This window comes from Pinus tabuliformis, chromosome 9 (assembly GCF_031772625.1).
Source record: "Pinus tabuliformis cultivar Carrire ecotype Pingquan chromosome 9, CPIR1, whole genome shotgun sequence".
In the NCBI taxonomy this organism is placed as follows: domain Eukaryota; kingdom Viridiplantae; phylum Streptophyta; class Pinopsida; order Pinales; family Pinaceae; genus Pinus; species Pinus tabuliformis.
Genome location: NC_142307.1, coordinates 1,110,580,657 through 1,110,652,745, shown reverse-complemented (window position 1 = coordinate 1,110,652,745; position 72,089 = coordinate 1,110,580,657). Strand labels below are relative to the sequence as shown.

The 72,089-nt window shown below is 37.2% G+C and overlaps 1 pseudogene; it reads right to left on the bottom strand.

Annotated features, from left to right (window-relative positions):
- Positions 1-26,266: 26,266 nt before the first annotated feature.
- On the bottom strand, positions 26,267-33,698 carry LOC149152545 (3-ketoacyl-CoA thiolase 2, peroxisomal-like; annotated as a pseudogene).
- Between the last annotated feature and the right edge of the window lie 38,391 nt (positions 33,699-72,089).

Sequence of the window (72,089 nt, the reverse complement as noted above, 5' to 3'; positions counted from 1 at the left end):
GAACTGTCTCAGAGAATTGTTGAGGGGTGGGTTCTGTTAAGAGAATGCCGCAATCATTTTTGGGGCGAAATGTTTGTGCGTTGGGCCTAAAACTGCCCTTAAAGAGTAGCGTGGAGGGTAGCACCCTATTGGAGGATAGCCACAGTAAGAAGAAGCAATTCTGGGTTAGTTTAATGGTTGTTAGGGACTATGGTTGGGTGCCCTAACCAGTCTAGAATTGCAGCAACCTAATTACCCTCAAATAGTGAGCTAATGCGCATATTCTGAAGTGTATCTTGTATGTGTTGAGACAGCTTGATGGGAAACTTATAGGAGTCCTTAGGACAGCTAGTTTATTGTGATAAAAGAAGGTACTTATCACATGCCTTAAGGACTGTTGGATAAGCCTCAGTTATACAGTAAAAGAAAGCATTGAAGTCTGCTCCTAAATGTTGTTGCATTAATAATGTTTATGTAACTAGTAAAGCATAGACAGCAACAAGTACAGTGCAACAAGGACATTGGGACAGCAGTAAGCATGGTGCAGCAGTGGCACCATGTACATCAGTGATGAATGGAGATAATATATGGAAGAGATATTTGTTCCTATGACAATAATGTTTGGGCAGCAACTTTAGTGATATTTGGACAATGTGTCTTGATGTGCAATGAAATGTTGAAAAGAATATCTCAGTATCCTACAACATGATGAATGAGATCATGTGCATAATGATCAAGGGCAACATGATGTTGAACCAGATCATGCTCATGGACAGCATCATGATGAATGTAATAATAAGCATGGGGAGCTTGATGATAAATGAGATCATGGACATAAAGGGCAGCATGAGATCATGGACATATAGGACAGCATGATGATGATGAATGGGCAGCATTATATGAAGGGCAGCAGCATGATAAGATCATGGACATGGGTAGCATGATGATAATCACAACTATTGCAACATGACATCATATGCAGTAATGCAGCAAGTGGACTTCTGTTGTAGATCTAGACAAGTCAAAGTGTTGACTTCTGTTGTAATTGTACTCTCTCTCTCTCTCTCTCTCTCTCTCTCTCTCTCTCTCTGCTGAACTTTGAAGATAAAAGAAGATTTGATCAAAGGGTTCCCCACACATTGTGGGGTTTGTCCCTAGCTTGCGCCATATCTTGTGTCCTCTTGTCTTGACTTATGCATATTATATTTATGTTCTATCTGCAGTTTATTGTAATGCTGATGTGATTTCTAACTGTGAAAATTTAAATAAATTGCTCTAGCATAGAACATACCAAAAATTAACAGAGATGCTCATGGTAACCTACTTCCTGCACTCTTTGACAAAAACCTAAACAATTGACATCTTCAAAGAATTTCATGAAAAATGGGGACGAGTTGATTTGATTGCAATTATAGGGCTGAAACATTAGTATCTTCCCCCCTTGTTGTACTTCCTCTTCTCTGATGGTGATGAGTCAAGCTCCATACTTCAAACTCTAGGTGAAAGGCAAGAAAAAATAATGAAATTTGTTGCTCTGAGGGAATGAGGTGGTATGATGGACTTAAGAGTTGCCTAAATTTGTAAGGAAATTTAGGAGGGCAGGGGATGATTTCAATGACTTTGGGAAAAAGGAATTTTTAGAAATGAGTGAGGGGAGGAGGTGGAAAAGGCCAAAACACAGGCCTATCCTAGAAAGAGATAGGGTAGATTAGGGTTTAGAGGAAAATGATAGAAAATTAGGGGATAAGGCTTTGTGATAGATTGAAATGGTGTGTTAGCTGTAAAAAAAAGGTGTAGGGACAATGAATCTAGGGTTTAAGGCAGAAACTCATCATTTGAGGATCGAAACCATGAAAATCATGTAAACCCTAGAATAAGAAGTATTTGATCATTTTCTTGACATATGAGGCAAAGGAGGGCATGAAAATGATTAAACTTACTTGTTATAGACCCTGGAGGATGAAATCACTGAAAAGGAGCTTTGAAAAAATAATTTTTGTGGTCAAACAAAAATTTTGGACAACTATGCCCCCTACCCAGTGAAGGCTTCCTATGCGCAACGTGCTATCTTAGTGCACAGTGAAGGTTCTTTGTGCACACCGAGAGTCAAATTTTTCCAGTGAGGGCTATGGAATCAAAAAAAATTGCAATAGAGAGGGGGGACATCGATGCTAGGATGGTATACAAGTGCAAATGAGTGTGAATGAGCTCCTCCATGTGCTTTTATAATTTGCTTTTGGTGTCTAAGTGATTAATGAGGTAGGATGGCCCACCTCACCAATTCACTTTGTTTTTTAGTTTTGTAGCCTTAGGACTTCTTCTTGTAACTTTAGAACATTAGGAACATTATTACATCTAGAAACATAAACTACATTTGAAATCAAGTATTATTGGACAAATTTACCTATTGATACTCCTCATTTGTCGAATTTATACATGAAATGACTGATTTTGTGACCTTAACCCTAATGACCTAATGGTGACACTGAGCTGAATGGATACCATGATGATGTGACTAAAGTGATATTAATGATGTTTTCATGATGGTAGGCTCAACTGAGTGATGAAAGTGACTGGCATATGAAATTCTTAAGAGTGTGGAAATATCCCTAGAGACACTAGCCAGTGACCAAATTTTAATTTCAAGACTCACTGCAATGACAAAAATTTGACTTGACACCCTAACAACACCCTGTAAGAGTAGATTTGATCATTGGTGATAAGATGAACTAACTGATACTAACACCCTCATAAATAAACTTACTTTTTTTATGACTTGGGATCCCAACCAATTCATTAGCAAAACAATATTGTGCCCAACCCAAAGTCTCCCTTTCTATGAAATTATTTTGTCCACGCCTTATCACAACCATAGGCTTACCTCCTGCAAGTCCTATTATGAACTTCTCCTAAAACACTTCATCCTTGGGACACTTGGAATTCACTGACACTCCTTGGTACACACTCATATTTGTTCATTTCCAATCATTTTGACCTAGTTCTCCCTTGTGTTCCCCTAACTCTCCCTAACACTCCTCACCATCCATTGAAACTATATACCATGTGTTAGCACACATTTCCATTCCTTTGCATGGTATGGCACTCCTTAGCTATCATGCCCTCACAACTACCCTTACTTTTTTTTAGACTTGCCTGGAACCCAACCAAGTCCTGCCCCAACCACAACAACTTAACCAAGTTATAGTTACTACAGCTAGATTATGCCTTGTTCACCTACCACTACCTATAACACATCTTAGGCTACTCATGTCCAATCTCAACTCATCCCACTTAACAAGTTACCAACTGAAGGCTCACGTCCAACCATGGCCATAAAACAACTGAGAAACACAGTTTACATCTTAACATGCCATAACACACGGCACGTCTAACAATCCCTTAGCCTTATGTGGCATGTGTTAGCATCCCCTATATTTCTTGGTATGCTTTTCACTCCCTAGCACACCCTAGCACTCTCTGACATTCCCTGGCACTCTAGCATGCCTTGGCACTACCTAGCATATAACCTTGTCACTCCCTCCTTAGAACACTTGGAACTCATTGACACTCCCTATCACACACTCTTATCTCTTCATTTCCATGCATTTTTAAATAGTTCTCCCTTGTGTTTTTATGGCACTCCCTAACATTTGTTGCCATGCATTAACACACCCTGGGACATGGCACATCTTGGTATGTTTCATTGGCACTCTAGCATTCCTTGGCACTGCCTAACATATATTGTCGCTCCCTCGTTACCACACCTAGAACTCACTAACACTCCTTGTCACACACTTCTTGGCATTCCCTGGAACACCTTGGCACTCCCTAGCTGTCATGCCCTCATAGATAGCCTTACTTTTTCTACGACTTGGGAACCCAACCAAGTCATTGACAAAATAATGTTATGCCCAACCCAAATTCTCCCTTTGTGTGAAATTACTTTGTACACACCTTATAACAACCATAGGCTTGCCTCCTTCAAGTAATATTCTAAACCTATCCTAACACACTTCGTCCTTGGGACACATGGAATTCACTGACACTCCTTGGCACACTACACTCTTATTTGTTCATTTCCAAGCATTTTGACCCAGTTCTCCCTTGTGATGCCTTGGCACTGGCTAGTATAACTTTTCACTCCCTCCTTAGCACACCTGGAACTCATTAAAAATTAATTTCCATGCATTTGAAATGATTTATCCCTTGTATTTCCCTAGTAGTTGGCCCTCACACTCCTTAGCATCCATGGATAGAATATTTGCAAAATTTGACCATATCCTACTATCTAGGGTTTGGTTTTTGATTAACTAAAATTGTTATAATTGAATATCTAATCATGGTATATGGTATAAAAATCCTCAAACTTCATTATCCAAATATATTTGAGGTCAACCATGCCAAGTTGGAGGTCCACCAAGTTCAAAAATTTCTAGAACCCTGTCAGCAATTCTGGCCTAGGGAAATTGTGAAAAATGGGTCTCAAAGTGCCACCTGTAACTCTACGACACTAACTATTGTGTAATAAATGAGAGAGTAATTTTTTTTTGGGTATGTTATATGTTATTCCTTACAATCTCCTAGCCTAAAAAGGAAATCGACAAGGGTAACCTCAAACCACTTCATCTCAGTAGCTAGCCCTACTCAGCATGAGAGGGATCTCTCTAAGTCTCTTATCAGTGATATGACTTTAAAGAAAATGAATTTTAGGCTAGATATGTATATTTGTTTGTGAAAATTTGGTTTTTTAAAGGGTTTGCTGAACTTAGGGTTTGGAGCCACAAGTAGGTCTAGGCTGTGGGAATAAAGGAGCAAGCATAAGAAGGAGCTAGATGTCAGAAGCCATGGTGTAATTTGAGTATTTTTTAGTGTATTATAGAGGATATCGTGTGGAAGAAACTAATGAGCATAAATAAACATGATTTAATTATCTTAGGAAGACAAAACACATAACCATGAAAAGTAGATAACGGAGCTTGAAAAACAAGAATTTTGAGTATTTTATCACAAGGCATTCATAGAAAGAAGAGATATAATGTAGATAAAGATGTTTAAACCATGATAAAACAAAAATAATGAAGTACAAGCACCATGAACTCAAGTGGGCTAGAGTTTCTTGAAAATAGTTGTAACATGTATCTGTATTAGCTAAAAGATTATTACAATGCAAGCCTCCTTCACAAAAAGTTCAACCCTCTTCTCCTAAAGTTAAATAGTACTTATAGACTCTCCTAGACAACTTTCCCACCTTTAGGAGTTGAATTCCTTGGTGGAGGAACCGACTCCAAGATTCTCTCAACCAACAGGTGAGAGTCAGAAGGTGCAACTCAAACACCTCATGAAGAGTTTGTTTAGGAGTTTGCTTCTTTTATGAGGCCTAATAAACATCAAAAACAACCTATGATATACATTTACTCATGCCTAAATCACATAGCCTCGTAGCTTGTGCCATTACATAAAGAATCTTGTCTTTGACCAAGTCAGACTAGAAACTAGAAATTTTACATAGTGAAATTTTACAAATAAAAACACAGAAAGTGCAGAAGCACAATGCTAACTTTGAGCTGATTTTTAGGTGCCTTCCAGGGGTCAAAATTAGAATATGAGAGAATGGTCAACTAGCCCTTCAAGTTTAGTTTCTAGAAAAGTTTGAATTGCTGAATTTGGAGCATAGAAAGACCTTCAAAAATCCATTCTCCAAGCTCGCTCCAAAAGCGCAACGCCTATCAAAAAATGGTCCAGAATGCTAGTTTTTGCCACTTTTTTGCATTTTTCTCCAAAATTAAGCCACCTATGCAAAATCTAGGAAAATGGGTTTTTAGAGGATGTCAATACATTTCCAAAAATGTAGACCTTTCCTCAAATGGAGACTTGAGGAAAAAGCGCAGTGCCAAGGCATTCCGCTTCTGGAGCAGCTGAATTTCTGAACTTAGACCAAAATTTTTCAAAAAACACAAAATGCTCAAAAGTTTCTCAAAATTGGAGAGAATATGTAAAAATAAGTTTTTTATAGCTTCATGGATGCTTCAACAAGCATCTCCAAGTTTCCCTCATCCTTTTGGTCTTTTTTGGCCTCCTTGAGCTTGTTTTCAAGTTGTTTTACCTTGACATTGGTGATCATGTTTTGAGCTTGATAGTGATGTGCCATGTGTCTGAGAAATTGATTGTCTCTTTTTTCCTTCTCAAGGAGCTTCTCCAAGTGTTAATTCACCCTATTAAGCCAATATTCTTTATCTTGATGAACCTCTAGGGCGATCTTATCTTCTATGTCAAGATTCTCATTAAGCAGAATTTGTTCTTGTTCCTCTTGCGAAGCTTTCTTGAGGCCTCTTGTTCTTGGTATTTTCCTTTTCCCTCTCACCTTTGATTCTTCAGGCTCGCCTGATTTCAAGGTATCCTTACCTTTGCCGACTTGCTGCATAAACTTAGCTTTTTCCTTCTCTAGGATCAACTCCTTTGCTTTGAGTTAATTATTTTCCTGTTTGAGGAGTGATATAACATACTTTTCCCTTTCCAAATTGATCGCCAACTCTTTGATTTGGTAGTCCTTATCCCTAATAGTCTGTCTCATGTTTGTGGTTTGATCCTCAGTCTCTGGATCAATTAGTTCAAACTCATGTTCAACTGTGTCTTTATCCTTTGCTATTGATCCCTGCTGTGTCGATGAAGAAGGCTTGGCCCCTTTCTCTTTGTGAGAAGAAAACACAAGCCTCTGCCCTTTCTTATACACTTTAGTCACCTCAAGTTTGGATAGCTCAGTCTTCTCCATTTTTTTGCTAGATGACCCCACCTCTATTTGAATGAAAAATAAACTGTGAGGTATGAACGAAAATGAAGTGATGTGAAGGTGGATTTTGAAAAAATGATAGAGGAGGTTTATAAAAGGTGGATATAAACTTTAGAAGCTGATGAAAATGAATGAAGAAACAGTGGAAGAGTGATTTGCTTGCAAGGAGGAAAAACAGGGTTTGTAATGAAAAATGCCCAAAAACCTCTAGGAATGACCTAGGGTTTTATTTTTTGAGAGGTAAAAATTTGTTTTGAGGTGAATTGAATGGTTAAAATGGTTTATTAAACATGTATTCAGGTGTAGGAAACCATTTTACATGTTTTAGAAACCAAAAATAAAGATGGCCATTTTCACCCTATCATTTCCCATGCAAATTTCACTACAAACCCTAACTTGAAGAATCATTGACATGATCTGAATTTGGAAATGAAAAAGAGGGATAATTATGGTGTAATTATTTGTCTCTTGGCCTAGAAGTCAATAAAAGCAACCTTGTAGGTGAAAATATGAGATTTGGGAGAGTTTTGAAGGGTTTCTGGGCACTCTCTCCTGCGTGCAGTGCAGTGCGTAGCGCCAAAGCGCAGCACAGTTCACAGAAGTGCAATGTCATATTCAAAACTAATTTTGGAGGCCTTCAGCTGCTCCAAATTGAGAGCTGGATAGCCCGTTTGAACGCTCTTGAAGTCTGGTATAAGATGGACAATTCAAGCATGTAATTTGGACACTCCATGAGGGAGAAACAATTATTTTCCCAAGGTCACTCCAAAAACTCAGGGTTTCTCTGACAAAAGAGAATATCCAACTTGCAAAGAACTTTTGGATGCCTTTCACTAATCTAGATTATGATATGAAGGTACCATTGGAAATATTAGGATGTCTGCTACTCAATAGAGTCCTTAAGAACTGCCAACACCTGCTCCAAACCCCTGAAAAACTGTCTTGAAGTCAAGCTGCCCAGAAGTGCATTAACTCTCCTGTAGCAAGTGTATTTTGGTAGTTTATTTCAATTCATAACACATGTGCATAAACTAAAGGAGGTTTTTGTTCCTTGGGCTATAATGGAGAAAAACCTCTTTCACGTTTGTAAAATTATTCTCCATTTTGTCAGAAACATATTTTGAAGCAAACAAGTCCCTATGACAAAATGATGAGGTGAGGTAGTGTACTACAACATTATCTTATTTAAAATTAAATATTACCTTTACCTTTATTTTTCTTTCCCTAAGCTGATAACTCCCTTTACCCACTTAATCACATGATGGAGATACTTTTGGCAACATATGGTATCGTGATGACGCATGAAGTGAAACCCTAGACCATGACCTAAAATGAGGAATTTAACCATTTAATGACCCAAGACATTTAAATGAAGATATGATAACTCATAGAAGACAATGAACATGATGAGTGATTAAGACCATGAGTAAGTGAAGGGAGCAGCAGTGACCTAGGCACGATAACCAGATACCAAATTTTTATTTGAAGACTCACTGAAATGACAAAAATTTGACTTGACACCCTGACAACACCTTGTAAGAGCATATTTAATCACTACTGACAAGTTGAACTGTTTGACACTAACATTATAAACAAAAACCTCCTCCCATTTTCAAAAATACTTTCCCATTTGTTCAAAATCGAAGCTTGAAGTTGGTCACACAAAAACACAACAAATCCTGGCAGAAGCGCAACAAATAGTTGACTTGAAATTTTGATGACTTGAATGAGGTTTTGAGAGTTTTTTAATACCTGTGAAGAATCTTGGATATTTCCACTACACCCTAGCCTTTAAACCATGCAAAAACATCATTTTAGCCTCTTCAAACTTGATTTCAAAACTGATCGTCTAGAAGCGCAATGAAACAAGCAACAAGGAAGACAAACTCATATCTATTTAACCATAACACCTGTGAAAAACCTGAAGGAGGTTATTGTGCTTGGTTCCATGATTAACGAAGACATCCTTTTTATTTCCAAATTTATCTCAATTTGGTCATAAATATCTTTTCAAAATGATGATAAAAACAAAGTCAAAAGCGTAGCAACTATCGAGTAGCAATTGTAGTTTGGGAATATTTGCCAAATGGTAAATCCAAATGGGATGACATTTTCAAATAATGTTAATATCATCATAATGAACGCCCACAAAAAATTTCATCCCAATTAGAGCCACAAATAGCGATAAAATCCCAAAATGGTTGGAGATGACAATGGCTCATTTCTCGAAAACTGTGCATCATTGTGAGCTGAAATTTAGTGGATGTTTTCATTTCATCCCTGTGCATCTCCTGTAAAACTTTCATGGAAAATGGGTGTGAGGTTTAAGACATATGATGAGAACATGGTGACTAGGTAAAATTGTAGTGCAAAAGAGAAACAACTTAGGGGAAGGGAGGTAGGAAAAATTATGGGAAAAATATGGGGGATAGGTATGTGTGTTAGGAAAATAATACAAGTGGAATTTCTTGAAAATAGTGAGAAAAATGGGGGGAAAAGGTCAAAACATAGACCTAGGGTAAAAGCACAACAAATTTCTAAGGTTTTTGGTAAAATAAGGAAATGAAAAGATTTTGATGAGGGGAATGATGGAGAATGGTAAGTGAAGTATGATGAAGGAGGTATAAGCTTAAAACAAAGGCCTTTGACTCCTGAATGAAGCCATGAACCATGGAAAAGGGAAAGCACATCAAATACCCTAGTAGAAGAATTTTGACTCAATCTTTGAGGAAAGAAGGTGCAAGTATGATTGGTAGGGTTTGACTGACCATGATTAATTAAAAGACTCATGAAATATGGAGATGACCTACCATGATGAAATGATCTTCATTTTTGGAGTGGGAGTAGAAATGACACCTATACAGTGACTCATACTCTTTTCTTTATAACTTGGCAAATTTTGCTAGTATAGACCAAAATTTGGCTTTTGACCTTGATTGACTTGAAGTATTAACAAATCCTAATTACTATGGAACATAGGACCCTAACAGAGACCATATCGTATGTTGATCAATATCACCAGGTTTTATGCACAACCGTCATGCTTCTATACATCAAGTACCCATATGGAAGAGTCCTTATTTCATATAGTATTTAACCAAGACATACCATGCACATGATTCCAAATATATTTATGCATCTAACTCTTCCTACCATATCTCTGAATACATGAATTCTACTTTCTAAAGAAGAGATCTTATCTAAATATGTGCATACCTCTTTCCTTCATTTTGTCATCTAGTCAAATTCTTTCCCGATCTGCCTCTTTCTTTGAAGAAAATTTCTATGATGAGGCTCCTTTCTCAAGATGATAAAATACTTCAATTATGCCTTCATGCTGCAACTAAACTAGTAAAATTCTTTGATGCTTGCTTCCATAATATGCCAAACTGCATCCACAAACTTCTAGTGGAATATACTCTTTCCAAGATTCTTCCATATATTGAAGAACCTTCTCATTAAGGATCCTTGTGATCCTTTCCTGCTAGACAACTATTTCTATAACATGCAATGCCTGCAAGAGGACATCTCTGAGGTAAAAAATGTTTGCCAATGTATCATCAGTGAGCAATTCGGCTTGTTGCAAATAAGGCAATATACTTGTCATTGCTACAATATTATTTTATGCCCAGTGTTAATGGTATATATTTCTTAGTTGGAATTATGAGTTTTCAACATGGAGGACATAATGATGTTGTAGACATAATAGAGAGTTTTTGTAATTTCACACAAAAGCATGGCAATGATATTCCTTGTGGTAGCAATGGAGATTGGTTGGAGATGGATAAACAAGGTACACCTTTTATTATATTGAATCAAAACCAAGACCACGTGGAAGTATGAATCACATCTTATATTTGGATGAGTTCTAACATATTGTGTGTCGATTATGTATATTGGCCATTGATGTTTTTGAGCTTGATATTAGCTAGAGTTGGTACTTGGGAGGAGTGTTGTAATAATATGCGACATTATAAAATCTTGTACTTATTTCCTACATGATATGGAGCATGTAAATAGTATGTAACCATATATATCTATGTATTATGTAAAGGGCATATCATTGTATGTCTCTGGTAAGAAGGCATACCCATTATCCATGTGTCCCTGATGGCTGGGATAACTTGTTTAGCACAACCTCTGATAGAGTATGGTCCATGTGTCAGTTGAATTCTCTATGAGTGGATTATGTTGGTTGTAAACTCTATGGGGTGCGATAGGTCTAAAACCCTGAAGTTTCCTATACATTTAGGTGGATTTCATTGAGAATATGAATGAACCATGTACTCAAAGGAGATATTAGTGGGTTAGTAGTTGTAATAGTTAGGCACCCATGTATTTTGGTGGATTGTCACTCCCTTATGTGGATGCTAACAATTTGGTAATCTCTACATGATCGAGGAATGAGATGAAAATGTTGAGTTAGATCATATATATACTTTATTGATCAAGAGTGTCTATGATGCATTGAACCAATGGAAGATGATGATGAAGACTTACCTAACAAAGATAAAGACATGTGCAACTCACTAAGGGTGAAAGTTGGGATTATTAACTCCTACCTATTATATAGAATATTATGTGATGCTTATGATCGTACATGAAAGGGTTGTGGTTTGTTAATGTATTGATCATTGTGATGTAGAGTTGGTCTCAACATGTGTATTCTTCTTATGTGTTTTTAGGAGGTTGTTGGATCATGGCTTGATGAAAGTTTTTGGTCAACGATTTTTTTTTAGTTAGTGCATAATTGAAATTTCCTCAACAAATTTTTGATCTATGAATATAACATGTCTATCTCAAAATAAACTCTTATTTATTTATATATGTACTTTTACATTGTTAAATAAAATGAACACAGACAATTTTGATGTATAAAATATGTTCACTCTTTTATTATTTAGATTAAAATTTCAAATTTTTATTTTTAAATATATATAAAGTAAAAAGAGACAAATTAATCTTACATGAATTTCATTCTATCACATGTATCCATAGGTTATTCATCCATAATACCTATAAAAACCCATGAAAAGAGAACTTTATGTTTAGGTATATCATGATCTAGACTACTTTCCTCGTTAATGCTCAAACAAGCCATGTTGGGAGAAATAAGTGGGAAACAATTAGGATAGGCCCAAAATCCATATGGATCCATATGTTTATCAAGCGGGTTCACTTTAACATGTTGATGTCACTTTTAGAGATGGTGTACCAACTACCCTCTACAAAATAGAGATTAAAAATTTAACCACCCATAGGTTTTTTATTGTTTTATCTAGATGGGAAAAGAGACCTACTTTTTTGTTGGCTTGAGAACCCAACCAAGCCATTGGCAAAACAATATTATGCCCAACCCAAAGTCTTCCTTTGTTTGAAGCTACTTTCTCTAGCCCCTTATCACAACCATAGGCTCACCTCCTGCAAGTCCTATTATGAACTTCTCCTAAAACACTTCATTCTTGGGACACCTAGAATTCGTTGACACTCCTCCACACACACTCTTATTCATTCATTTCCATGAATTTTGATATAGTTCTCCCTTGTGATGCCCTGGTAATCTCTGACACTCCTCAATATGCATTGACAATGTTCGACATCTGTTAGGATGCCTTTTCATTTCGTGGAACAGCTTGACACTCCTTATCTATCATGCCCTCATAACTACCCTTACTTTTTTTGGGACATGGGAACCCAACCATGTCCTTCGACTACAAAAACTTTACCAAGATACTGTTACTACAACTAGACTATTCCTTGTTCACCTAAGTGTTGGGAATCACGATTTCCGTTAGACCAAAACCTACAGGCGTTACTCAACGATCGCATCACCAGAGATAAGGATCCACAAGAGGCGGTTAGTCCATGTCGCAAAACACACATGGATCATTGGTTTATCCAATGTCCAACAATATCCCCCCCAATACAATTCGTGTGTGTATCGAACTCGTGACCTATGCTCTAATACCACTTGTTGGAAATCACAATTGTCATTAGACCAAAACCCGTAGGCGTTAGTCAACGATCGCATCGCCAAATATACGTATCCACAAGAGGTGGTTAGTCCATGTCATGAAACAAATGGGGAACATTGTTTTATCCAATGTCCAACATTAAGAACTTCCTCTAACTCATCTTAGGTCACTCTTGTCCAATCTTAAGCCATCCCACTTAACAAGTTATCAAGTTAAGGCTCACGTCTAACCATGGCCATAGAACAACCAAGTAACATAGTTTACATCTTGACATGCCATAACACCTATCATGTCTAATAATACCTTGTTTGTGGCATGTGTTAGCATCTGTTCCATTTATTTGCATGCTTTGACACTCCCTAGCACACCCTAGCAATCCTTGACACACCTTGGCACTCTACCATGTCTTAGCACTGCCTAGCATATAACCTTGTTAATTCCTCCTTAGCACACGTGGAACTCGTTGACACTCCCTATCACACACTTTTATTCATTCATTTCCATGCATTTTTAACTAGTTTTCCCTTATGTTTCTATGGCACCCCTAACACTCCCTAGCATGCATTGGCACATCTTGGCATGTCACCCTGGCACTTTAGGATTCCTTGGTACTACCTAGCATACGTTGTTTCTCCCTCTTTACCACACTTGGAACTCAATGACACTCTCTATCATGCAATCTTATTCGTTCATTTCCATTCATTTTGACCTAGTGCTTCCTTGTGTTTCTCTGAAACTCCCTAACACTCTTTGGAACACATTGGCGCACCCTGGCACATCTTGGCATGCCTTAGTAGTTGGCATGTCTTAGCATGCCTAACATGCCTTTTAACTATCTAGCATGTGTTAGCACTTCCTGGGATTCCCTAGCACACCTTCGCACTCCCTAGCTATCATTCCCTTATAGATAGACTTACCTTTTTCCATGACTTGTAAATCCAACCAAATCATTGACAAAACAATTTTGTGCCCAACCCAAAGCCTCCCTTTTCTCGAAACTACTTTGTCTAGCTCCTTGTTGCAACCACAGACTAGCTTCTTGTCATTCCTATTTTAAACTTCTCTTAGGACACTCAATCCTTGACACACTTAGAACTCATTGACACTCCCTATAACACACTCTTATTCATTCATTTCTATGAATTTTGACATAGTGCTCCCTTGTGTTGTGCTAACACTCCCTAACATGCACTGATAGTCTCTGGCACACCTTCTCACTCCCTGACATGCCCTATCCACTCCATAGCATGCCCTATAACTCACTGACACATATTGGCTCTTCGCATTTGGTGGAACCTAACAATTCTTAGCATGCATTGGGATTCCCTAGAATGCCTTAGCATGGTTTAAGATAAAATTTATTTGAGATCAATTATTCACAATTAAGACAAAAGTAATAGAGGATGTTTGGCACTTAATACACACTAACACTTGGCCCTTGGCATGTATTAAAACTAGTGTTGGTATGCCTAGCATGCCCCTCTTGAAAAGCTAAGGGCCCCACTTATTAACCCTCTTATGTGTTCATTTCTTTGAATTTTAACTTGATGTTCCCTTTTATTTCCTTGACACTCCTTGACACACATTCACATACCCCAACACCTAGCACATCTTGTCATGACTTAGCACATGGCATGTCTTTGCATGCCCGGCATGCCTTGGAACTATCTGACACATGTTAGCAGGCCCTGACACTTCTTGACATGCCCTAGCATGCCTTGGCACTGCCTAACATGCCTTGTCACTCCCTCCTTGGCACGCCTAGCACTCGCTGACACTCCTCGACACACCCTCTTATTCATTCAATTCCATTCATTTTGACTTGATGATTTATGTTTCATGGGGTGCATCTCTAGAAAGAGTTACTTTGATAGAATACAAAAATGATCACACCATTACTGACATAAATAATTGTGAGATTTTACTTAAATGAAATTAGGAAACTACACAAGCGATTTTAAGAATGACATTTTTAGGGTTTGTTTTATGGTGTGGGAATCGTAAGAAGTGAGTGGTTAATATTGTGATTTTCTTTCTCATTAAAGTGCTTATCCTTATGAGAGACTCGTCTTGAGAAAATGAAACCCTCGTCAAGGTTACCCTCCAATTCCTAATCTTCTCAAAATAAAGGCCAACTTACACAGTGAGGGAAGGCATGTTAGTCTGTGGTGTGCTGAGTGACTATGCGAGAGTGTTAATGTACTATGAGAGGGAAGGAACCATTTACTTTGTGTCCTCTAAGGATGATATGTCTTAGGAGTGTGCAATGGGACCATAGGGCCACTAGAAATATTGTGTAAGATATAGCCCAACATAATCAATGCCTTGAGATAACTCTTTGTAGAGGGAACAAAATAAATTATATTGGTGAGTCCACCAAAAAATATTTACAAGAGTGACGCCATGGTGATCAATGCCACACATGGAGTCTTTTGAGCTAGGCATTTCTTTTTCTAAAAATGTTTTTGGAGTGTCACTGAATTGGTGGAATTTTCAAATTCATGACATTGTAAATTATTTAGGAACTTTGTTGCTTTTGTTATAGAGGCTAAGGTTTGCAAGGAGAATAAGGGGTTTGTAGGGTCTTATTGGAAAAGAAGCATCAATTTAGAGCTCTTTGATATACCAGAGAGTTTCTAATAATAATATTTGGTCAAATATTCCATGGCACTAACTAAGAAGGACAAATAGTACCCTTAGTTGCACTACTCAATTTCTTGGTATGCAATATTGATCTCCTCAAATGTTTTTCTTGATGTATTATAATAAGATGGTTGATAGGATTATGTTATGCAAATTTCAAGTGTTCTTCAGGGTCTTCCACTATCCTTAAGGACATGCGGAAGATAATTCTATATATAAGTGTTGTTTGATGGAATACTACTTCAAGGCACACCAACAAAGGTTAAAAAGGTGTCCAACCAAGTGATGCCAACAAGATGGATGATATGATTATTTTATGTTGGTTTTATGTTGGATAAGATTAAATATTACTAGTGTAGCACTCCAAATTATGGATATATTTGAAATCAAAATGGAATAAAAGAGAAAATAAACAAACCATCCACAAAATTGAATAGAATATATTACTTGGGAAACCTAATACGAGGGAAAGCCTAGTTAGAAAGTGAGGAATATGCTCTAGTCTCTCTTTTACAATTATGAAATATAAGTACAAAGAAAGGGGCACTCACTGTGGAGTGGGCATGGACATTGGGACATGAAAAGGTTACTACAAAAATCTTCTACCTCCTATGTTATGCTTGATATCCCATTATTTGATGACATGCTCAACTATGGAATAATAATAATGCCAAAAGAATGGAGTCCCTTCCTTTCCTAGTAACCTACTGTGACACAACTTGTAGTCATTCAAATCAATATTAGTGTTTTTTTTATGCTTCAACCCTCAAATAGTGTCTATATTTTGGAACTGGGGTTGACATGGCATCCACTCAGTGCCATGGTGGTCAATAAGGTAGGCCAACTTGCGAGAGGTGTAACTTTCACATACGAATTTTGTTTGGGGTGATTTTCACACAGTTGGAAAGATTCTAGTGTCTCGAGTAACATCAAAGGGATGGAGATATGTAAGAAAAAAGAGCTCCCAATTGAATCTACAAGACCCCAAATCACTAATGTGGAACCTGACTCTAAAGTGGGCCCTATAAGCCAATTTCTCCATTTTTTTCCACCTACAAAGTATCAAGATATATAACAAAATATATCATGATCCATTCTGGATTATGAATTCCATGGTACATAGGAAGAGTTTGAAATATTTGACACTATAGACAATGGAGTTAGAAGGATTTTAAGCAACAACCCTCTTATTCTCCTTCTCCATAAATTACATTAATAATATCTATATCAACCAATTTTTTAATGTTTAACAACTCTACCTTATATCTTATTTGTCCAATAATAAGTGCTATAAATGTTAATGATGTTGTTCCTCATATAATTGGGGTTCCCAATCATTACTTGGATTATTCCTAAAACAATTTAATCCACTAGTTGTTAGATGTATGTCTTACACTAACATGCCAACTCAATTTCGTGCCTTACCCCTTCGATTAGACTCCAATAGTAAGCAAAGGATCATGTCTTGAGAGTCTTCAATGCCTAAAAAAATGCCTGACACAATACTCAATAATTTGTTAGGAAGGTAGTTGTGTTTGTGTCCCCTCCTTTAACAAATATGTCCACTGACCATGTGACATGACCTATTATCACCACATTAAGAAAAGTTTGTCTAGGTGGTGAAAGAGCCAAGGGGCTCTTTACTCGTGTTGCAAGGGGAAACACCCTATAATTATAGAAGTCTCCATAAATACTCCCCTTTTATCTAAATCCTTTGCACTTGCATTATAATCTACAAAATTAGGTTCATACAGATCAATGTGCTATCATACCACGAGAAAGTTTATGAATGCTCTTTATTATAAAATAAGATTTCATTTCATTTCATTCACAAAACACAAAACACTTTAGCATGAACAACAATACAAGAAGAATGAAACTCTGTGGCCTAAGTAATATGTTTTCCTAACAATATTTCATTCCATCTAATATCGGCAAGGGTAACTGGCAACACAAAGACTTTTCCCAAGCCCATGTAGATTTGGCCAAGGGACAAAACTAGAACACATGTTTTAGGGTTTTAACTCATCTACAATGGAAACACCATGAGTTCCAAACTCTCAAGTATATTAATATTCTATTTACAAGTATATCCCCATCATTAACGATCATACAAAAAGGACTCTCTATGGCCTTACCATCGACTTTCATAGGGTTCACCAAAGGGAGACCTAGGTTTTTTCTTTGGACATAATAGTTTTTTCAAATAACCCTCAAGGATAAGGTTAAAATTAAGCCACATGAAATACATATTAGGTTCATGTTTCATGAACATTATAAAACTACCCCATTTTCAATCTCACCACCAATATTTAGGTGATTGAATTATTAACATAAAAATGAGATCAATTGAATCAATTTATGAACTTGTTCAAGATAATATGCCAAACACTTAGATGCTAATTTAGGTACACACTAACATTTATTTGAAAATAACAATAGCCAATGATTGGTTTGTAAAAGATTTTAGTGGAAATCAAATGATATTGGTTTATTCAAGATAAAGGGAAAGTCTTGGTGTCAATTGATTCCTTCAAAATTCTAGTGGAAGTCTTAACATTGGATATTGTTTAGCTATTATCAAAATTCCAATAAGATTTTCACCAAAATTTCAACCGGGTTTTGAGTCTCTTAATTAAATAAAAAATTAACCTTAAACCATACTAAGTAACTGAAAAATATGTCATATACTAGGTAAATGAAAAGTATGTCATACTTCGAAGAGGGTGAACTTTTTGAATTTGTATGAAATAATATTTATTTCGGATAAAAAGTTAATAAAATGCATAATCTTCTTCCATATTTTTTAATTAAAACTTAATTAAATTTAGTTATACATTATTGAATGAATTTTGTCTTTTTAGGTTTTAATAGGGGATTCATTATTTAGGCAACATGGTTTCAGCTAACCCAACCTAAAAGGCCACATGAAAACCCAAGTGATCGAGGGCAAAGATAATTTCCTTAGCTAAAAACTTAAATCCTCATACTTAATTCAGTCGTTCTAAAGTTCATTTCTGAACAAAATCATGTCCTGCAAAAATGTCAACAAAGGTTCCTCCTAAAGCTTGGCATGATCAAGCGAAGACTTAGCATCATCATCTTCAATAATCCCTTGATTTTCATCTTAAGCTTCCTTACAGTGCTCTCAAAGTACCCTGCATGCCCTTGAACATGCCCTCCTTTTCCCTGCCCTCAGTCATGACTGCCTTCTCCTCATCTTGGCCACCTATTTCTTCTGGCTTCATCTATGATATTATCATCGAGCTACCAGGCATCAGGAGCACACAGAATCCTATCACAGTGAACGTAAAACTAGTGGTATTTCTCTCCGAAAGAGTGAACAGGAAATATATTATTGTTGGGGTTTATGTTCCTTCTCGGTGATATGGGGATAATTTTGCTAGACTTGGCCCTGGACAAACATAGAGCAAGAACGTTAAGGTCTCTTTCGCAGTGGCAGGGGTTTCTTCTGTTGCGATCATCATCATTTATATCATTAGTATGATATTCGTTCACATCAAAATTCTATTTCATTTGAGTTAATCTAGATTTTCAATAGCATATCTAGATGTTTTAGGTCCACTGTTATTTTAGTAAAACATTTGTACTATTATTTTGATTTTATGTTCAAGACTATGAGGCCTCTTCATCCCTCACCATGTTCTTATTCATTGGTCGACCTTCCTCTATTATGTAGGTTTTATTATGAGACTGGGGAATTATAACAATCGAGAAGTGTTGGGGAATGATAAGCTTAAATAATTGATTAATTTATCATTTCATTCAAATTTCCTGTAGAGATCTACCAACACCACCTTGACCTCGAGTGTCTGATTCTCCATTTTGTCATCTGTTGCTTGTCCCTTCCATATGTCGTCACATTGTATGTTTTCACCCCCTATATGTTGTTGTTGTTGTTCTTTGCAATATGTAGCACCGATCGTGCACTTATGTTCCTCCTCTGAATTTTTCATAACCTCTTCTTTCTTGGGTTGCATTGTTGATGATTCAGGAGTACCACTCTTTGGGTTAGCGTGGAAGTGAGAATCCCTTTCAGGGATATGCTCATGATTTTTCTACAATTATGGCATTGACTGTCTCTTTCAGCTAAAACACTAGATGATATACAACCTTCCTTGACTCCCGCAAAAATGACTTCACACCCTACATAGAAAGAAGAGAATATATTATTTAGTTAAACATAATGGTAAATCTCATGTAATAATTAAGGTTTCATGCCCCATTATTAAAGGCAAAGGCAGTCAAAATAAATAACTGAATTGCATCGAGTCTGAGCAGCAGAGACATGATCTAGGAATTATAATGATTGAGATATTCTCTTAGTTTCTCTAACTCTGTTCAGAGTTTCCTTTTTTGGGCAAAGTCCCACCTACAAGATATATAAATGCAAATTTGAGTTTTATTAAGTTCAACTGAACTTTTATCCTTTACATGAGCATGGTTTTAAAATATTTATGAGATCTTGTCATACCTAAAATCCCATAGATATCTCGCCAAGATGGTAGATACAATTTGGAAGGTCCTTTTTGAAGTATCATGATATGGCCCTCGCCTACATGCTCTAAAGACGGCATTGGAAATATGGATATTTATGGAATCCTGAAGGTCCTTTTTAAAGTATCATGATATGGCCCTCGCCTACATGCTCTAAATATGGCATTGGAAATATGGATATTTCTTGTAGCCCATGTCACTTGATCAGATAGTGTCCAATATCCAGAAAACATACTACCCAAATAAAGCAAAAGTAAGCTGAAAAAGGTTGCCTTCATCCATCCTCCAGAAACTGATAATTTATATGACAAAAAAGAGTAACAGAGGACTGAGAACTCTGCCAAATGCTGACAAGCATGTTGCATCAATATGATAACTAGATTGCATATAAATGATGAAGTGATACCAAGGGTGTCAATGGGTGAGCGGACAACCATCCTAACAAGTTTCTACAAAAATCGACTTATTGATTGCAGAAAAATATAACTCAAAATCCTTGACCATGTATTAAGTTTATGATTGCATGTGTTGAACATAAACTGAAATTTCATAGATTTCCTCCAATGCATGAAAGTCTGCTAAGGAGATTTGAGTTCACATGAGAATGGGAGGCTATCAAAAACATGTACATTGTAGCCCCATGACAGATACAATGACCCCTACCACAATCTATCATAGCAGATAGTTTGTTGAAGAGTCCTACTAGAATCAGCCTTCACTGCCTCAAAGTGATGTCCAAAAGCCTTTGTTTGATTCATATGAGGGAATATGGGTGCCATTGCATCTAAATGATGAAGTGATACCAACAGTGTTAGTGGATGAGAAGACAACCAGCCTAACAAGTTTCCATGAAAATTAACCTAATGATTGTAAAAAAAGACAAATATAAGTCAAAATGCTTGACCATGTATTAAGTTTCTGATTGCATAAACTGTCACATGGTTAATTTTTCTCACTTATAACTTCTCACTTATGTGCTCAGATGTGTTGGATGGGCTTTCCTCCTTCGGAAGGTTTCTTCGTCTATGTCAACTCCAAACTCAAAGATATATACGGTTATTTTGATCTTATGTATTTTTTTCAACCTAAAGAAACCGAATATATTTTATTGATATGAAAAGTTAGTTACATTCCGTAGATAAGTGTAACTTAGGTGTTTAAGAGCTTGTTCAAGAAATGAATGATGCTTCTCCAACTGGCAGAGTTCGAATAAGGAGATGTTAGCCCTTGTTCTCTTCATGTCCTTAGCCATATTATAATTGATACCCAGTGGGAGCTCAAGACTAGAAGCTTTATTCTGCGTGATCATCTTTGGTGCAGGAGTGGGGCTTGACGGGTTTGGCCAAAAGTGAATGTTATTTTTATTGCTTTAAAGGACCCATTTGCATAAGCTTGTACTACTCCCTAGTTAGAACAACATCAAAATTCTCAAGGGATGGCATCTTATAAGAAGTTTTGAGTGCAGTCTTGGTAGCGTGGAAGGTAGAAATGAAAACAAAGTAATCAGGTTCAAGTTCGGCAAGAATGGATAGAACCAATTGGTTTTCCTCCTTGTCAATCCCACATAGCTTAAATTATAGCCTTAGATACTTTAACATGGTGAGAAAGTCCTATATAGTGTTAAATATACTCGGGGTCAAGTTGATGAGATCATTCTTTGGATGGTGACCTTAGCTAATTATCGTATAAGTGCGTCTGAGCCCTGACCTATTCTTCATCGACCCAAGTGGGTGTGAACTTTTTTATTTGCCTTGATCGACCAACCAAAGTAAGTATGAGATTTCCTGCCCATAATGAAAGGTATTGTTTTATGTTTTCCTTGCTTCCATGCATGGGTCCTGTCTTCCTGCTTGTTATGACAGGTCTCATTTGAATGATGGAAGATTCATTGTCCCCAGCCTTCAGGGCCAACCTCCCAGCTTCTATGAAACAAGCAACTACATCCTTTACATAATTATTTGCTTGTTTCACTGTCAAATGTTTCCCAAACTCAAAATAGTTTCTGAGTATGTCATCCCTAATCAACTATGCAACAAGTATAACAAGATCCTCCTAAAACTATGAACTCTCCTTGTCTTCATTTGTTACAGTAGGCCTCAATTACTATTGGATCCAGATGCGGAAGTGTTTCTGCACAAAGTGGTTGTTATTGTTAGCACTTACATGGTATATATTAGGGTAATCCAACAAATTTCTCCAAGAACCAAAGAAAGGAATCAATCCTGCCACCAACATTCTCAAATGAGGAAATGCTAAGGACACAGAGACATTTTCTGATGCACAAAAAATACTTTCACAAGGGGAGAATACGTGGCCAATTCCTGATGGCCCCTAAAAGCCCTAGTTGCCAAATCACAGGCATCAAACATTTTCTGATACAGAAAATTTATTGTAACATGGGGAGAATAAGTGAAATCCAAAACATGATGGCCCCTAGGAGCCCTATTTTGCAAGTCATAGCCATCAGGTTCTACATGCACAAATTCATTCACCCTGAACAATTAGCAAGTGAATGTATTTTGAACCTGGTAAAAATTCCTATTATTTGCATGGTAAGAAGTTCCAAACTTTGAACACAATGCTTTCTTTGCCACTAATACAAATTTTGCATTATTCATGATGATCTTTGATGCGCAAATCAAATCATCACTGTACATGTGCATATTATGCATGTTTCTGAGTGAATAAGTATGCAAAAAGAGATTTCACAAATAAGTTTGTATTAAAGTTTGAGAAGCATGCAGAACTAAATGTACAACTTGCAGGAAATTACATCTACAATATGTAAACCATAAGATTAGTTGCAAAGAATTGAAAACGTATGTTATTGTGCATAGGCAAATTTGATAGGAATAAAAACAAATCTTAAATCCCAACTATTTCAAGTAGGATCAACGGAAAAGCATCCATTCATGAAGAGTCTTTGGAAATACCCTTAACATATAGCTTGAGCATATGTCCAGATAGTCCTTGTTAATAATGCGTTGTTAGAAAGTAATTGTAATCAAATAAGAACTATGAAAATTGTATTTTCACTGACACTTTCTTTGGAAAGACTTCTAACATATAGCTTGACTATATGCCCAACCAAATCTCATCCAAAGTTGATTAACTAGGAAAGCATTGACAAATTTAAAATATTACATGAGCCAATAAATGGAAGCATGTCATATAATAATTTCCATAAAAGAAAGGTTGTCAAAATCAATTTGACAACATGAAATGGAAGGAACATTTATTCAGGCATAAGAAATGTAATCGATGCATCCTTGGCTTAGCAGTATTAACAGTACTAGTCAAGAAGCTATGAAGATTTACGTATGATTCCTTCCCATAATGAGAGGTCCTTTTTGTGTTTTCCTTGCTTCCATGCATGGGTTAGGTACCAGTCAATTGTTGAAGTAGGTGGGACAACAAATGAATGACAAACAATGGTTTGTTTAGCTTATTCTTATAACATTCATTGTACATTATAATGTGTCTATTGTGAAGTATTGTTCTTTTGGATCCAGATGTCTTATTCACTATAGATCAATTTTGCTAAACAAAAAAAACAAAAAAAAAACTCCCAACAGCTTCTAAAATTTTATTCCCTTATCTTATTGCCAACATGAAAACAGAGTGTCGATGGACAATCACTATGACTAAGCTACTTTGACCAAAAATAGATAAAAATGTTATTGTCTGACTTTATTAATTCTATCCTTCAGAATAATGTGTATTTTGTTCATCCAAAAGAGCCATGACGATAGCAACGAAAAATCCCTCAAATTTTGTAGCAGTTTGTGTAGCTCAGTTCAGAGCCTTAGCCCTATCCCAAAAGGTAACAACACTAACCTGAGATAGCTCTCTGTCTATTTTAACTGATTGATTAAACATTCTATCTCCAACAATGTTTAGATTCCTTGGAATGTCTTTGTACATCTTTCATGAAAAAAAATGAAATCCTTGCCTTATTCTTTTAAACTCGGAAGATTCCAATAATTTGTTTTCTATTCGAAAAATCTTGTTCTCTATTTTGTTATTAATGTCTAGGCCATTTTAGAGCACAAGTAAAGATTACCATACCGCTGTCATCTTCAGTCACTTCTACTCCACTAGTCACTGGATTTCCTTTTGAGATCCATAATTCTTTATTCAATCCACATGTTCAAGAAAAACCTGGTATGTATTTTGTGAAGTTACGATTGTGATGTTAGATTTTGTAAGTTTAGGTAAATGGTTGGAGACCCATAATTTCGAAACTAGATACAAAGTCACTGTAATTTTGAATTTTAAACTTCATATAATCATATCTACGGGTTGCAATTTTTGAGGTCGCTCAAGTGTATCACTTCATCAATTGATGACATTTCCCAACTAAATAAGGTTTATATGTAATTTGTTTTCTAAATTATGTTCTAATTTAAAGCATGCACCAATAACATATTGATTGTGCATATCTTATTCAAATTCAATGATGATGGCATTAGGAGTTTTTACTCATAGTGATGTCATCTAGATCAAATGGATATTTTGTTTGAGGCCTAAAGTTTCCACCTTTTAACCCTTTCTTCCAAATCCATGTAATTACTATTCTGTGAAATTTCATTTATTACTTTAATTTGTTTTTGGCAAGTTTTAAGTCTAAAAACTATTTTTTTGGGTATATCTTACCCAACATTTTGGTAATCCTAAAAAGTTAGTCATATAATCAATAATTTCTCACTTGATTTCAACATACAACATTCACAACTAATATACGGAGTGCATATCAAGCCTATTGTTGTCAACTATTCATCCTCGAATCACCATCATATTCCGTGGTGATTTCCATCTCTCTACAACAATCATTTTTTATTTTTTTGTTTGAAATAAAGAATGTCGTTCTCCTTTAGGATTGAGGTTTATTGGTTGGAGAGTGTTTTTCTAACTAACTTATATAGGAAACTTTAGTGATTTTCACGATGTATTATGACTTTTGTCTAATATAATAATCAATTCGTCTTGTGAATTGAGTCTATCTCAAGTGGTTAAGAAGAAATTGTTATTCACTTCAACCATTTTGAATCTTTGTGATGTGTTCACTCTTTGTGAGCTAGTGGTTGATTGAGACTCTTTATGATCTATGAGGATTATCCCTTTCTTGTTCATTGGATAGAGGATGGGTGGCTTGAAGTTGGGGTTGTAAGTTACATGTGAAAAAAAATAAACATCTCATTTGGCATAGCTTACTATTAGAACATGTCTTGTGCTAGTCTTCGACGAGATGCAGTTTCAAAGTAATATGATATTCTCTCCTTTTTTCATATAGGTATAATTTCTTTCTCCTGGGAAAAAAAATCCAATAATTTTATATTGATAATAAGATTACATCCATATATGCCAGTAGGCATTCCTAAAGGCCAAGTAGCCTCAAAAACTATTTGTTAAGAATTTTTCAGATCTACAAAACCTTAAAAGAATTTGTCACCATGTGATTCATCAAGTAAACACCCTCTCAAAAGGATACATTTGTACTCCTGTTATCTATACATAACTTTTGTCCATAATCCAAAATTTAATCATTTACCTTCCCCTATTTATATAATTTACATCCCTGTTATAGTAAAAATGACCATATAGAACTACTGAAAGCACTGATAATATCATTTTTCATATTTGAGAAAAAAAACATAGAGAGAGTAACAATATTATTTAGTGCCAAGATTCATGAAGAAATTATGTTTGCTGGCCTTCCTTTGAGTTTGTGACTTTCAATGAGGTTGGGTCTATTTCCAAGCTGACTTTGGACAATCTACCTACTTCTTGATTCTTGTTCCTTGTCAAAGGAAACATAAAAATAGAAGGTAAGTTGTATGTTTTGAAAAAGAGGCTGCAAGTGGTACCTCAAAAGTTTAGAGGCTCTTTTCAACCAATTTGTGACTGGCTTTGAGTGCCCATATGCATGAAGGTAGGAAATCTTGTATTCTCGAGCTAAGATGAAACAAAAGTTTTAGAGACATAACTCTGCATAGTTGTTTGAGGCAAGATTGATACAAGCTGAAAAGGATATGGGTCCCTAATACCTTTTTTGTCTTAGTTTGTAAACTTTTTTGTATAAATTCTATTTTGTTTTATGAATAGGTTTGCATGTGTAAAATTCTACAAGTAAAGCACAACCTTTTAAGTGGTGCACTTATGCATTTGGATTGATCCCAATAATGTTATAGTTGGAGATGAACTTTTGCATCAGCTGGATTTTAGTTCAGAACATTTTTCAGAAGGTGGAGGAAAGAGAGGTGGGAAATATATGGTTCAACAAGATGAGGATTTGTGCTCATCCATTAAGAATATTTTTGGTTATAATGAAACTTCATGCATTGATCAACTTGTTTTATATTGTTCATTGTGCACCCTTTTGCATGGCCACTGCCTTCTTCATCAACAGTACAACACCAACTCCATCACTTACTTGGCTTGATTTTCCTTTGTGAGATTGAAACAGAACATAGACATAACTGACACAGACTGAATACTCAACATCCAGTGCTTTACAATGGCAGAAAATCTAGCATGCTGTAACTTTTTTGATAAAATCAACAACATAGAAAACATGCTTAGCATGCAATTGGGAAAGAAACTCTATACCAGCAGTGGTGCTTCCCCTCTTCTTAAATGCACGTCTGAGTTTCCCTAAATCATAAAGAGAAGCATTAGGATGAAATCCATTGTCCACATATATCGTCATGGGCTTCTCATCTCCAGTTTTAGGATCAACAATCTTCAACACAAAAACAAGAAACACATTAAGTACCATTGCGAAAACTCTCCAACAACTCTAACTTTGGAAATTACAGAACATGGGTGTTTTGCACCCTTTATTCAACTGGGATGATCTTATATTTGAACTTCACTGTAACTATTGCTATTATTGTGCGCCAATGAGATTCAACCTAAAAAACAATTCTAGCAGTTAATATTTAACCCCCATTCCTTACCTTCGCTGATTAATTCATATGAACTGAACCAACATTAACTTCACTCAAATCAAAATCTTAAAATATCATCCATATACCACTACTTGATCTTGGTCTTGACGTGAAACTCCATAGTGGTCAGCTACATTTTCTGAGATGATACCCATGGGCAAAAGACAATCTTGTGCTTTTCTGAAAAATTCAACCTATTGCAAGTGGCAGCAAAAGCCATCAATGCCTTTCACACAAATATTTAATGAAGTACTTATATATCTATCCTTGTGTAGGTATATATGTATGTATATATATATATATATATATATATATATATATATATATATATATATATATATATATATATATATATCTATATATATATATATATATATATATATATCTATATATATATATATATATATATATATATATATATATATATATATATATATCTATATATATATATATATATATATATATATATATATATATATATATATATATATATATATATCTGAAGGCTATATTAAAGACATAGAAGAGTATGGACAAAAACATCATTAACTTTTATTGAAGCCTACCTTTGAATTGACAGAACCTTCCCACATAATAGGATTGATAGTCATTAACTCCACTCCTACACTAAGGCTTGAAGAAAACAAATTGAAATCATAAACTTATCTAAACTCAAACTTGCTATGATAATCCAGTGGTAGCAAACATATATTGACATACCAATGTCATAAAACCCAGCTTTAATTGCAGCTGCAACATCTACAATTGCTTGTAGGTCTGAATATCATTGTCTATTGAGAGTGTTGACATGTACAGTCTCCTAAGAAATGACGCAGTAAGCAACATGCAGTTGTCACAAAAGATCGAGCATCCAACAAGAAAAGAATTCATTTGACACATGAAATGGTAAGATATACACTTGGGAATCCGTCATAAAAAGCATCCATCCCGAACTCATTGACATGTTGAGAGCAAGGTGCAAGAACAATACCCACTACAATATCACCAACTTCAATTGGATTAAGTCCAGTCTTTTCAATCAATGTCTGCAGGAATCCAGAGAACATTCAGAGACAAATTTGTGCACTCATGCTTCATGGACCATAATGGTTAGGTGGGGAATTTTCAAACTGCATAAAAAAAATCATGACTCAATTTATCGGTGTAACCACTAAAACATACCTTAAAAACAGGAGAAATCAAGTCATCGGTAAGAGTATCCTTAAATCCTCCACATTTAACCTTGCAAATATGGGTACAATAAGCCTTGCAAAAGTGATAATCAGATAAAGAAAAACTAGGTGTTGATAAACTAATTAACAAGAATTAGGAAAACTCTGAACTCAATCAACCACATATGATAAAATGCAAAGTGTTGGAAGAGACTTCCTAAAAAACCATAAATTGAGCTGGAAAAAATGGAAACTTAGGCAACAATGACAACATCATCACCAAAGTCAACAACTATTTCATAGGAAACATTGTCTCTAGCAGCCTAAGCTAAAGCCTAGTAAAAAACAAATAATGATCGATACTTATATTCTCGCTAGAAGATCCATGTGTTGAATACACTCAACAAAGTCTTGACTCTCTTCTAATGTAAAGAAGATAAAATACATTTTTAATAATATACTTATGGAAAAACCAAATTAACGATGACCTAAAACAAGGGTACAACAAATCTAGTTAAGGGGATTCAATTGTTAGGATTCACCTTGACTCAGGAATGATAGTCTATAGCTAGTGGTTTTGGGCCCATGGTATTATGCCAGTTATATTTGGATGGAAATAATCTTGTAAATAGGCTTATTAGTCTCCATTGTAATGTGCCAAAGGTTCAGCAAGTGTGGGCTCCCTGCCCATTGTAAGGGGCCAAGGGTTTACAAGGTTGGCCAGGCTTTCATGGAATTCTGTTAGTTGGGTTATCCCCATAGTTTTGGTTTTCCTAGGATATTTATGGGGTTGTTAGTGTGTGTGATTGCTTCTATATTATTTTTATGATTATGTTTATTTACCTTTCCTTTTATACATGACACCAATTAAGTTGAATTTAACACAAGCATCCATTAACCCCCGTACAATAGTACCTCAAAAATTCTGAATCCATCAACACATTTGAACATATAACATCAAATTTATTATTTCAACACAGTATCAACTACCATACCCATTGCACAAAATGTTATGAACAACAGTTTTCACCCAAAACGTCCACAAAACACAACACACACAGCCCCTGTCCCAACCCCCACCCGAACTAAATTCAGAAAGGAAAACAAAAATAGGAAGGTTGATATCTAAGCATAGTGTAGATTTCACCATATTTTTTTATTTCAAAGAATTCTTAGTGAGTATCTATTTGTATGGATTACTTTAACTTTATTTATGGTGTTACAATTCCCTTTAGGCTTTTACACAAGACCATCATGTGTGGGTTGGGGTTGCCCATTCCTTAGGGCACATAGAGAGTCGAGTTTTTTCCTTTCACTCCCCTCCATTCTAGTAATTTTGTGGAATTCTTTTGGGTGGTGCCAAACATGGTCCATTAGACCATAATCATAGATAATCCTAAAAGTTAACTGTAACACTTAATAATTCCCAAAAAACTATAGCCTTAAATTGCACCCAATAACCAAAATAAAAAGGAAACGGAGCAAAAGGATCTAGGTCCATTTTGAAAAAAAAACATCTTGTATGAAGTTAAGTTCTACTGTAATTTTTAAAACCTATGTGGGAAAACCTATTAAAGTTTAAAGAACAATAATCTTGTAATTAAATTTAAAAATAAAGAAACCTCTTCATATTTTTTTTGCAAATAAAATGACCTGCAACCTTGGCTCGCATCCATCATCACTAAAGAGTCTAGCTCTGATGTGTGCTACATCCCCCCAACTCTCTTAGATAGTTGAACTGCCAATACCTTGGTCCACATTTAAATGGTTTTGTCTATTATTATTATTCAGGTTGTCATCTATGATTCCATCCTCGAGGTCTATGATTTTCCATCTGGGAATTTTGCATCATTATCCTATAGGAGCTTCAGTAGAATTTTACATTTATACTCAATGTTCTTAAAAAACTTAACTTTATGATGCCAATCCTCTTTGTTCAACTCCATTCATTGTCAATCCCCTACATTCTCTGACTATTTTCTCCACGATACATGATACAGTCTCTTCCTGGTGGTTGTATCATGGAAGTGATACCACCATGGCTTGGTGAGCTAACAAGTTTGAAGGAATTGTACATTTTGCATTACTGTAGGTGCCATTATTTCCATACATCCACATGTGTTGCACGTTCTCTTAATTTCTTCCAACAAGGAGGGGTCTGAATTCTCACTTAAATTTTCTTTAGTCCCAAATGATCTCCTTAGTTACCTATCTGGTTCCTCATTTTTTGAACCATCTTGTTACATAGGAAAACCTTATTACACAAATCTTCACAACAAGACACCTAATTTCCTACAAGATATCCTGAATACTCCTATATTTGATACCTGATTTATTTGGAATATGATTAATGGAGAGTAGAGCCTCTTTCAATATTGAGCATATCATTGCCTTATTTAGTACATAAGTTAGTCCCTGAATTGGAGCCTCAAATTCAGCCTTTGTTTTATATGCCAATGGAGAAAGAAAAAATGATACTATCTTTGTGATTCATTATTACCCCATCATTCCCAAATCTGCCTGCTTGGACCCTAGTTTCCCCATCAAGATTTAATATGAACTGACTCTCAAGTGGTACTTCTCTAGGCAAGGGGTTTAGTTTGGTGGAAAATTGTATCAAGTTGTGGATGTATGTCTATATGTGCTCTTGTTTTGACTATTTTAAATTTTCTTTTCTTTGTTGATAGACCTTGTTGTTTTTCTTTGTGTACCTTGTTTTTACTTTATTTATACTATGTCTAATTTTCACACAATTGGGAAGATTTGTGACACTACAAAAGATGATTGAATGGTAAGATAATATTCTTCACATTCTATGGATTATTACTTTTCTTTTGGTATGCCTATTATAGCATTTGGTGATAATTTTTTGGTTGTCCCTTTGAAGAGGCAAAGTTTTTATTTGCATATGCTAAGTCTCTAAAATTATGGAATTTGTAATCCGTGTACTTGAAGAGGAAAATAAAATTGTAGCCATTATGTGTGTACTTATATCATTGTTTCATAGTTCCATGCATTACACAAAATCTACAAATATCTAGTTTCTCTTCAGACAAGAAATCTCGTGATTTTTCCTTCTTGAGTAGTCCATCATGAACAACTTTGTAAAATAATACTACATTGTGTCACATGTTTATTTTTCAATTTAAATCTTAGTTTCATTGTGAGTAGACATTCTTGGGCCCCTCGACAAGTTTTCCATTCACTGTCTTTGACAATATATTCTCAAAATATATAAAAGTGGTTTAGAAACTACATCAGAATCTAGATCATATTAGACTGGTTGCTTGTATAATATTCATAATTATGCTTGTATTTGTATCAAACAAAGTGCTCTGTTCTTCATTCATTTTATCTACTCAACATATAGCTGAAGCAAAGTAAAATTTTGAACATTGAATGGTTAACAAATTTCATTTGGATATATTTGTGTGCATCAACAATTTGATTGAAAATTTACTAATAAAATGGTGATTATTGAAGCACTAAAGTTTTGAGATATGCAGATCCCTTGTAATTATATCACTCGTTTCAAGGAATAGTTGCTGCATGATTTTGATAACTGTTCAACTATATTAACTCGGACTGGATTGTGTCCTGCATGAGTTACACTGCTCTTCTTCCATATGCTATCACATTCCTTTGCAATATTTGGTGCATTTTCTAGTTATAGGTCATTTATAAGTTATAAATGTCTTTAGAGTTTCACTTCTAATTGAGTATTCAAATGAGGATATTGATTCTCTTATACATAACTATTTTTCCCTCCACCCACTTTTCATAACTTCCATAACCATTAGGTAGGGACCTACAGCTTCGATGTTGCTTTGTTTATTTAGTAAAATATTACCAAGACTTTAATTTATTGAAACTTGTAGAATTTACAATTTATGAAGTTTCAAGGTCTAATTTTTAAAAGTCTAATTCTTTAAAGGGTGCTAGCTCAATGGAGGAGTGCCTGCTTTACAAGCAGGAGGTTGGTGGTTTGATTCCATCGTGCCCTGAAATCCATATGGAATGATGACGATCAATTTTTGGTTACAGAGGCTCTTTGACCACCACCAATGAGCTTTCGTGACATTTTTTTACCCTCAAAAAAATATGAAATGGTGCCGGTCAACGAATGAAACCATATATATGCATTAATAGTGATGACCCTCAAAGGTCCATAACCATAAATCGTTGTTGTTGATATGAAATGGTGACGGTCACTATCCGTCATTATAGTCATTATTTGTGACAAATCTTGAATGTCACTAGAACACCTATACTTCTAAAAATGCGGCTTTTGGTGACGGTCAATGAATGTCACCATATATATGCACCAACAGTGATGGCCATGAAAGATCCATCACAATAAATCATTGTTGTTCATAGGAAATGGTGGAGGTCACTATCTAGCACTATAATCAATATTCGTGACAGAGCTTGAATGTGACCATAACACCTATATTTCTGGCAACGACACCTTTGGTGACGTTTAGCTTTTAGTGACCAAGACTATGGTCCATCACCATTGCTCATATAAAATGGTGATAGTCATTATCTGTCATTATAAATCATTATTGGTGATGGACTTTGAATGTCACTACAACACCTATACTTTTGGCGATGCCACCTTTGGTGACGTTCAGTTTTTGGTGACAGAGCTATGGTCTATCACCATTGCTCATATGAAATGGTGACAGTCACTATCCATAATTATAAATCATTATTGGTGACAGATTTTGAATGTCACCACAACACCTATACTTTTGGCAAAGCCACCTTTGGTGACGTTCATTTTTTGGTGACGAAGGCTCTTTTGACCGTCACCAATGAGCTTATGGTGACATTTTTCGCCCCTCACCAATGTCCTTTTTTCTTGTACTGTGTATCTGCAGATCATGACTGCTGGTACCATTGTTTGAATTGAGTCCATAACTCTATTGTTGTGTTGCAAACCCTATCTCCAATATCATCTAAGCCCCTAAGTGAGGACTAGCAGTTCCACTTGGGAGAATCTTATGGACTTCTCCTTATTTTGTGACCCTGATGTTGTCTATTTCGGTCTTTTCTTGAGCACAAATGGGGTTCCCTGCTCTGCACCCCTGCCTCCTTCGACATATGACTGCTCCTGATCCTTAGTATGATGGGAAGTAGACTCCTTGACCTCTATAGTGGTTTCCTTGTGCGCCCGTTCTTTGTCAGGAGCTTCCTTGGCATCATCTTCCTTCTATTGTGCACCTTTCTCCTAAGTTATGACCTGCTCTTCCTCCTTCTGTTTTGTTGTTGAGGTCTGCGTAAAGGTACTTTCCCCTACCTTTCTTGTGCTCGCGCCTAGATCTAATCGGTGCAGCCACTCCGCTAGACATTTCCAAACAATGTCTTGTACATTTGCCTCTCCAACAAGGTAAGGTAACTTATACCATGTCTTCTTTGGATCCCTGCGAACGTGGATCAAAACATTGTGGAAATATTCTTTGAACTCTATGTAAACCTCCAGCTGTCCGTACAAGGTAGGTGACAGCCTCAGCCTTTGGCTGATCACAGTGTGCAGGTCCATCTCCATGAGCACCCAAAACATTTTGGTCTCTGTGTCCTGTGTTGCATCTTCTGTTTCCCAAAGCGAAGTGAACTTCGCTACCTCTGAAAGGTCTGGGTCTTTAGGAGGAAACTGAATATCCTGTGGCATCCTCCATGCTACTAGTACTATCATAAGTAATAACTAGGCATAATGAAATGCCTTTCCCTCATCCTGGGCCTCCCGACATTTCCCCAAAAACTCCTTGCACAGATATTGAGCCCAGTTTTACTGGAATCTTTGCGAACATTGTGCAGCAAGGGAAATCATTGTCGCCAGAAACTCATACGTGCAGCACTTCCGCATGATCTTTCTTGCCAAGATCTATGTGGCAAACTACACCACTTTGTCTGAAATGGAGCGGATTGAATATCCATGCAACTTCTTCAACAGCCCGAACTCACTCTTCATCTAATCTGCGAGTTTATTTTCTTCTTTTTTTTCTCCAAACACCTCTGTTGGATCCACACCTTGGTAGGGTAGAAAAGTGATCCTATGGATCTACATGTCAGTAATAGGAATGGGTTCTCCTAGTCAGACACACCCATCATACACCACGATGACCAATTGTCTAACACACATGGTGTTAATGTTTATTCTATTGAGGTGTGACACCTAGAGCATGTTCAGTAGGCCCACTTTCTCAACTCCCTCGACCCACTTCATCGACTCTAGTCGCACAACTCTAGTTTCCTCATAGTATATTTTTAACAAATATTTACTCGACGGAAGCTGAGGGAACTTCTCATAATCTGTAAAGTCCCAATCCTCCAGCTTGAGTGATGGAATGCGACCCAATAGCGCACCCTCAAACACCACCTTCTTTGGCAACAATGGTATAAAGATCATAAATTTGGGAGTGTCTGAGTCTTTAGGCACGTTGGATTTTCCCTTATGTGGTCGGATGGACTTCGACAGCTGAGTCGTAGGCTCACTTTCCTCAGCATCCATTTCCTCAATGCCTCCACGAATTTCTTCTTCATATAACTCTTGGGGCTCATGTGGATGCGGTGTTTTGTCCATTTTCCATTTCTGTTGGATCTACGTGGGAATTGTCGTAGTGATTGCCTCATCGGAACTTTCTACAGTGTTTTCTGTTCTTTATCTGCAGCAGAGGGCTTAGGTTTAGGAGACCTAGGCGTCGTAGTTGAAACTCTCGTTGGGACAAGGGGCGATATTTTAGCATAGGGTGAAGCTTCAGATGTTGCAGCTTCAGTTGCGCATAGGGTGGGGGATTATAGTCATTCTGGCTAGAAAATGCTCATGAAGAAGCTCAAGTACGTCAGCCAACCCTAGCGTGAAAAGAGCTCTTCCCAATCTAGGTCAAAGATACAATTTAGCTCTTCGTGCAACATAATGCAAGAAAACTTAAAAGCAAGTCTCAGGATGTAAAGTGTTCTAATGCTAACCATCCTGCCAAATTTATATTCAAATTCAAATTTGAATCCAATTGTTCCCTCCAATTTTCTATCATTAATGCATCTTTGGTGGCAAATTTCCAAAGATTTTCCCCATAAATGCACCCCCCCCCCCCCCGCTCCTCCTAATGGAAATTTTGTCATCTAGTCATCTACACTACACCCAACGGCTACTTTGTAACCCAGCTACGCCGCACCAACCTCCATGGCCTAGCCATCTTGGTGTAGCTCCACTTGGCACCCTACTCTCTTCCATTGTGCAGCCCCCTTACTTCTTCTCTTCGATTTTCAGGCACTGTATCTTATAGTCCCATACTTCCTTGCACCTTCTTGGAGTACTAAGAATATCCCGCCATCATATAGTTATTGCGTAGGGGTGAGATCTCCCTTGTACAACTTCAATCAACTGTCATTAACTCTTCCAAGAAACAATTCTCCATTCAACTTCACAAGTTGAACTGTACTACCATCTGTAATTTCCTTTACCGCATATGGTCCAAGCCAATGCATTTGAAACTTTCCCAGAAATTTCATAAACTTGTTTTCATGTAATAAGACCAAATCATTAACCTGGAAGGTCCGCTTATTGATATGTCGATCATTCCATGCCTTTTCACGTTCCTTTTGCACCTATTGGTGAAATCCTGCTAAGAACCAATCCTCTTCCAACTCCATCAGCCGCATGAGATTCTCCTCCATGGTGTAGCGATCAGCCATATTGGTTAGTGCTACAATCCACAAACTCAGCATGATATATTCCATAGGAATTACACCCTCCTGTCTATAAATCAATATGAAAGGGGTTTGACCTATCAACTTTTTAAAAGTAATTCTATATGCCCACAAAACTACTAGTATGTGTACATCCCAGTCATTTCACTTCATGTTGCAAAACGTTTTTAGACTGCTCTCCAAAATTTTGTTGAAGGCTTGAACCATACCATTAGCTTGGGGGTGATATGGCATACTTTTCTTATGACAGACTTGAAATTCTTTAAGCATCACAACAATCGTTTCGTTTAAGAAACGTATACCCCTATCACTCTCTTAGGACAGCCAAATCGGGATGGGATAAACTCAAAATTAAACTTTGCATCATTGGTTGTATATAGTCCTCTACTAACTAAACTTCCACCCATCGCATCAAGTATTCATTTTTTGTAATAATATAATGTGCTCCAGCCGTTTCCCCTCATGATTGGATCAAACCCACAAAGTCAGTCACCCATTTATCAAATGCTTTCAAAGCGATCTATGGGTTTAAGTCAAAATTGTCCCTCTGCGATGGTATCACCATCTTTTGGCAAGCATTGCATGCTCTACAATATGCTTTTGCATCCTTATGAACTGTTGGCCACCATAGTCCTGTGCGTAGGATCTTCTGCACGGTTGCTCTTCTTGCATAGTGGTTTCCTACCATCCCTTCATGTGCTTCTGCGAGGATGCTTGGTCGTTCAAACTCTGGGACATATCATCACAATATCCCATTGCAGACCATTTTATACAGGTTTCTGTGATCACAGAAAATTAGTCGCGCGAACCACAAACTCTTTCTGTTGTGTAGAATATCCTTCTGGGGTTGTGATAGTTAATAGTAGAGTTTAGGCTTCTGTGATCCATATCAAGTTTACAAAGGATTTTTCAGCGAAGATCACATGAGACATCATTTGTTGACACGTTTCGAACCAACCAGTGTGGTTCATCGTCAGGACAAGTTGAAGAAACAGATCCAGCTTAGCAGGTTAAATAGACAGGGTAAAGCCTCCAACGGCTAAAAAGACAACAACTACTTTTGACTAGGTCCAGGGATCAAAAACCCTATTATTAACCTGGGGGGGGCTAGTCCATTAAATAAAATAATAATATGATAAAAAATATTAAACCACCTATCACACCCCTACACCTGCGGTAGTCTTCCAACCGCTTGTAGCAAGGTGCGGCACCACCGAACGCGTTCTTTTCACCAATAATAACATTCGTGGACTACGCCTACTTTCACATTAACATACTTAGCTTGTGTTTCACAACTAAGTAAAAGAAATTATCCTTTATACTTAATGAAGCCCATACTCATTCATTATCATCATGCAATTAACCAAGAACATCAACAATTGCAACAAGTATAAAGGGGAGGGGCAACTCCCCGTAATGTGAGTCTGCCCGACAATTTTATTAAGAATATCAGATTACAATACAAGTGTGTCTTGGCTGAACCAAGTCTCACACTTAACCAAATATTACAACAGAGAGGCAACCCTGCCTTTACAACATCTTGTGCATCTCTTGCACGAAGGACGGTGCTCACCCGAGCCACCAAGAATCCTTGCCAAGTCTTACACCAAGAACAGCACCTTAGAGTCCACCCCGGACACCTCTGTCCAACCTTCGACTCAATTCCGAGCTCACCTTCCAAGTGTGCAACCCCTTAAGAGATGAGCGCATGAGATATGCGCATCTCTCTTCCCTTTCTGCGCACTTCTTTGAACTCTACGAAGATGTGAAGAGTGAATGAATGATAAATGAGCTCTCAAGCTCTCTTATATATATGCTCCTTAACTTGTTTTCACATGTGGGTTTACAAGGGGTGTGCAGCCCCTTGGCCGACCCCCAAAACCACATTCATGCACCCATAAGCCTATGTACAAGTGGGCTTGTACATTTCTCCCCATCGCATATATGTGTAATGCGCTCCAACACTTAGTCGCATAAGTGTTTGCTTATCGTCGCATTGTTTCGTCACATTTTCTCTGCACGTTTTGTCACATTTCTTCCGCAGCTCGTCGCACGCCCGTGTCGCCGCGCCCGCCCATCGTGCATCCCTCGCCCGCCCGTCGTGCAGCCCGCGCCCACTTCGTGCACCCGCGCCCGCCCGTGTGCCCGCGCGCCCGCCTGTGCGCCCGTCGACCGCCCGTGCACCCGCGTGCCCGTCGACTCGCCCGGCGCCCAACCGCGCCCGCACTCGGGTAGAACTCGAGGACCTTACATCCTCCTCCACCTGAAATCGTTGTCGTCCTCGACAACATACCATCCCGGTAGCCATCCACCAAGATCATCATCAACCATGATGTTGACTTCTCTACACAAAGCAACCATCCTTGCAACATATATAGAGCCTCATCTCCATCATGCTTCGACTTAGTGACCAACTGCCACCAAGCTCACCATACCAAGGTATGCTCTCCATCAGATGTCATCTCGATCCATGATTACTGACCTCTTGTCTTCATCATGTGTCCTCATGTGAACTGCTGCCATGATACTCCAACATAATGCCAACACATCTCTGCCCACTGCATGCCCTCATGTCTCGAACTAGTCGGATGGCCAGTCCAACTGCCACGCTCAAACCATGAGAGTGAACATCCTCATGCCACCATCAGTCGTTTCTCAAAACATTCTGCCACATCCTTGACTCATCAAGAATCTATCTCCATAATCCATGCTCAAGTCCATGGAAACTCCATCCATCTCATCTGCAACATGTTGTCCATGATGTTTGGTTTCAATGTGCTATATGAAATCAGCCACATCTATCCCAACATCATCATGTGTGAAAAGTAGTTGAGTCTCGGCTCAACCCATGCCCAAGTGCAGCCACCAAGGCATCATTATCATCATCATCGTTGTAACTCCATCACTCCAAAGTGTCTCATATCGATCCTCCACATCAAGTCACTCTTCCAAGCCATGCCCATACATGTACTTTGAAAGTATGCATCCCATACTACATCAAAGTAGTTGTTAAAAAATGGATAATGTCAGCAAAGTCATCGTCTGCAACATGGAAAAAAAAGATTTGTGCATCATGAAACCCTTCTTCCAAACTGTAGGCTCATCCCCAATCTTAATTCGAGAAAGATGATCAGGACTAGCATTCAATCATTCGGGCTTCACAATTACCTCAAAATCATATTCCTGAAAGAGAAATTGCGATCTGTAGATCTTCCCCCCCAACACAGGCTTATTGACTAGGTATTTATAGAAGAATGGTTTGTGTACATCTTGAAGTGTGCACCTAAAATATAGCGTCAGAATTTCTATAGCACGTACACCATACCCATTCTTCACGCTCTGTAGTCAAGTAGTTCTTCTCAGCCTTATACAACTTCCTAGTCACAAAGGCTATAGGATGATCAATAACACCTTCACCTGGTTGGGTCAGTACTACACCTAGCGCAATACAAGAAGTGTCCATATGCACATAAAGCTCCTTTTTCCAATCCAAGAATACTAGAATGGGAGCGGTGACCATTTTTTTCTTCAAAATATCTAAACTATTCTGACACTCTTCATCGCAACAGAATGTCGTGTCTTTCTTCAACAGTTTCTCCATTGGTGCAGTGATTTGCGCATATGCCTTGATAACTTTTTTATAATATCTCGTATGGTCCAATGTCGTATGTATTTGTTTCACATTCTTCGAGGCATCCAAATTGACAATAACAGCTACCTTGGCAGGATCTACCATCAATCCCTTCTTGCAAACCATGTGACCTAGAAATATCCCATAAGGAATAGAGAAGATGCATTTTTTCAAATTCAAGGTGATCTGATGTTTGCAACGAGTGTCTAACATAAGGTGAAGACTTGCAACATGGAGATTTAACAACCCAAAGGCACTCCAATCATCAAAGTAAACTTCTAAGAATTTGTGGATGAATTCCTTAAAACTTGCAATTACTAGGCATGAGAAGATCACAGGTGCATTCTTCAATCCAAATGGAATTACCGTATATTGAAACAACCCCATCCTGAAATGAAGGTGGTCTTGTTGTGATCCTTCGACTTGATCTTGATCTAATGGTACCCCGAGAATCCATCAGTGAATGAATAGGCTTCCTACCCTCCAACATTCTCCAGGACATCATCTATAAATGGCATTGGAAATGGGTCATTAACGCACGCATCATTGAGCTTCCTCAGATCTACCCATATCCAGATTTCGTCTTGTTGCTTGTTTTCCTAGACTACCATAGGACTTACCTAGTCTGATTCTTCTACTAGCTCAATGATCTTAGCTTCTAGAATTTTTTACAATTCCTTGTGCACTTTTTCCTTATACTTTGGATTCAAATGGTAGGGTTGCTATTTTACAGGCTTTGCATCAGGCTTGAAGGTAATCTTCATCAATCCTAGGTCCCCTACTATCCCCTTCAGATCTGAGAACTTCATGGGAAACAAGTCCTGGTATTCATGTAATCAACTATATCATCATCCTAGTAGTCTCCTATTTTAGCAAACATTGGTTGTGCATCTGATCCAATGTTTACCTGTCTAGTCTTCAAAGGTTCTACGATCTCACATATTGCTACTTTGGGTCCTTCAACTTCGCGTTGTCTGTCCGACTCTAGAATATTAATATTTCAAGGGTCATCTTCTTCTTCATGGACAATCACATTATAGCATTCCAGTGCATGGCACAGCTATGTAGTCTAATCTGGTTGAACCCATTCTACCGGGTCCTCAGGCATTCTAAAGATCACAACCTTAATTTCTTGGAGCACTTCATCAATATATTCAAAACCATCCTCAAAATTGAAGGTTAACAGGAAACTTTCCTTGAGGATATCCCACACAGATGTTCCATGGCATAGCTCCATTTCCAGGTACCAATTCTTCATAATGGTATCCAGGGTGTGATGAAATATGTGTACCGACTCAGGATCAGGACTTTATCCCCATGCTTTAGTCCACCACATCAGTTTCTCGCGTGGATCATATTTTCCAGTGTACCTCTTTGTCATACAAGTACTGGCATACTTGAAAGTTAGCTTCATCATTCACCTATATTCTTCCTAATCTACGAAGTTGTCCTTATGTGTACCCCACCAATGGGTAGGTGTAGTTGACAATGCCAGATCTAATGCCTAGAACCAATGTTCTTCTGGCACCTCCCTTTCAAACTTATCTAGAAACAAATTAACATCATCTAAACCATCATAATGAGGTAGATTTCTTACCTTCGTGGATACATAGTGAATCAATTTGGTCAACATGTTGCAGCACAATGAGGAGACTTCATGTAATCTATTCTGCCAATGCTCAAGATCTTCATCGCAATATAAGGTGCAGGAGCTATCTCTATCCCATGTAATTCATCCATCTGATGTAGGATTGATATAGTCCTCATCACATGCAATGATCATGTATATCCAATCCAAATCGTCATCCTCTTCATAATCGCAGACTGGTTCCATGTATCTCGCACCTTCGGATCTAAGAGAACAATTACACGGAGCTCTTTTCTTTCAAATATCATTCTTCATTTATTAATATTAATGACCATATCCATGTCAAAGGCCTAATAAATGCCTAATAGCGCAAGGTAAGGATTACTATCATCCACTATTTCGATCACTTCAAAGTTGGCCAAGGCACTTGCTCCTTCAATATCCACGTAACCCCATACAGGCACCCCATAGGAATGATTTTCTTTTGATTGGCAATGGGAAGTGGGATTAGAGACCACTGCACCGCAGGTCTTCCCATTCTTTCCCATGTCTGTTTTGGTAGCACATTCGCATTAGATCCTAGATCAAGAATTACCTATTCCATTTCGTACTCTTTGATCTGCGTAGTTAGCCTTATTTTGCGACCAGCTCATTTCTTTCTTTTTCCAACTTTCCGTATAGCAAATTGTTCTAGAGGAGTCTTGACCTTACCCGTATAGTTATCAATTAGCTCTCGGAGCCCTTCTTATGCCTTTCTATCCCGTAACAGCTTAATACAAGTCTTCAAAAAAGTAGTTAATAGCAAAGAATCTATGTCCTATGCTTCATGGTTTCCAACAGACTGCTCCCGACTTCATTAGGAAGATGCCTCAGAGAAGTGCTTTTTTGCTTCCATAAAGGTCTCCTTAGCCCGGTTTTGATCGAATCCAACTTCCTTCTCAGCATTCTTGTATACCCATCCTTCTGTTTTCGGCTACTTTCCCTTATCTTATCCTCTAGCAATACCACTCTGCACAACTATATTAATGTTAGGATCTTCTTCGCGAGGATCCGCCCTAATCATATGAATGTTCTGCATAGGTGTCAGTGGCTTCTTCTCCTGCATATTATCTATTAGGACTAGGAAATATTCTATAACATGATCAAACTGTCAGCAATATTGGCAGGAGGGATGCGTTGGGTTCTGACATTCACATTCAAAATGGTCAACTTCTCCACAATCAAAACAAATTATTTTTCTGCGACCCCTTCCAGCCCCTCCCCCATGTCCTCTTCCTTGACCCTGGAATCCTCTGCGCTCTACACCCATGCACTGATCCAGAGCCAATTTTTCATCTACATTCTATACGTAGGAGATAACAATTATCTGTCGTGTGATTCCTGGCTATCTCATAGATAGCGTACCATAAGGGTACTCCTACGCTCAGTCCAATGATGTTTTCTGGTTTTAGAGGAACAATACCTCCCCCGATGAGGTAGTTCTGATACACAGGACAGTGGTCCTCATCGTGATCCTGTCCTTTACACTTTAGGAACCCAACTTCAACATGCACCTTGGGTTAGGCTTCCTTTCCCTTATTTAGGCTCTACAACTCCATATGCAGTCTTTTCAGCTACAATTGAATTTTTTGTTCCCCTATATTCGTATCCTACACTGGCGAAGCTTCTAATATGATGGAAATCTCCACTGCTTCTACTTGTGTTCATATTTTCTGTAGTGATAATCATAATCTCAGATGCGGTAGGAGTGAAGCAACATACTAATCTCTATGTCAAGTACCTGTAATAGTCATATTATCCTGCTAAATTAGACATTTTAATCTTTTATCAAAGTCCCATGCGGGCTCAGTTACCCTCTACTGAATCTCCTTGATCTCTGTTACAACTGGGCCTGAGATTTGGGCTTCTTTAACTCACTATTTATAACCTATTGGGTCTCTAGCATAGTCACTTTGGGCTTATCTGTGCAGAACTTGATGTACCAGCTCAGCACTCTATCCTGCAGCATTGTGACTAGTTGTGCTTTCTTCGTATTTTCATCAATGATCTGTTGTGTCATCTATACAGCATTTGCAACAAACCAGAATTGTCTGGGGTCTTCAGTTCCCACACCCTTAAACACAGGCATCTCCATTGTATCTTCCCTATTAATTGATGGAGGTGGAGATGGGGGTGGAGGTGTAGGTGTAGGTGTGTGAGGTAGAGGTGGAGGCAGAGGTGGGGTGGATGGATGAGGTATCCCTACGATACCCTGACTCACAAGTTGTAATGTGTTCCAAGGTGTTTTGATAACATTACACTCTTAATCGCTATCAAAAGATCCTAATAGAGAACTGTATTCAGAACCTGATTCTTAGTTCCTTCTAAATTTTCTCCCACTTCACGTAGTGCCAAACATTAATTTAGAGGCATAACCTTCTTTTTGCACAAAAGAATCTCAATCCATGTCTTCATCGATTTTAGGTACTTACCTCTTGGTCCCTTGAAGAGCCTACGCTCCGCTTCACTGTAGACAATGGAAAAATCGATTGCAAACTCTGTGATGAATCCTCCCATAATACGATCAATCTAGTGGTCAATGACCTGCACGATGTTATTTTCTAAAGCCTCCGAGCGCTTCACCAGTTTTGGGGTCCACACAATAAGGCCATCAATCTTCCATGTACCCTGAATATCTGCCAATTTGGACAACCACTCATGCAATTCAAAGGGGAAAGAGAAGAAGAATATTTCAAGTTCGTTTGTGAATAGGTATCTATCCATCCACTCTTCCTTTGATAAACACAGGTTTTTGTTCTCCTGAGCTGCAAAGGTGCGCAACTTTTGATCAATCCAGTTTTTTATTTCTTTCTTAGTAGGGAGCCATTTATTCAACATAAAGCATTCCTCAGCAAGATCCCAGTCCCAGCAACGGAACCATTTTTTGGCTTGATGGGGCTTGACCCATGTTCAATTTTATCTTCTCCAACCAAAAAAACCCTAAATTGTTGAACCTTTCGGAACAACCCACGTAGCGCAGGCTCTAGTCTCACCCGAAGCAGTATTGGGGGATGACAGAACCAAGTTTCTGCATCCAGAGGTCTGTGTGATATGTTCCTGAGGTTTTAGGGCTTATTTCTATCTTGGTGAACCCTAACCCTTCTGAAACAGATAATTACAATAATTTACTTAAACATCTTCCAGATCTTCGCAAAGGCCTTTAATCATTCATAAAATGTATAAATAGTACTGATCTACTAATTTCACGCACAAGATAAGCATTAATTCATATAATTTGCAATACAAAGTGAAAATATATAAAATTTCATAAGTAAGAAATAATACAGAGATGCAAAAGAATTGGCTCGAAATTTGCTTTATTAGATATAATCATTCAACTACAGACTCCTTCTCCCTACGCACTCAGCTACAGGGGCCCGTGCACTCAGCCTCCAGAGTTACCAAGTTCTCCACGCACTGAGATGCAGGAGCCTTCTCCTTCGCCTAAGTACAGGAAACAGACCTTTCCTGTCTTAGCTTACTTACCCTTACAAAGATTTCTATCAATTACTTACTTCTTGGACTCACTATGACTCTTCTATTTATAGCCTTTTCGCTTACAATACCATGGTTTGTGGACCATGGTTGGGTCTCAAAACATCCTATCACCTACCCATCTAAGGGACTAAAGCCACTTTTTACTCTTACTATCTTCGCACTCCCCTTCCACAAATCGCGGAGACTTTACATTTTTACAAAAAGAACTTACAAAATTTACCCCAGGGTCCTCATTCCAACAACCACTATTTCTGAAGTGACTCTAATGTTGGGCCCTTATGATGTGCTTAGGTTCCTTCCTCATTGCAAGTGGGATTACTCTCTCATATTATTGATAATGGTGGGTCTGCGTGTGGAGATAAGTTCATAGAAACATGTTAACATTTATTGTCTCTTCCTAAGGTGCGATCACTTTCCCAGAACAATTGTACCAAGGTCATTTGTGTCTGCATGAATCCTAGTCGAATTTATGCATATGGATATACTTATTTCTCGCTTGGGAAGTAGAGTGTTTGAATTGCAATTGGCTTTGAACACACTGCGGCAGAATGTGTGGATTTCTCTAAAGATGGTGGCTACAATTGTAGATGTCACGATCCTTTCTCTAATGCATGAACATTTAACAACTTGGGCATCATTGTTTTTTTCCATCAAGGTATTTCCTATTTCGTTTGTGTTAGTTCATTTCTCTTTTGATTCTAGGTATCTTTATTGCAAGTTAGGTGGTTTTATTTTTTTCTGGTTGCCTGCATTGCAACCTTCTTTATGGTGGTCTCGGGATAGTGGGTGACCATGCATAAAAAATTTTACCTACCTCTCTGATTCTCTAGTTCTTTATATTGTGCCTTATTAGGCTGCCCAGTACCCCTAGCAACTCTTGGATCTACTCTCATTTTGGTTTTCTCAATATCTCTCCTTTCATTCCACGAGTGTTGGGACTTAGTTGTTTTGTTTGGTTTTATTTTTATTGGTGTATTATGCCCCAAAAATGCATGCATAGTCATCAAGGAGGTGGTTTCTGAGAGCCGCATGGAAGGCCATGTATTAAAGTCCAAGCTTAGAAAGCTCATACTATTTTTCATTTTTCTTCCCCTACTTAAATTGATGAAGATATTTATCAAATCGAAGCTCTCACCTCCAATTCCATCAAGCTTTCTCTAATTCTTAAATATTGGAGGAGGTATCCTACTAGGTTCCTAACATTAGTCATACCAAGGGAAAGTCAAGCCACTACCTAAATTCCATCACCCTCCAATGGAAAATGAAAGCCCTTCTAGGAAGGGTTTCAAAGGAAATTAGGTGAATTCAAGGATATCTACATTTTTTCTTGGCAATTTCAGATGCCCAGATAGCCCACCTGGAGAGTGACATCGAGTGTGAACTTAAGCATCTACCTCCCACAGGGGCCAATACTAATGATCTAGCTCCAATGACCTCCTCGGACTCTTGATCTTACGTTATGACTTTCACCAGGTGATTTCTTTTATATGTAGTACAATGTATGGTAGTTTTTATTGTAATCAATGTTTTTTGTTTATTTTTTATAGACTTGTTGTCCAGTAAATAGTCAACATATACACTTTCCCTCCAGGCAAATTGAGACTGAATACTGTAAACATTGGAAGAACTATGAAGATCTTGATGATCTATTTTGAAATTTTGAGGCAATATAAATTTTATCCACAAATAAATAAATAAATAAATTTTATCTTTTATTTTATTATTATTGTTTAGGTTTGTGATCCAGGAATCTGAGGATTTCAAATTTGTCAATATCATTTTTATATAGATTAGTTCACAGCTGGATACAGTTTATCCTAGATTATTTTACACCTGGATATATTTTCACCCAAGAAGGGGATTCAAATTTCTCAATATTATTTTTACCTATATTAATTCACACCTAGATACATTTTATCCTAGATTAGTTAACACCTCGATATATTTTCACCCGGATTTACATTGATGCATTATTCTATATATTTTTTTATTTTATGTGTGTTAATTTAATTATAATTTATTTATTATTTCATTATATTATTTGAATTTATTTAGATCTAGATAAATGGGAAATCAAGCATTCAAAGTTTTCTCCATATTCTTGGATATCTAGATTGACCTAGAGTTTTAGGAAGATAAATATGTGCATGTGTGCATGGAAAATACTAACATGAGCTCCACATTCTATACCTTCCATAACTTCTTATAAAATTTAATATGGGAGGAAATAAAAATATAAGCGCCATGCAATGCATTTTCATAATGCAAGTGGGGTAATTAATTAAATTTGTAAATCAAGGGTCAAAATTAACCCACAAAATAAATAAAAAACTATTGAGAATTCTCTTCTAATGGTCCATATCTTGAGTTTTAAAAGCCCAAATTGAGCACAAAATATATTGTTGGAAAGCTAATAGTTCAAGGAATATGTTGGAAGAATTGCTTTTCTTAAATTGACAATGGAAATTCTTGAAAATTATGAATTAAATCAGTGGAAATTAAGAATTATTATTCATATTTTATTATTTGTTTTTTGTTTTTAATTTTCCTTTTTGGCTTTATTAATTTACATGTAGTAATTTGGAAATACAAAAGAAGTGGACAAAGTAAGAAGGCAAAGGAAATGATACATAAGTAATTTTCAAGCGAAAAGAAAGGAATCAAATCCCAACAATTTGAGAGGAGAATAAAAAATAAAAAGAAACAAGGAGAAGATTGGATGTTGAGCTTTATTTGCAAGAAAATATTCTCAAAAGCTAACACATTTTTAATATTTAGAAATGAGTTCGATGAAAATTGGAAGAATATATATATATATATATATATATATATATATATATATATATATATATATATATATATATATTATCTTTCTCTGTATTATTTATAGAATACTTTTCAATGAGTAAGGGGATGGAAATCATTGTACTAGAATCAAAATTGATATTTTGATCAGACATTGTAGTTAAATTTGTGAAGACCTAGGGGTCAAGTTTGCAAATTTATCTATAGATGGAGCATCATATGTGTTATTATTCTATTATATGCATCTTTTTTTTCCATTTTTACATACTTCATTCACTGAATTACTTTTTAAATATAAATATTAGAATGTCTTTTCCTTTTCTTTTGAAACAAAATACACAAAGGATTTGTTCAGTTATTTAAAGTAGTTTTTATTAATTATAAGTCTTTGAATATATCACTTTAATTATATGATATTCACCTGTTAGTTTTGAGACTTTCTCTCACTCTCAAGATAATTTTATTTTTTCTAAAGTTTATTAATTGCATTTAAATAAACATCTAAACACACGAAAAATATAGTTTATTAAATCTCTCATCAAAACAAACACTTCGCAGGTCGCTGACTTAGCCCGCATATAAGTCAGAAAGCACCAAAAAACTACAAAAATTCTAAAGTCCTATATTTGGATAATCATTCCCTTCCCCCTGCTAACTGGATAACATAAGCTCATACAAAACACTAGCAATTTGTATAGATCAGGTAATGCTTACCTGTAAATATTTTTAGCTCATATATTTTCCTTAGTTTAAATTAGTTTTTATCATTTTTAGATTAGTTTAGTAAAATAAACCCAACATATATCTTGGTGAGTATCACACAACCAAAAAAATAGGGGTCTATTTTGGGCCCTAATTGGGTGATATCTCCCATGTTTCAAAGTGTATTTTTCTACCTGAAAACACTACTAAATAAATAAAATGACATAGAGTGGGACCTCTTCTCCCCTTTGTAACTTAGTATTTAACATTGCATGATATCCATCTAGAGGTAGGTTTTGTCTTTTCTAACCCTTAATTAATTTTATGGTTTTGGATAATCTAGAATCTTCATCAGATTCTACATGTGGCAAGCCCAAAATACATGTGTAATAGGAGCTAACATGGAATCCTCACATACCTGTTAGGGTGGTTCACATAAATTTTATTTGATCAAGTTACTTTCAGTTTTTGAGCTCCAAATTTATGAGAACCCATGGTTTTTCCCATATTATTCATCTATTATGTGTTAAAATTGAAAAATAGGATAAAATTTCACTTTGGAAAACTCATTTTATGGAGATAATTATTGCATTTAATTCCTCTTTTCAAGAGCACAAAAATCGACTTAAATATCATCAAATTTGGACAGGGAAAGTGTATTTTTGAATTGTAAGCCCACATGTGCATATTTGATCAGGTCAGCTCTAAAGAAAATTGGACACCCTTAGAAGGCCATAAATACAAGTGACCTGAACTTAATTTGGACAACATAATGATACATTCTTCTATTCTCTTCTTGGTTTTGTCTCACACAAGTCTGAGGCACGTCCACACAGAATTGGTTCACACAAAGGAGAAATTCGAGGATCTCAAGCTCGTATTTATGTTTTTGGGTTTTTGGGCTCAATCGCAGGCATGAAAAAGAGATACTTCAACTACCAACTCTCGCTGACCATATCATCCATGTGACTGGATATTTTTAGTCTCTCGCACAACACATACTCCATGCGACTGGAATCTAGGGTTTCTAAGTCACAATCATAGTCTTTCCAAATGATAATTTTAACTGTAGTCATTGGCTCACAGGCTCAATGGAGCGACTAGAATGTCCTTGTCACATTCATGAATCCTCCTCCATGAGACTAGGATCTAAAAGTTGAAATTTTAGTTGTACGAATTTTTTTCTCATTGACCACAGTGTTCGAGAGTTAACCGCAGATAGTAACAGTTCATTGCAAGCTTTTGAATCAAGGTTTTGAGTATGAGCATTTTTTGTTTGATTTCATGTATTCTCCTTAGATTATTTTGCTAGATAGTTGTATGGATAAATACATGGATCATTGTACTCCATTTTTTTGAATCATTCAATGAAAATCTAATAAGAATAAAAATTTGAAAGGTTTTTCCCCGTAGTGTGTTTTTCCCTAGTCTCTCACCCATCCTAGTTTATTTATGTGGGAATGCCTTTCTTATATTGTTCCTTTATGTTCTACTGCATTGATGATTAGGATATTATACTTTATACATAGTTACATATGTTGTTGAATAATGATGTAAATCTGAATAATGTTATGATTTCATGGGGTGAATTTAATGTGTTAATGAAGAAATGCAATTATTAAAGCAAAGAACAATATAGCCCTAAACAAAATTAACATGGTTTCAGAGCTAGGTTGAAGAAAATTCATCGAAGATCACCCCTATGGAGGCACCTTTGATGGAAGAAAGAGAAGATGGAGATGTAAACAAATACTAGGGTTCGAAGGAAACCTTGGGAAACTCATGTATTAGGGTTTGATGGATATTATGAGGTTAGGGTTTGAGAAAAATCCTTGTTTGTGGAAAATATTTGAGATATGAAAGATAGAAACCCTATCATGGTCAATGTGAAGATGTTCAGGCACTTGTGACAAATTTGTTTAAGCCCTAGATGGGATAGTCTCTATTATGCATGGTTGCTAATGAAATTGGTTGAAATATTGAAGAAAATAATGTCATATAAACAATAGACAGTGATGACTCTTGAATGATGGTTCAAGAGGGAAATGACCATCTCCCGTTGAATATAAGTAATTTTTTATTTATGATGCCATGTTATGTCTTTACTTTTTTATAGACTTATTGATCTGATTATTGTTTTGCTTATTACTTATACTTATTGCATGTATATTTGAGTATTTATATGCTTCTAACCTCTTTATGAGTTGTGATAAGTGAATCCTTCATGAGGATCATGGATAGTGTAGTAAGAGAATAACTAGTGTTGTATAAGGGAAGGAGGCACTTGATGAAAAGATGTCAAAGTGCAACAATCTACCTATGTAAAATAATAAGGTGCATAGGTATTTGAATACTACAAGGTATGATGGGAATGTCTCCTTCATAAATGGCTCATGTATGCATATGAAAGGAAGTTTGATTCATGATACCCATGATGAAATTATGTACTTGGTAGTGAACAAGTATATTACCCTTTAGACATGATGTACTTCTTGATTTTATGAAGCTACTTAATATTGATCTTTGATATATTGGTATACTTGATGTTTTTCTAACATCTATCATTCTAGATATCTTGATCCCATAAAGAAAGCTAGAACTTTGATTCTAATATATGGTAACTTGATACTATTGATAATGATTGTGAAAAGCATGGTAGCCATGATGATAGAAGTATAATAATGAGATTGATATTTACGATCTTTTGTTGACCATTGTTATGTTTTGATGTGCTTAGCACAGGGTCTTCACACAATGAACTTCTAACATACCACATACATTCATGGCATATTAAAAAATACTGTTAATTTTACTATATATTGGAGAATACCTATAACAATCACATTATTTAACCCCCTACCAATATCAACCCAATACACCTTCCCAATTTAAGAAACCCCTGCTTTCTCTAGATATTGTAGGTATCCATTTTTTCATTAACATTTTTTATAACCCTTTATATTTTTTCATCAACTTTGACCTCCATTTTTTATACCCCTTTATATTTTTTCATTAAATTTGAACTCCAATTTTTATACCTTGCAATATAAAAAACCTTTACCCCCTATTATATGCTCAATATATTATGAAATTTTTTCCTCAATATATATCCCCAAACATTAATTCATGTTGTATGGTATTTCTCCCCTACTAAAGCCCCTATGGTGCTTAGTAATTATGGCATATGGCAAAATTGAATTCCCTGACTTGATGGATTAAGTTATATGACAAAGAAGTAATTTTGTGATCATGATTCTTGAAGTATACTCCTATTATCTATCTGAAACTAACCCTTGATAAAATATTGATGTCATGATGTAATAGTGAAGTATTTGATGCTAACATGATATGACCATGATAAATATATAATATAGTTTGACTTTATGTTCTAACAAGATTTGTTGATGCATGACAATATTATAGACAGGTTGATGACTTGAATGAAGATTACTAAAGTGGCTTCCCATTCAAAGGAAGAATTTCTCCATAATATCCCTACTCCTATTATGATTTACATTATATGTATAGAATATTATTTATTGTTGAAGTGATATTTATGGACATGAATAGACAAATATATGATATTTTTGGTGTGTAGTAAATTTATGGTCTAAGAAGAATTTTTTTCCTTATTCTAAGCCTCTCAATTGCACGGAATAAGGCCTATGGGTGTGGTTATTCCTGTAGGATAAAAAGGTGAATCTTTGTGCACAAAATTAGAAGTTCTCCTTAAGGATGATGTTCCTACAAACATGGAGCAGAAAATAGAAAGTTTTATGAACATGGAAGTCTCAATATTTGAGTTACTATAGAGAATGTGAATGTGTTGACTAAACTTGTGTTTGCGGGTGAATTAAATATGCATATTAGCATGTTATTTTGATTTGATCATTGACACTAGTATATTATATTATTTGATAATAGTAGCAAGGGTTTGACAAGATTTGGCTAAGAAATGTTTGGAGTTTTGACATTATGCTTGATAATGATTTAGAACTTTGACTTTATGTTGAGATATGTTTTTGGTTATAGATCTCACTATAATAGAAAATTTGTGTTTTTACCTTATGACTAATGATTTCATTTGATGACTGATGATTTTCCATGATAACAGTGTTATGTGGGCATAGTGACTTTCGGTGACTTATATTGGTATTCAATAATGGTTTTGTATTGGCCTTGTTGACCTTGGCACAATGGTTGAAGTATAAACAATTGTGATTCAGTATGAAGTAATCTCACAATAAATGGATGGAACCTGCATGACTAATCCTTGGTGCATGCATTTAAATCTAGTGATAGAAATTATTTATATTATTATCATGATGATGAATTGATGAAGTTTTGTTTGATATTGTTTGATAAATGACAATTTGTTGGCATAACAATAGATGAAGTTGTAACTTCATATTTTGACAAGAGATCTACCTGTCACTTGGTCTAAATAATTTGGAACAATGATATTAATGATTTTGATATTCAATGTGGTCTAGCATCTAAACTTTGATAAGCTGACTTAGTTGATTTGATTGCACAATATTGATTTATGTAAGGTTGATCATATTGGTTTGTGTTATCGGTAAATCTAGTGTCTATTCAGAGCTGCTAGTCCCACTAAGGCTGGTAGCTACCTTAGAAACAAACAAACTAAAACTACTTTCGTTTTCCTTTATGAGAAATAGATAAGAGGGGAATAATGGAGACCAATCTTTGTCTTGCGCTTGGTTCCTTGCCTGATTCCTCTCCCTTCTGGTAGATCTTTGCCACTAGCTTCCTCGTCTACCCAACTTCAAAGAGCACCTGTAGAATCAAAGCAGCATAACACTATCCAAGAACATACATCTATTATCATAAGAAATATAGGAGCAGATGTATGTTGACCACACAAATGCATATATCATCAATCATATAAGTATGTGGAGGAAACTTGAATAGCTTTATTAATCATCAAGAATAGCAAAGAGGATTACAACCAATTTTTTTGACCTAGCATCATCCTCTCAGCAAGAAAGCCCTTCTTCACCTCATGAAAATCTTAGATCACCCAACACTATGATATTACACCAGGAAACCAGCAGCACTTCCTTACAAGATACAAAATTCTGACCTCTGGATCTCTGGGATGAGGGATCCATATATAGATGTTTTGCAAGGGGGGTGAGTTAGCTTTTGAGATTTGATTAGTGTCCTCTCTCTGATAGTTCTTGATTCCGGTTGGAGATTGATGATCTCTTACTCATACCTGGGCAAATGCAGAGAGGCAAGTGTCACAGGAGAAGTTTCTGGAAGATTCCATGATCCTCCACCTTGCAGACTGACCCTGCCATTTTTCCACTCTCGTCCATCGCACCCCATAGAAGGGATTTTCAAGATGCATCGCACCTCCCATGTGTATTTAGGTGGGATGCAGTGTACTTTGACCATGGAGCAGGTGAGATGGTCCAGTTTTTACTAGTTCTAAGCAGTTTTTCATGGAGAACTTCTGGGACAAGATGTAATCAGTTGACCTTGTTCTTTTAGAGGTTGGAACAACACTTTTAGGGACTTAAGAGCCCTTGGTTTATGGAAATTTATGATTGGGGTGGCAGTGCCCAAAAATGTCTATAACAGTTGCCCCCTAAAGCATGAGGTCGTTAATCTGTTGGTGTCGGGTGAAATGCTTTATCATGAGGATCTGAAGTTTTTTCAAACTGGAAGGCGACCTGTAATAAGATACAATAAAATACATTATCTTCATAATATTTTCATGATCTAGCTGAGGCGGGCATTCCCATGCTCAACTTTATAAATTAATTTTCATGCACATAAGACAGACAATTGTTTGAGTGTAGACTGATGATTCTAGTAGAGCCATCATCCCTTAGGTTGGATGATTATCTGTGCAGTAATGATGTACATTTGATGTCTTTATTTTCCTGAATATATATCGCAGCCCGGATGGATGAAACTAGATCCAGGGTCTTCAATCTCATTCGATCTCCACTCAAAGTACAAGTCGATCCATGTGAGAGATGTTCTGGAGTCGAACATGGAAAGACATCACCTGATTACCAGTCAATGATGTAAGTTGTTAACAGGCACGAGAGGAATCACCGATAATGATGATGACCCTCAAGGTACTACAGTACAATTCACGTGGTGTGAATAAGGGTCTTGGTGTCGAACACCACGCAAAATCTTTCAGTCAAAGGCCATTGATGTAAACTTGTCGCTGGAAGTGAGAAACTTGCCATTGAGGCATGCAAGCTTCAAAGTACTGAAATGGTTGTTCCTAGATCGACGTCTTGGATAATGAGCTGATGTTGACAAGAAGTGATCCGACATAGGAGGGCCTTAGTGAATCCCACATCAATGACACGGAACGGAGCAAATGATTTTAATGGAGGTGAAAATGATCTGGTGATATAAGGTTCAGGGTGGCAGTAATGAACGAATGGAGTGTAAATGTATTGCAGTGGGTGCGACACAGGTGAATTCTCTAAGCGACTTCTCTTGAACATATCGGCGACACTGACATGATGGATTGGTAGCGTTAACCCAAAATATGGATGGTGTGATGGACCAATGGTGATATGTCCAGTGAACGGAACAACCCAACCCGACTTGGATGCGGAGTGAAAGTGTCATGTTCAAGAGCGACTTGCTACCAATAAAGCATTTTCAAGTTTTCTTCCCAATTTTTCCCCAGTCATTGTTGACCAGTACCTCTTTATTTTTTTCAAGCTTGAGGAGGATAACATATGCTTGTTCTATAATTTTCACTTCGGGCAAACCCATTGCTATGTTTTAACGAGCCTAGCGATAGTGAAACTCGTTCTTGTCTGTATGGACAAGTTTGTCGCTATTCGGTTTTAACGAGTTTAACGACAAGGATAACTCGGTCCTTTTCAATTTTAGAGAGTTTGAAAAAAGGGACGTAAAGAAAACTCCAATAATCCTTTTCCTTCATATAATCCCTTGAGTCCGAAAAAGTATAAAACAGTACAAAAGGGATGAATTTTCAGTGCTTTTAATGAGCCAAACAAAACAAGCGCTCCATCTTTTTGTGTAATAATCGCTCAAGTCCAAAATGATTAAAATCTAAAGGAGGGATAGCACTTCTGGTCCCTTTAACGAGCTGGAGAGGCCAATTGCTCGGCAATCTTTTCATATTTTACGAGTCAGTTGAAAAGAGCTTAAAGGAGACTCGTTTTTTTAGGAACGAGTGATAAATGCGGGTAGTAGCTGATTCCAGGTAAGGTTTAGAATTTTCCAATCATGGCAGTGTCACAAGGATGGCTAACAGGATCACTCTTCGCAGCTGTTCCTCAAAAAGGGTAAATAATCAAATGGAGGTGAATGATCGGCCAATACAGAGTGGAGGTGATGATGAGAACATGACCAAGGCTTCAAAGGCTGATGATAATACACTCACGATGGTTATTTACCGAAAATTGGTTCATTTTTTAATGAGCTTAAACTCTGGGGGAACATTTGCTCATTGCTTATGTTTATTTTTTAACGAGCTTGAATTTCGCGTTAAAACTGATCGATATAATGGTCATTGATTATTTTGGTCTTACCATTGACAACTTTGTTCCATCAAAGGTTGTACTGCCTGCTCAATTGCTTCATCAAACTAGTTAGAAACGAACAATACATGTTTGAAAAATGATTTAAAACACTAATATTTTACTTGAATTACGTGAAAAGTAATTTAAAAGTGCTTTTTACCTCTCATTTTACCATTTCATTTGAACTTTGGTTTGTTGGAGCTTTGGAGGTGCTTTCCCCCTTGATTTTCACTAGCTGATTCTGGGAGATTCTGTGGACGATTCTCAAAGTCGTCTAGACCAGGTAGGAGCTAAACCTAAGATCTTTAGTTTCATCCTTTCCTTTTTGAATTATGAGCATGTTTTGTAGTTTTTTTGAGCCTCTTGGGTTTGAAAAACTCGCCCTGGCTCCATCGCACCACTTCTACATAGAAAGGTGTGATGCATGCTAGCTTGGCCATTGGCCAGTCAGCATGCATCCCACCTAGAACACTGTTGGGGGTGCGATGGGCGCAAAGAGGGCAATTTATGCACAGTTTTTCATGGAAATTTTTGCCTGTTTTTCACCAAATCAGGATCTTGACTCTTCTCTTGTTTGTTTCGGAGATTCATTGGAGAAAAATGCATGTTACATGGCGAGAATGTGAGCATGAAGAAGAGGACATGCTTGTTTTACATGATCCAGTCACGGTAAATGCACTGCGGAACTATGGCCTGTTCAAGTTTTTCCGCATCTCTTGCATGAGGCAAAAAATCAACCTATTGCAATATTTTCTCGATGCATGGGATCCTACCACCCAGGTCTTCCAGATTAGGGGCAAGTCCATCCCCTTGACTGTCGTGGACATCTATTTTCTGACCGGCTTATCGAGGCAGGGTGCCCCTATCTCATTATCAGATTCGGCCCGTGCGGGTGAATCTCTGAGCAATTACATTCGCAGGTATTGCAGAGATGGATCTCAGCCGAGTAAGGATGGCAAGATCATTATCCAAGATGTCACTGACAGGTCCCTGAGGACCATTCTGTTTACTTTTGCTAGACTGGCTGGTAGTGCGGCTCTTCACATGGCCAACAGGTCTTATATGCAGTATGCCTTGGAATGCCTTGAACCAAAGGTGTTCAACTGGAGTGATGCAGTACTCTCTGTGATAAAATAACAACTGACCAAGGTGAAAAATGGAATATTGAAGAACTTTGGATATGGTTCTATCTTGACAGCTTCCGCCTTGGAAAAGATGCCATTGATGCAGCCGCAGTATGTTTCACTTGGTTTACCTCCACCGACTGAGCCACGGATGCAGAGATGGGTCGACCTTATGGCCATACATGTTGGTATGTCCCAGGTTTCCTTTTCTGATACCTTTTTCGAGTGGTTCAACCGTCAAGAGATGGTCTTTTCTGAGTATCCATATGCTGGTATGGATTTCCGGGGTGATCCGGATTTGGTACTGCCTGCTGGCGAGCAGTGGGGTGTCATTGGTAAATTCCCTGACCATATCACTATTTATCGTTTCTCTTTATAATGTTGTTGTGCTTTCTTCTATCAGGACTAATCAAAACTCATGTGCTCATGCATATTTTGGACCAGTTCGGCCAGTAGTACGCCTGAGAGTGCCAGCTACTGCTCCAACAGGAGAGGGTGTGGGAAGGGCTATCCTTCGCGACCTTGATGTGGTCGAGACACTTTCAGCATTGCAAGATCAGGTCAAAGGCCTTACTCTTTGTATTCCAGACGTGAGGACCGACGAGTTGCCCCTGAGGTTGCAGCGACATACTACTGGCGTGACGAGTCGGTGGACTAAGCTTTTACGCATGATTGCACAGGCAGTGACTTGTTATCACCAGCATCATTAGACTAGGGTGCTCCCTAGTATTTTGAGTCTTGGGTCATTTGACCAATTTGTCTTGGTTACAGAACATTATGTGTAAACAATAAACAGTTATATCTATATATATATATATATATATATATATATATATATATATATATATATATATATATAGATATATATATAGATATATATATATATATATATTTGATTTTCGGAGTTTTATTTTGGTTAAGTTACATGATCCTAATAAAAATACTGATGAAATGCTTCTTTTTATAAATGTTGCAAATGTTTATCTAACACATAATTTGCCAATGAGTCTGTTAATGTGTTTAAGTTTCTGGAAATATGCTGATATTGAATAAAATCAAATTGCCTTTCCAAAATCTTTACCCTTAGTAACATGCGATAGGTAGCTGGATTTCGGGCGGAGTAGATACCAATGAGTTGTATTATGACGAGCTATGAGTCTAGCCTGACGACAAGTCGGCTTATGCCATGTGTGATGGCATCAGAGAGAAGTTCTATCAATGTGCTATATTTAGCGATGTTATTTGTTGACCGGCCTATACATACCCCTCTGAAACTTACTAACTCGCCGCTTGGATCAAAAATGGCCCAGGCCGCGAAAGATAGGTTCCGTGAACTACGACTCGCTCCGTCGGCATATCCAAAAAAAGATTCCAATAGGTTTGACATCTGCGACAAATGTAAAAAGTGGATTACTTGACCAAAATAATTACTCTTAGCGAAAACAAAAATGTAACAAAAACATATGGGTTACCACACTAAATCACCCGTAGTAACGATTAAGGTACAACCCATTACGGGGTTGCGCCAGTGGAATCCCGTCATAATCCATTAACTCGTAGGCTCCTTTTGCTAACACTCACTTAACAATATAGGGGCCCATCCATAAAGACTTGAACTTACCTGCTCCCAATTTATCGGATTCCTGGTCATAAAGTAAGACCAAGTCACCTTTTGAGAAGACACGGGGTTTGACATTTTTGTCAAACTGCACCTTGACTCATTTCTTATGGGCTTCGTTAGCCAAAGCGGCATCACGACGGGTTTCATCCAATTGGATTAGTTCCAAGAAACGAGCCTACTCTTCTGAAGTTCTGGGGAGAAGGTCGACTGGGAGTTTGAGGGACGAGATTTCACACTGAACTGGTAAGATTGCTTCTAGGCCATACACCAGTGGAAAAGGTGTGAACTTGGTTGCATTCCTTATCGATGTTCGGTATGCCCACAAGGCTAAGTACAGGATCAGGTGCCAACTCCTTTTGTGGACTCCAATCATCCTTTGCGGCATCCGCTTCAGGACTTTGTTGATTGCTTCAACTTGTCCATTGGCCTACGAGTAATACAGAGTAGATCTATTGTGAGACAATCCTAATTTGGAAGCCAATTCAACCATCATGTGATTGCGAAAATTTGATCCATGATCTATGACTATATCCTGTGGAACGCCGAATCTGACAACTACATGATTGAAAAAGAAAAGGGCAGTTGTTTCACCAGTGTTATCTAATGTAGGCATCGCCTTGGACCATTTGGTAAAATAGTCAACTCTGGCTATGATATACCCATGCCCCCCGGTCGAGGTGGGGTTACATGTCATGAAATCAATGCCCCATTTGGTGAATGGCCTGACGACAACTATCGGTTGCAGAGGTGCGGTGGTTTTCTAGTTTTTCTATCGAAAGGTTAACATGCATGGCAACTCTTGATTGTGGTTATGCAATCTTTGAACATTGTTGGCCAGAAGTATCCTGCTCGTAAAAAAAATTGCGCCATAGTGTAACCAGATTGATGTCCCCCACACGCGCCTGAATGGCAATCATTCAGGGCTTTTTCGGCCTCCTCATGGGTGAGGCACCTCCTCAGAACTGTATCGACACCACGACAATAAAGTGTATCATCGATGATCATGTAGTCTTTTGATTGGTATCGAATACATTTTTGTTCCGAGCGAGAGGTATTAGACCTGTATTTTTGGGTTTGGAGATAGATGTTTATATCTCCATACCACGGATTGCTTGAATATATCAGAAACAAAGATTCATCCACGATGGTTTCTTCAGATCTTTCATCGTTGGACGACGATGGGAGATTGCATAGTAATTCTGCGAAAACCAGGGATTTCTTTGATTTGGATTTTACGAATTCTAGATCAAAATCTTGAAGAATTGCTATCCATTTTGAATATTTTCCCCCCAAAAACTATCGCGACAATATATAAGTCATGTGGTTGCAATCTGAAGAAATGGTAGTTTTTCGAAAGAGGACATAGTGTCGAATTCTTTGTATTGCTTGAACAGCTGCGAGAGCCAGCTTTTCAACATACGAATACTTTCTTTCTGTATCATTTAAGTTCCTACTCAAATAATATATAGGATGTTCAATTCCATTGTCTTCTTGAACTAAAACCATTGCGATGGTTGTATCCGCTGTAGCTAGATACATGTTAAAGTCTTTTTGATAATCAGGAGCGTACATTAATGATGCTTTCATTAGGGATTCTTTTAAAGCATCAAAGGAAGCTTGCACAACTTGATCCCAGACGAAGGGTACTTCTTTTTCCAATAGACGTGTATAACCTTTAGCAAGTTCGGCGTAATTTGGAATGAACCTCCTCAGAAAGTTTGCTTTCCCTTGGAGTTTCTGAATCTGAAGCAAATTTGAAGCTGGAGGCAAATTTATGATTTCCTGAACCTTACATGGGTCAAGACTAATCCCGTCCTTAGAGACTACAAAGCCAACCAAATGACCAGAACTGACACAGAACACACATTTGTGTGGATTGAGTCGTATCTCCTAGTGTCAGCAACGTAGAAATATCACTCTCAAATGCTGCAGATGATCGGTCCGCTTTCGCGAATGAGCCGGAAGGTCATGGAGATATGGTTGAACGATGTTTTTGATATCATGGATGGCATAATTCATTGCCCTCTGAAATATTGCCCCTGCATTCTTTAAACCAAGGGGTAATTTTCGATATGAAAATGTGCCCCACGGAAAAATAAATGCAGTCTTTGACTGATCCTGTGGGCAGATATTTATTTGATTATACCTGGAGAATCCCTCCATAAATGAAAAGATTTCACATACGGTGCATTCATCAATTATGTGGTTGATAAAGGGTGTAGGATAGTTGTCCTTTGGACAAGCTTTATTTACATCCCTATAATCGATGCACACTCTAATCGTTCCTTGCTTTTTCATCACAGGAACAATGTTTGATACCCAATCGGTTAGAGGAAGCGGGTAAATAAAACCAACATGGAGAAGATTCTCTACTTCTGCCTTGATGGTAGCGGCTTTCTTGGGGTGCACCTACCGTAGCCGTTATCGTACTGGTTTGACATCTAGATACATCTTTATTTCATGTTCAACTATACTCGAGTCAATGCCTGGCATTTCATCATATGACCAAGCAAAGATATCTCTGAATTTGCGAAAAAGAGCATTATATATTTCAAGTTCTGAAGGAGAACAACATTTTCCAACATAAATATTCTCTACAACATCTGTTTTGGTCGAGATATTTATGGTGATAGTCTCTTCAATATTGGATAAGTTTCACTCGGAATCCACCGTGTTTACAGTATTTGATAGGAAATAAAAAACTGAGGGATGGTGAAGGTCATCAGGAGTATCTTCTTGACAATCCGGAAGATGGGAACGATGGTGGTAATCTTCCCATGGCGCCCCTTCAATTATCATTGACTGAACAATTCCTTCGTCGGTGTGATGCACTTGCGACCAAGGATCTAAAGGCTTGTCATATTCCTTAGACCTATCTATCCAAACGCTTGATGAGCGTTGATTTAGGTTTGCCTCCCATGCCAAAAACATTGATTGCTACAATATTTCTATTTGACTTGGAGGCAATACCTGCAGATGATCCATGCTAATATAATTTTCTGAGATCTTTTGAATAGAAGATATCATATTGCAGGCTCCTACCATTGCCACTTCCACCAGATTGTTTGGAGGTGGTAGGACAAAAGTCCCCATTAATATAGGGTCTTTTAGTAGGCCTACTCCAATATTTTGAAGTGAATGGGAGCTTCCATGGATCATCGGAATGCTTCCCGTAACTTGGGAACTATTGGGGAGAAATGTTTTTTGGTCGACAATTGTAATTCCTCCTTGAAAAGGAAATGCAATCTTCCTAAAGTAGGTTGACACAACTGCAACCATAGCATATATCCATGGTCTTCCCAGTAGGATGTTGTAATGGAGGTTTTCGTCGATTAATTCGACATCTATTTCCACTGCTTTCCCCCCTTGTTCAACTTGCAAGTTACTTAGAATAACATATGGGGTACATGTTCGTCCATAAAATTCTTTAAATTTCGTCGAAGATCGTGACAAGGTTGGAGATCCTAAAGTTTTCCAGCAACTCATCAACATAATACATGTAGATGCCCCCTCATCAATAATTGTTCTATGAACAGTTTTGTTGAGGGCTTTCACCTGAATGAGGAAAGCTAGTTGAGCTGGTAACTGAGGATCATATCCTTTGTGATTAAGGACACAAGATTAGAATCCTTTGGGTCTATCCCACCTATAGCTGATAATAAAGCCTGCTTTTGGGATGGGCAATTCTATAGTACTTCAAGTGTCGACATAGAAGATGGCGATTGGGCCAAATCTTCCTCTATATTATAATGCTATGCTGCTCTGGCACGAGGATTAAATGTCGACTTGTGTACTACTCCCTTTGGCAGTTTTATTGTTAGCTCTAGAATGATGGTGGCGCAACTTCTGTCAAAGTTGTTGTCGAACTACTAGGTTGATCTTCATCCTTGTCGTTCGAGAGCTATGGATTCCCGTAATCTTTATTCCTTGTTGATATCAAACCATCATTTTTCAGTTTCGAAACCGACAACATCAGCACTTGGGACGGGGAAGCATTTTCACTAGAAACCAGATTTGTTCCTAGATTTGGAAATGGATCAGTCAATACCACCAAGGTTTTTGAATTCTTGAAGAATTTTCTAAGCTCAGCTTTATATGGACAATCTCTTGTCTAATGATCCTCATCACATATTAAGCATGGACTTTTTGGTTTCCTACTCCAGAAGGGTTTGCAAATGAATTTTCAGGTGATGACTCCTCCTGTTTCTTCTTCTTACCTTTGTTTTTCTTCTTGCCTCCTAGTTGTTTGGTTTCTTTGCCTTTATCAGTCAAGACGGCATTTACTTCCGAGGCAAGAAGTTCTTCTTTTTCATTTTGACTGGAAATTTTACGGGCCTTTTTAGATGTAGCCTTTGTCGATTTCGTGTCTGTCATACCAATCACGCCATCACCGACATGAGAGTCATTGTTCGATTTAGGAGGAAGAGGGACGAAAAATTCCAGTCTAGGAGCGTCAGGGATTTTATCGTAGAGCGTGCCAGATTGAGTATAAATCAAGTCTAAATATTGCGCACGAGCAATAACTTGCTCTTCAGTGACGACTCCTCCTTTTGCCACGTCTTCTGTAATGGAAGGTAATAATGAATTAATAAAACATTCAGCTAAAAGTTGATCAGGAACATACGTTTTTACCATTCTACGACGACGTCGCACTCATGAATATGATCGGATATGTGAGTGGCCATTCTTTGCTTGAAATTGGTAAGAAGTTCTGTTCCCATTTCGTACCTTATTGGTAACTGAAAATGGGTTAAAAAGGTTGTGGCTAGGGCACTGAAGTTGTCAAACGAAGCTCTGGGTAACTCGATATACCACTTTGTTGTCGAACCAGTTAACGTCCTCTGAAAAAGGCGAAGCCTAATTGAATCATTGTTTAGGGTGTTTGATGAACACCACAGATGAAATGTCATCACATCATTCGACGGGTCTTCACCCGGATTTCCATTAAATTTAGGAATATCTGACGGAAGTTTATGCGGAATCGTTGGCCACCAAGGGGCGTAAGAAATTGGATCGTTCTTTAGCCGATTTAGATTTGGTAACTCTAAATTTTCCACGAAGGGTAACTGTTGATTCAGGTTTGGTGAAGCATACCCAGGATAGGATGGAATGGACTAAGCAGTTGGTCTTTGCATACTAGCATAATGCATTTGATGCTGGTAACTTTCGTAAGGTTGATGGGCATAACCATTGTAGAATGGTTGATTTTGACCGTTTTGAATATACGGCTGCCCATTATTTGGCACTTATCATCTCAAAGTGGAGGAATCACCCAACCATCAATGAAAACAAAATTTACCAGGCTTTACAACACCGAAATACGTCTCTAGCCTAGACTTCTAAATGTTGTGCGTTAGGTTCCAAAGCATTTTTAGATTCATTAAATTTCTTTTACAGTTGATCTTGCTTAAGAAATTTTCCTTTAAGGTTCACCGCATGATGTAGATGTACAATTCCTAAAATGCAATCTAAGATGATAAACAATCGTTTAATCTTCTTTTTGGAATGAAAATCCTAGCTACTAAGCAAAGAGAGATGATATTATTTCAACATAAAGCAGAGAGCACACACTATATGCACTGTCCTAAATCAAACCAACAAACAGTCTAAATGCAAATGCACATGCATGTATTTTTTTTTAGCCTTCTTAATGTGTGAATGATAAAAATAAAGCTAAGCTCAAATCTGAATTATTTTTCAAAGCAACATTACTAACAAGTTTCTTTTCAAGGCAAAATGAAGACAATGATGACACTTTGCGATTTGGAATTGGAAACTTTCTTTCGACACTTGAAAAACTACTAAATTCAAATCAAATACAAGAGTAACAGTGTAATTGACTATCAAGAATAATCGGATTCTCTTTTATGACTGAAAATGACACTTGCGACACTTTCAAATCAAGAACCGACAGTACAATTACGCTACATCTTTGTAAAAGAGTACTGAAAATGGCTCAAAATACATAAAAACATTTACAGTCCTTTGCATAATGGAGGCGGAATAATGGGAAGGAAGGGGGTTTCAACAGAGGTGTACTGACTACAGACAGAAAAACTCCTCAATAGAGCTAAAAAGAGTGAAAACACAAACCAAAATCTAAGAACAGAAAAGGCCTTGTCTGATCAGCGCAACTGTAACACATGGAAAAACAGATGCAGTGAACCTACTACACTCGGGAAGTGCGATGCATTCAGAATCCAAAGAAGAGACAGTGCGATGGACCAGGGACGAGACTTTAACTGGGTTCCGGGTCATAGTTTGTAGCTCAGTTCAGGGATTTAGGCCGAGCAAGTGGTAATCAGTAAATCAATCACAGGGGTAGATCTAAGGAGGTTACTAGAGCCACCACAAGGGAAATTAGAGAGGTTGTAAATCGATTGTTCATTTCATAAACAAAACCTGGAGATAGACTGAAGCAACATTGATCTACTTTTCACTTGCATAGCAAATGCAGTTCGAAGGCTAGCTGGCTTGACTTCAAGCCCTGTCTGTAAGTTTATAAATTAAGCAAATGTAGATAAACAAACAATCTATTCAATCCCTAGCGGAGTCACCATTTTGTTATCAGGAAATCTAGTGTCTATGCAGAGCTGCTAGTCCCACTAAGGCTGGTAGCTACCTTAGAAACAAGCAAACTAAAACTACTTTCGTTTTCCTTTATGAGAAATAGATAAGAGGGGAATAAAGGAGACCAACCTCTATCTTGCACTTGGTTCCTTGCCTGATTCCTCTCCCTTCTGATAGATCTTTGCCACTAACTTCCTTGTCTACCCAGCTTCAAAGAGCATCTGTAGAATCAAAGCAGCATAACACTGTCCAAGAACATAGATCTATTATCATAAGCAATATAGGACCAGATGTATATTGACCACACAAATGCATATATCATCAATCATAAAAGAATGTGGAAGAAAATTTGAATAGCTTTATTAATAATCAAGAATAGCAAAGAGGATTACAACCAATTTTTCTGACCCAGCATCATCCTCTTAGCAAGAAAGCCCTTCTTCACCTCATGAAAAGCTTAGATCACCCAACACTATGATATTACACCAAGAAACCAGTAGCACTTCCTTACAAGATACAAAATTCCAGCCTCTGGATCTCTGGGATGAGGGATCCATATATAGATGTTTGCAAGGGGAGTGAGTCAGCTTTTTACGTTTGATTAGTGTCCTCTCTCTGATAGTTCTTGATTCCACTTGGAGGTTGATGATCTCTTACTCATCCCTGGGCGAATGTAGAGAGGCAAGTGTCACAGGAGAAGTTTCTGGAAGATTCCATGATCCTCCACCTTGCAGATTGACCCTGCCATTTGTCCACTCTCGCCCATCGAACCCCATAGAAGGGCTTTTCAAGATGCATCGCGCCTCCCGTGTGTATTTAGGTGGGATGCAGCGCACTTTGACCATGGAGCAGGTGAGATGGTCCAGTTTTGACCAGTTCTAAGCGGTTTTTCACGGATAACTTCTGGGAGAAGATGTAATCAGTTGACCTTGTTCTTTTAGAGGTTGGAACAACACTTTTAGGGACTTAAGAGCCCTTGGTTTATGGACATTTATGATTGGGGTTTCACTGCCCAAAAAAGTCTATAACAGTTGGCATAACAATAGATGAAGTTGTAACTTCATATTTTGATAAGAGATCTACCTCTCACTTGGTCTAAATAATTTGGTACAATGATATTAATGATTTTGATATTCGATATGGTCTAGCATCTAAACTTTGATAAGCTGACTTAGTTTATTTGATTGCACAATATTGATTTATGTAAGTTGATCATATTGGTTTGGTAAAGTGTTAAGTTTGTAGAAAGAATTGTAAGAAGAAACCTCCTCGAGCCTAGTATGTATGCATCGATAGTCACCTGGTGAAGCCAAGAATATGTGTCAATCCAAACCTCTACTTCAAAAGTGGTCCAAGGTATGATTTTGGTTTTGGTTTTATATATTAATGATTTATTCTTGATAGGAAATGAGCCTCTAATGATCAAAGTAAAAGGGACATGGCGTCTGAAGCTTGAAATGAAGAATAATGGCATGATGTATTACATTCTGAAGTTGGGAAAATAAAATATTTATAGTGAAGCTATTCAAGAAAATGGAAATAAAAATACTTGGACACTCTGATCAAAATTTGAAGAAGTTATGAAAAGATATTGTTGAACCTATCTGAGTAACCGATAGTTGATTGAATCATTGATCTTCCATGTGAACACTTACCCGTATATTCTGAGTCAATGCATGATTCAACCACTTCATACACATTGAGATTCCACCAAGCACGCTTCGAGATATTTTCATGCGATGATGAATTTTTGGTCTGAGATATTCATCCTATGATATGTGATTCCATGGATGTACTGATGTTGTTATTTATGAGCGCATTTGGGTGTTGCCTTAGTATTTGATATGCCATGATATTTTGAATGAGAAGTTTGTAGCACGACCGAGGTTGAGTACGATCTTGCTAGCATGGCTCGCTGTGAGGCATAATGATGAAGCTCTTTGGAGAGTTGTTTGAGGAGGTTCTAGATATGACATGGTACACTGCGATCACAGAGAGTGGGAACCGATTGGAAAAGAATCCTGTATATAGTTGGGACTTAGATGCCTTCATATATTGAGATAGTGCTCCTCTACGAGACAAGCTTAGGCTTGTGGTTGGAACCTCCGTGAGAGGGAGGATGAATATGGTGTCCTTTTTGTGATATATATATTCTTTTCTCTAATATGATATTTGATTTGATGTCCTGTATGAAGAGGAGACAACTTCTATTGATACATGATTATTTTCAATTATGAGCATGATGATATAGTATTGATCTATAGAGAGCATCATTGATCGAGGACACTGAGCCAACTCTTCCCCCCTATTTGAGCTCCTAGGGTGTGCAACTGATATGGAGGGATCTTGGGGTTGAGTGATCTCTGGACAATAGGGTATCATCCCTATCCGTTAGCCATAGGGTTGGAGATGTTGCTCGCCTACCTTTGTCTTTGAATAGTATACCCTAGTTGGCATCATACCCACAAGTCATGCTTGTTGGGATTCTACCTCCCCATCTGTGCAATGGGTTGAGAAGGCTTGGGGCATGTGATACTTACCTTTTGGTAAGTTGGGTGTCTATCCCAATCTCAGATTATGATGCAGGTGTTCTACTACGTGACTCTTGAAGGTCATTCTTGGGAAGATCGATAGGCAATAGGATTGGTTGAGATGTACTCCCTGATGATATGTCTCTAATGATGATGATGTGGATCGTATAATTGGCTCCCCACTAATGTTTCATGGGTGGTAGCATTGGGCTCCCCACTGGCAGTGGTTTTAGGTGGTAGCAGTGGCCCCCCTATGAATATATGGTGGTAGCTTAGGATCCCTTTCGATGTCAAATTCTTCTTCTTTTATATTTGATAATGTTCATCATGTGAGCAGGGAAAATCAGGAGATAAGAAGGAATAATCAAGATATGAATCAACATGAACAATGGCGATACATGATGATGGGATTCTTGGTATTGGATATAATTTGATGGCAGGATACACATGACATGATGTAGGTGGAATTTTCCATAGTTGAGAGGAAATGTTAAAATTGGAAACTAGGGTGAAATTCCACTTTGGACATTTCATTTGATGAATATAGTGATTTCATTGAATTCATATTTTGGAGAGGACAAAAATCGACATAAATATCATCAAGTTTGGACAAGGGAAAGTGTATTTTTGAATTATAAGCCCACATGTGCATATTTGATCAAGTCGGCCCTAAAGAAAATTGGATACCCTTAGAAGGCTACAAATACAAGTGACCTCAACCTCATTTGGAAAAAATAACGAGACATTATTATATTTTTCTTCTAGGTTTTGCTCACAAAGGTATGAGGCACGTTCACAGAGAATTGGTTCGCACGAAGGAGAAATTGCAAGGTTTGAAGCTTGCATTTCTATTTTAGGGTTTTGGACCTCAGTTGCAGGCATGCCACGGAGAGACTTTGTATATAGTTTCTCACTTACCGGATCATCTATGCAACTGAATATTTTCAGTGTCTCACCCAACACATCCTCCATGTGACTCGTATATAGGGTTTTTGAGTCACAGTTGTAGGCTTTCCAAAGGTTTATTTTGACTACAATCGTTGGCTCATAGGATCAAGGGAGCTAGTGGAATGTCCCAATCACTGGAATGTCCTAGTCACGCGCATGACTCCTCATCCATGCCTTTGGGACCTAAAAGTTGAATTTTTAGTGGTACGAAGTTTTTTCTCATTGATCATAGTGTTTGACAGTTGACCGTAAATAGTAACAGTTCATTACAGGCTTCTGAATCAAGGTTTTGAGTATGAGCATTGTTGGGTTCATTTCATGGTTGTTGTTTAGTTGATTGTGCTAGACATTCGTATGGATGAAGATATGGATCATTGTACTCTCTTTTTCTAAATCATTTAATTACAATATAATAAGAAGAATAATTTGAAAGGGTTTTCCCCAGAGGGGTTTTGCCCTGGTCTCCAACCAATCTTAGTGTCTCTATATGTAAATTATTTTCTTCTATTGTTTCTTGTATTTTCTCTTGCATTGATGATGATGATATTGTTCTTTTTACATAGTTATAGATGTTGTTGAATAATCATGTAAATTTGAATAATGTTATTAGGTCATTGGATGAATTTAATGTGTTAATGAAGAAATGCAATTATCATAGCAAATAATAATATAGACCTAAGAAAAATTAACATTATGTACACTATTTAAAGATAGAAAGAATCCAGGTAAATTTTTCCTTCAATGCTAGTGGGAACCCAAGAAATGGTGTCTTTAGACACCACCATTTCTCTTGGTTTTGTGATCTTATCACTTGGTATTAGAGTTGTGGTTAAAGTTATTGTGTGTTAATCATAACCTAGTGAATATTCAATAATTTTTTGATAAATCTAGTCAAGCAAAAGAACTTATCAATGAAATAGCTTGAGGAGACATCGAACAAATAAAATGAACCCTAGAATAGTCCAAGAATGCAGTCACTAAGGTCACCAGTGATACCAAGGATTATGTTGCTAAGAAGACCTAAGTTCATGGAAAAGGTTGCCACATAAGTGTTACTCATAGCCTTTTTTTTGTTGAGTGGAGAGACTGAGAACTATGCTAGGATGGAATCATGTTCACGCCAACCAAGCCAAGGGTATTTTGTAAAGGCATCATGTTCAGGAAATGGGAATTTTCTTTATCCATTTTTTAAAAACTCGGTAGTAGCTCATTTAGATCCGAGATCCTTTTCAAAGCTTCTATATGTCAATTTTGACAGCATCTAGTTTTAAGAAGACTTGTGTAAGGGAGGAGATCCCAAACAAAATTATAAGTTGATTAGATACATGACTTTGAATGATCATTAGAGAAGGGAAAATTGAAATTCTACCGAGTATCAAACCATGGTTAATCGATGTCACTAATTTGTAGGCACCTGGCCATAGAAATAAGAGTTGGAAAAAGAAAGATGAAATTCAGGAGGAGCTCTAGTGGGGGCATGTAATTTCAAGAGGGGTGAGCAAAAAATATGATTGCTGAGAAGTCAGAGGGAAAAGGTGAGTGATTATGGAAACTAGAAGACTGGGTCAAGGAGAGAGAGGTACAAAAACGTTTTTCCAATAAGGAAGAAAATTGTTTTTGAGAAGAATTTTCAGCGTAAATCACATTGTGATTTACGCTGAAAATTCTTCTCAAACACATGATATGGATCATAGAAGTTTAAATTCATCAAAGGAAGAAAATTGTGCAACATAAGGATAAGAAGGCTTGTTAGGATAGAGGATATCATAGAGTGCTTTTAAAAATTACAATCGTGTAGCTAAATATTTTGGGATTGACCACATGTTAGGACTAGTGAATCTGGTTTTGGAGGTTAGGGAGAAGTTGCGAAGAAGAAAGTATGCATATGCAGTGAAAAATCAATTCCACCAGGTTGTGTTCATACAAGTTATTGTCTATTGGGATGAAATGCATATTTTTTATTATGCAATGTAGTTAAATGGTCTACTTTTGGAAATAGGTGTAGATAAAATCTAGTGGGTAGTGAGCCAATTGTGCTAGGTTTTGCCAAGAGAAGATAGCGAAAAACAGGAATTGAAGGTTTTGGTTGTTGTGATAAAAGATAATGATTCCCACTACATGGAAATGAGCTATACTCATGATAAATCGCAAGGATTTTATGAGTGAAAATAGTGTTGAAAGGTTAGGTCAAGGTATGGATCAACAAAGCTAGATATGTAGCAAGAGATTGGTTGTATGGATGAGAAAACAGAGATGTAGTCAATGGTTTGAGGATTGTGAAGGAGCTAGGGTGTGATGATATCCATGGTGTTGTGATATCGTCGGTGGTGTATGACACCCTAGGGGTTTTAGTCCGAGTCAGGTGTATTTCCTTAGGAATTTGTAAGACCTATTGTTTAGGCATACATGTTGCATACTTGCATGGATTGTTGAAAGGCCTTAAGACTTTGATCATACATACATTTAGTTCGGTGGAACATGGAGTCATGAAGTTGTGGAATGGACCACTTAGATAGGTACTAGGGTGGAAATTGTACAACTATCCTATCTTGAGGGGGAAATGTGAGATCTTAAGAGAGATGGCTGATGAATGATAAGGATCAAGTTAATATCACTAGGTCAAGCTTAAGGGGGGATTATTAGGGTGGTTTGTGTAAACTTGACTTCGTCTAGTTACCATTATTTTTTGAGCTCCAGGTTTATGAGAACCCATGGTTTTATCCATGGTATTCATCTCTAATGTAGCCTATTTAAAGATAAAAAGAATTCAGATAAATTTTTCATTCGCGGCTAATGGGATCCCAAGCAATGGTCTCTTTAGAAACCACCACTTCTCTAAGTTTCATGATCCTCATGATCTTAACAATACCATGGTGGTCAACTTGTAAGTAGCATAACATTTTCAAATAAGCTCAGATTCACATGATATTTACAATGTTATAAATCGTCTAATTGTAGATAAGCTTCAAATGGTTTAAGCTTATTCCACCAATTGATTCACTAGGACCCACCATGATAATGGCACTACAAGTTGACTCCTCCAAGTTTTTTCATTCTAAAAGCATGAATATAGATGAAAAATAATATAATGATCTAATCCGAATTAGTTTGGCTCTTCTACTCTCTTTTGAGAACTATTCCTATTATTGTTCAATGTTAATAGAAAGAATCCTTTACGACCATTTTGGAGGAAAATTAATCGGTCTTAAATGTGCTTGTTTTGGATTGTTCCCATGCAATATGTATTTTCATCTCCACTATTGCAAGGTTGCTTTATTCACTTAATGACTATTCTACTACGAATTGTAGCTTGATAGGTTAGTTATTTTTTTGACATTGTTGGTTTGAGTTGGTATATAGAAGGTAGTAATTAGGGGAATTTTGAGGTCTAAAATGGGCCTCCTAAGGAAAATAATAAAATATTAGTTAAAATAATAAAATAAGGGAATATTTTTGAAAGAAAAAGAAAGAAAAAATATTTTCTATTGTAAGTTTTGTGTATCTCCGGATAATTTTACTCAAATGTCAAGTGTAGACACCCATTGGATGGGGAATTAAATTCCACATCCAAATGAGTTCCCACTATACATACTTCTTAGTAGACCCATATTGGAAAAAAATTGAAGATACATGAAAAAGGTGTTTTCAAGACATGTTTTCATGTATCTTCTTTTGTTTTCGATGTGGGTCTACTTAGAAGTATGCATGGTGGGTACTCGTCAGATGTGGAATTTAATTCCAC